General features: G+C 38.6%; 6 protein-coding genes across 6 annotated transcripts; 5 read left to right on the forward strand and 1 right to left on the reverse strand.

Annotated features, from left to right (window-relative positions):
- Positions 1 to 3,551: 3,551 nt before the first annotated feature.
- LOC144649617 (putative G-protein coupled receptor CG31760) lies at positions 3,552 to 15,196 on the forward strand. The gene is made up of 10 exons (XM_078509143.1): positions 3,552 to 4,490; positions 7,395 to 7,572; positions 8,069 to 8,407; positions 9,409 to 9,477; positions 9,582 to 9,691; positions 10,358 to 10,566; positions 12,219 to 12,357; positions 13,082 to 13,187; positions 13,820 to 13,960; positions 14,550 to 15,196. The coding sequence occupies exons 1-10, from the start codon at positions 3,655 to 3,657 to the stop codon at positions 14,742 to 14,744; spliced, it is 2,322 nt and encodes a 773-aa protein (XP_078365269.1). The 5' UTR covers positions 3,552 to 3,654; the 3' UTR covers positions 14,745 to 15,196.
- Positions 15,197 to 17,394: 2,198 nt separating this feature from the next.
- LOC144648167 (melanocortin receptor 4-like) lies at positions 17,395 to 18,294 on the forward strand. The gene has a single exon (XM_078507796.1). It carries the CDS (start codon positions 17,395 to 17,397, stop codon positions 18,292 to 18,294), a length of 900 nt encoding a protein of 299 aa, XP_078363922.1.
- Positions 18,295 to 20,324: 2,030 nt separating this feature from the next.
- On the forward strand, positions 20,325 to 21,224 carry LOC144648168 (melanocyte-stimulating hormone receptor-like). Its single transcript, XM_078507797.1, has one exon. It carries the CDS (start codon positions 20,325 to 20,327, stop codon positions 21,222 to 21,224), a length of 900 nt encoding a protein of 299 aa, XP_078363923.1.
- Positions 21,225 to 24,735: 3,511 nt separating this feature from the next.
- On the forward strand, positions 24,736 to 33,717 carry LOC144649615 (putative G-protein coupled receptor CG31760). The gene is made up of 10 exons (XM_078509142.1): positions 24,736 to 25,694; positions 28,043 to 28,205; positions 28,661 to 28,999; positions 29,452 to 29,520; positions 29,620 to 29,729; positions 29,978 to 30,192; positions 30,560 to 30,698; positions 31,243 to 31,348; positions 31,985 to 32,131; positions 32,838 to 33,717. Exons 1-10 carry the CDS (start codon positions 24,925 to 24,927, stop codon positions 33,201 to 33,203), a joined length of 2,424 nt encoding a protein of 807 aa, XP_078365268.1. The 5' UTR covers positions 24,736 to 24,924; the 3' UTR covers positions 33,204 to 33,717.
- A 1,550-nt stretch (positions 33,718 to 35,267) lies between these two features.
- LOC144651602 (pyroglutamylated RF-amide peptide receptor-like) lies at positions 35,268 to 39,379 on the reverse strand. Its single transcript, XM_078511544.1, has 4 exons — positions 39,267 to 39,379; positions 38,008 to 38,281; positions 37,356 to 37,601; positions 35,268 to 35,618 (listed from the first exon to the last, which is right to left on the reverse strand). The coding sequence occupies exons 1-4, from the start codon at positions 39,377 to 39,379 to the stop codon at positions 35,268 to 35,270; spliced, it is 984 nt and encodes a 327-aa protein (XP_078367670.1).
- Positions 39,380 to 50,949: 11,570 nt separating this feature from the next.
- On the forward strand, positions 50,950 to 58,770 carry LOC144651603 (pyroglutamylated RF-amide peptide receptor-like). The gene is made up of 5 exons (XM_078511546.1): positions 50,950 to 51,028; positions 53,824 to 53,958; positions 55,467 to 55,737; positions 56,839 to 57,087; positions 58,420 to 58,770. Exons 2-5 carry the CDS (start codon positions 53,846 to 53,848, stop codon positions 58,768 to 58,770), a joined length of 984 nt encoding a protein of 327 aa, XP_078367672.1. The 5' UTR covers positions 50,950 to 51,028; positions 53,824 to 53,845.
- The last annotated feature ends 4,250 nt before the right edge of the window (positions 58,771 to 63,020 follow it).

Genomic DNA, 63,020 nt, shown 5'->3' on the forward strand with positions numbered 1-63,020 from the left:
AACCATAACCTTAAACCGATTTCTGGAGTATGGCCGCCATGTTGGAGTAACTTCGTCGCACGCACCCGCGAGCCATGCCGCTAGCCATGATGGCCATGAAAAACCAAAAGCATGGGTCTCTTAATTTTCTATGGCTATGGGGCTCTGCTCTGCGGCCCTTCGGGCCGCTGGGAGCTCCGCTTTAAAGCATCAGTCGCGAGTTCAATTGATTCCACCTTGCTCGGCTGCGCCAATATAATATGTAACAGACAACTGGGCAGCATCCTACCTGGTAGGCCTCTAAAAAAGTTTAAATTGGCTTTGAAATATTTAGTTCCAGAGTGTCAGCATCAAAAGTGTTGAAAATGTCCCCAATTAGCAGAGCTGTGCGCGCGAAATACATCGGCATCAGCAAATTTGTTGGTTTTGTCAGGAATCCATAAGTACCGTATTTTCTCGATGAAACACATTCGGTGTTTATTTTAAACTTGACCTGGTGAATCCGGCGTTAATTGGAGACCTGGCATTTATTTGAGCCTGGGCGTTTGGGCCGGTGCAATAGTAGTGGATCTGGGTTGCTACCAAGTCTCGCCGACTCCGTAATCCGCCCTGATAAATATTAGACAGACAAGGGATTTTTTTATAATATTGTCTACCGTGCAGGGCTGTACCTAGGATTTTTTGTCTGCGGGGCAAACTCTGCTAAACTTCGCTGCGGGGGCAAACTCCAATCTAGCTACAAGAAATAGCCCAGCAAAATCAAACACCATGTTGGAAATTTAATTTTCCTGGCGGGGGCAAATGCTTCAACTGCTCCCCCCCCCCAAGGTAAGGCCCTGCCGTGGAGCTAAAAAGAGAATCCTTACTCCAACAAACTTAGCCGGCGCTTTATTGAAATTAGTTATTTAAAGACACTACTGGACAGATATGAAGAGGTGTGAAGCTAAGTGCGTGACCACTACAAAAAACATTTACATTTTTTACAATTTTTTACTCTATACTATAGCCTCTACTTCTTGAGCTTTTTCAAAGGTTACCCTTATTAATTGGAATTTATTATTATTAGTAGGAAGGAGGGATGGCGAAGTAGTGAGAGCGCTCGCCTCTCAGCAATGTGGCGGCCCAGTTTGATTGTGGACGGGTGCCATATGTGGGTCGAGTTTGTTGTTGGTTCTTGCCTTGCTCCGAGGGTTTTTCTCCGGTTTTTCCGGTTCAGTCCTTCCTCCTGAAAAACCAACATTTCCAAATTCCAATTCGATCTGGAAAGAGGGACCGCATGAAAACCAGCTAGAGCTGATGTGGCTTCCTCTCTATAGTAATTTATTTAATTTTTTAAGGGCTTTTTTGTTGGAGGGAATTTGTTACATCAAATCATAACCATGTTTTTTTTTCAAAGCCACTGATGTTTGTCAACCACAAATTTAGCACAATGAAAGCACAAGTCGGAACTTACTTGAACCCTTTTCTGTTGCTAATTTTCAAACCTGTTTTACTGGTGTGAATGTAATACAAGTTTGTTATAAAAACGACAGCTGTGGGGCTTCTTAATGTTGGAAAACGCCTGTGTAGGTTTTTTGGAATTTGAAAGGCGCGACCGTCTCGCGTCTGTCGCATTTCCCAAATACGCTCGCCTGCTATGCAGGCTTAACGCCTTCAACTCCGGAGTACTTAAAGAGTCAAGAAGTTGTCAGCTTTCAGGTAAATCTAAATGGTTTTCTTTGCTTTCTTCAAACTACTCGTATTAAGTCATCATCGGCACAGACACAAAGCTAGTACGCTTGGGAAAGCAACACTGTAAGCAGAATAAGTGAAATGTTGAATGAAAATGAACGTAGAAACACTGATCTTAATTTTTAAAAAAATTTTCAATTGTTGAACTGGAAAGGAAACGGAAGTTGAACTTCCTATATTTATATTTATTTTTTAATATTTTCTTTATTTGAATCTTTGCTATTTTTAGTGTCGTTTTCTTGTGTGAACTACAGAATACGGCATCAAAAGACCCCTGTGATGAACAGTAATAAAAACAAACGAAGAACCACTATCATGTAAGTGATAACAAGTTGTCCTTAAAAGCCAGAAGTGAGGCAATCCAGTTGACATTTTATCGGAAATTTTCCATTATCGAGGAAGACACGGAGGTTGCTGTATGAAAATGAACGTAAAAACACTGATCTTTAATTTTCTACAAAAATATTCGATTGTTGAACTGGAAAGGAAACGGAAGTTAAACTTCCTGTTATTTTATCATTTTATTAATTTTTAATACTTTCTTTATTTAAATCTCTGCTATTTTTAGTGTCGTTTTCTTGTGTGAACTACAGAATACGGCATCAAAAGACCCCTGTGATGAACGGTAATAAAAACAAACGAAGAAGCATTATCATGTAAGTGATAACAAGCTGTCTCTTAATAGCCAGAAGTGAGGCAATCCAGTTGACATTTTATCGGAAATTTTCCATTATCGAGGAAAACACGGAGGTTGCTGTAGACAAGTTACAGTGCTGTTGGAAAACGAGTCAAACAGTTGTCGTCTTTGTCATCTTTCAGGGAAATCTAAATAGCTCTGTTTGCTTTTTTGTAAAATACTACATCGGCACAGACACAAAACTACGCTTGGTGAAGCGAAACTGTAGGCAGGATAAGGACGATAAGTGTAATGTTGAATGAAAATGAACGTAAAAACACTGATCTTTAATTTTCTACAAAAATATTCGATTGTTGAACTGGAAAGGAAACGGAAGTTGAACTTCCTGTATTTATATTAATTTTTAATATTTTCTTTATTTGAATCTCTGCTATTTTTAGTGTCGTTTTCTTGTGTGAACTACAGAATACGGCATCAAAAGACCCCTGTGATGAACAGAAATAAAAACAAACGAAGAAGCATTATCATGTTTGTGATAACAAGCTGTCTCTTAATAGCCAGAAGTGAGGCAATCCAGTTGACATTTTATCAGAAATTTTCCATTATCGAGGAAAACACGGAGGTCAGTGCGGACAAGCTACAGTGCTGTAAAAGGTTTTCAATAGAGAATGATTTTTAATTGACTCTTTGTTTATCCAGCTCGTTCAGAGAAAACAATATGCTGTACATGTACATTGTCTAAATTTTGCCCATTGTCCAAGAAGACGAATTAAATTATCTCGGTTGGGCTGTTTTTGGCGAGGAAGGTTTCATAAACTGCCTTTGCGGTTATAATACGTAATGTATATTTGCATTATGTATAAATAGCATAAGCTTTAAAACAGTGTTTCATTTCTTACGAATACATCCGGTTGTTGTCTTGTGAAAGAGTTTTAATTACGTTCGTCAAACAGAAATTTGGCGGCGATGTTTCTATTGTGATCACAAAAGAAGATTATAATATTCGTATTTTCAAAGTGCAGGAAATAAAATATGCATGCTGAAAGGCTACACCGTATTATCATGCGAAACATTTCCATTTGTGTTATCTTTTTCGAGGAGATTGATAGGCACACATTTTAACTTTGCCATCAGAAAGCGTGACTGGATCGCGTTACGAAACAGATTTATATTTGGATGCGAAAGTGGACAGATCTACTGTGACTCAATTAGGGCCCCGTGACAGTCATAGAAAGGTTTCCGTTTCAAATCGTCGATGAAACATGATTTTTTAATTTTGGGCTACAACTGCTTCTTGGTAGAGCGCTATGGAGATTGGCAAACTGCAGCTTTGGTTTTTGGCACAATACATTTTTATAGGTGGTCTAGATCAACTTTTTTGTGGGTTTATTTTCGCCGGAGCAATCACGGACAAGGTCAAAGATGGCTTGGCGAGCAGGAGTTCTGGTCACTCGGACTTCAGCAAACCCGAAAAAACAACGGACAGAAGTCGCCTTTTAACGGCTTTACAATATGTGGAAACGATTCAAAGACGAATGGCGAACAATAACGCCAACTGTTCCACAAATCAATCAGTTGTCCTTGACATTACTTTCAAGAACGCACGCTGGAAAAGCGAAGCACTACTTGCCGTGGAGGTTGCAAATTTGTTGACTTCATTATGGCGAGTTAAAACGGCGGATGGCTTCTCCATGGTGGAGAATGACACGTTCCTTTACAATATTGTACGATCGAACGTTCGATTTTCGCCGTCGATCTTTGGTTCGGTGGTTTGTTTTGAGAAAGACCAGTATCGGAACTACGAAAGGTTTTGTCCGTACGCGTTCAGGGACAAAGCTTTATACAATGGTGTCATCCACGTAAAAGATATTTCTGTTGGTCACGATTATCTGACCAGTCCAGAAACCATTTGGTGGAGGGAACCGCGCGAACTTAATTTAAACCGAACGGCGAAATTAGACACAGAAATCTACACGGTTCGCCTGAACCAATCTACGGCCGATGCGGCTCGCAATATCTCAGTTCCAGTTGTTCAGTACAAAGAAGATGGATTTTGGACTCGGCCGTACTTCGATTGTTTTGGCGGAGAGATTTGGATGATAACATTTCTGGCTCCGTTTTTTAACGAGTCGAATCAATTTCTGTGAGTATTTTTCTTTTTCTTTATTTTGCAGTATTTGCTCGTCTGATTGACGAGTTTAGAAATTAATATGCTAAGTACTGTACAGATTCGTGTTCATTGTTGCGTACACTTTTCGTAGCGCCGCTTTGCCTGTAACGCAAAAATCATTTCTCGGCACGTTCTTTTGGTATAGAGTAGAAACATTCCAGAGTACCGTTACTTATTTAGAGATAAAAAACGACTTAAAAATATCCGCCCATCCAAAAAAGAATTGTTGATATTGAACCTGGTAACATGCGATTGTTTTTCCTGTTCAATTTAAATTCAAATTTGTGTGCTGATTAATAACAATATAAAATGTTCTAAATTTTCCCGACCTTTTAAAATTCGCTCAATATCATGGCATCTCCGTATATTTGCTTTCGTTTTTCAAATCTGCTTTAAAATATGACGTTCATAGGTTCGAAACCAAAAATTTAGCACTGAATCAGTGTGGTTTTTGCCCTGTACGTGTATGACATTTGGAAACCGATAAGCGGGTTATACGTAGACTTATTAAACCGCGGAAGTGATGAAATTTCACATCATTACCTTTTCAATGCCATCCGCCACTGATTATTTTTTAAATTCTCTCAACCCGTCCATGAGAAATCCATGTTAGTAGGTAATGAGAACATCATCACAGGGGAAACGTCTTGCCTTAAGCCTGAATCTTCAGATGTGAATCCGCATGCATTTATCAGGGATTGAATCCAACAAACTGTCAGCACTCTCTGGGGTTAATTAGTTCTGTGTGTTATAAGTTCTGCTCCGAGTAATTTTATTTTTACCCTGATTAAAAAATTTTCGCTCTTTATACTATCTATTGCATTTCGACAAAACCATTAATTTAGCCCAACGTTATTCAGTCCAAAAAAAAAAAATATATTATTATATATTAAAAAACGCGATATAAAAACGTAATCTTTAAAATCTTCCTGTTTTTTTTTTCCTGAAGAAAACGTGTTGACTTAATCAAGCATAGAACCTCAATTTTGCACTTTCCATAGAATAATCTATAATTTGACTTTAATAAGTTCTTTTTATTGCATAGGAGAAATTGTAAAAGTTAATTTCTTAGAATATTGCCCTTATTGAGTACCACTGATAGTCACGTTCTGTCTTTTCCTCTCTTTATTTTCTTTCTCTTTGCGTTGCTTTTTCGAAATTGAAATTTGAAATTTCTTTTAGCGAAAGAGGTCCACGCTGCCAAGGAGATCGAAACTGAACTTCGTGAACGTTCTCTTTTGAATAATAATTTACTACTTCTGTGTGAACGAGTTTCTAATTTGTCGATGTTATATTCCAGCGCTGTTTTTATGTGATCGCGCGCACTCAATTTGCAGTAAAAAAGCCGAATGCAAGCATCGTTAAGTTCGTTAACGCTGGAAACCATTAACAGAAGTGCGTTTTAATTCATACTATCTCACGCTAAATCTCAGTCAAATCAGTATTCAAGTGCTCAAAAGCCAGGTTGATAAAACAAACTGAGATAGGGACATCGTTGAACAAATAGTGATATGACAAAAGTGACAGAATGTTCCCGTGCAATGATGACTGTTTTGACAAGAGCAAAAGTAAAATAACTCGGCCTTTGCTAAAAGTTTTGTTCGTACAGCTGAGGATACAAAGCTGTGTTGTACAGCTTTTTCAAAACGTCGATGTAGTTTCTATGTTTTGCAGAAATAGCTTTTGGGGCACGTTTTGTGGTGTTGAAAATAATTTGCAAAATGACATATTTCAGTTTCCCGTGTCAACTTGTAGGCCCTTAAAACCAACCCGGAAATGAAGCAATATCCGTGCATAAATGATTTAAAAAAGATATTGGATCAAAGTTTGACCCCCAGACAAGAAAATAAGGAAATTATCATCCTCTTTCTTTGAGCATTTCTAATTAATTGCTAAGACTGTTAGTCGCCGATTTGCAGAGAAATCAGTTGAATGCGACAGAAAGTTAATATCTTTCTCTTACACAAGAAGATCACTGATAAACAATTTCATTAACAAAAAGACTTCATACTCGAGTTTTCTCACTAAAAGGGAATAGTCAAGAGTTGTAGTTGAGATGACATTTAAATGCTCGTAGAAAACGAAATCAAGTAGTACACTTGTTTTGGTAGAAAGTTTCCCTTAGTAAGCTACATGATAGTTATTTTGTTACCCCGTGAGGACAAAATAGATGTGGAAACCATGTTTCAATTTCCTTCGTTTAAGTCTACTAGGCGTCGCAAGTAGCTTATTGAAAAGGGATGCCGCCGTTTAAAAATACATGCTTAGAATAGCTTGAGCTTTATCTAGTTATTAAGTCCAATTGTTAATTACGTGAACTGACGAAATATTGCTCGGATTTGCAAAAGGCTAGAGACAACATGATTCATTAAATTTCACAGAGTTCCTGTTACTTCCTTGTCATACAACGAGAGTGACACAATAACTGGAGAGTTAAGGGTCTCACCATATTTTGTTTTTGGTTGGGCGAGTGCTGGTTAATTTTGCTTGCGCGCGCCTGGCATCTTGGTAGCCTGCGGTCAGACATTCTCGTACCTCGAGTTTCGTCCCTTCTGCGCAGGCTGAAGAAACGCCGACCGCGGGTCAAAGGGAACGAACACCCGGGTACGAGGATGGCGGTCAGACGATTTTTTTTTCTGGAAGCGCCTGGCAAGTTGAATCACCGTACCATCACTGTCCCCGTACCACTATATGCAGTGTTGATTTTAGCTAAAAGCGAAAAGCGAAAAGGAGCCCATAACTGTGACCTGTTTCGAATTATTATTACGAATTAGTTGTAGTCTCGGCACATTTTGCTGAAACGCAATGGAATACCGTGGCTTGTCTTGACCTATTCTCTTATTGTTATTTATTTTTATTAATTCTTTTTTATTTTAGCGGTGTAGTAAGTATCGATGTTGAGTTGAGTAGCATCGATATAAACCAGTGTGATGCCCAGGACTCCACGCTGACAGACAATCGAGGGGGGAATGGAAACAGTGATCGAACAGGAAGTACAGATTCTGTTAAGCTTCTCGACTTTCTAGGCACGCACAAATGCAAGAAATCCACGCAGGTAAGGGCATGTCCAGGGAGAGGATTGTGTTGCAAAAGGACCTATCCTTAATCTTCTTTAATTTGTATCTTGTTTGTTAGTATCTTATGAAACAAAAAAAGGCAATAAAAACCAAAATTGTTTTTTCTAACATTAATTCGTTGGATTGGGAGGTTCGTCAAAGAGGCTCGTAACCTTATCCGCGAGGTTCCTTACTTACAAGTAACGTTTATTAACATGAGTCAAACTAAGATATTTCAACAAAAATAGGAAGTTTCGACCGTATATAAACTAAGTTATTTTTAAAACCCGCACTCTAAGGTTAAAAAAAATAGATCGATATAGTATGCCGAATAGCTAATACCAGATTACCGACATTATGGGATCCTTTTTTTTCACGTCTACAAAAAAACACTTATTGAATGAATGGCCACAAAAGAAATGGTCTGCGGGGATACCAATCTCACTATTTCACGACGTAGCATTTAATAACTGAAAGATTTCTTATGTTATTCAGTGTGAACCAATCGCCAATCAAGGCTTCAAACGAGGCAGCTATCGCTGTACTTGCAAACGAGGCTTTTACTTCCCAGACCCCGGCTCCGACTCCAAAGCGTTCAACGGCAGCGTCATTGAAGAGGAATATGACAAGAAGCAAAGAGGAGATTCGTCTTCTTATGATGACGAGTTTGACTGTGTGCCTTGTAGTGAGGGATGCGAGGAATGTACAGATGGCAATCCGTGTGTGTACAATGTGAAATTTATCCCTCGGGTAATTCTTATCACTATCGATGCTTTCGCGGCTTTACTGGCTGTAGTAATCGGAGCTGTGGTATTTGTCTTCAGGGAAAGTAAGGTAGAGTAATCGTTCCAACTTGACTCAACTTGAGACGTTCCTGTAAAAAAACTATTGAGTTAATTGAAGATCGTTGGTGGAAAACTGTATAAATTTTACGCAGGGTTAAAACGGGCCTGTTCATTTGGCAGACTGAAGAACTTAGAAATTCCGAATGCTGTTGTGCAGACGTCAAGGGTAGGTTAAGGCTGGCTTGGTCAGTTAACGTTTACTTTAGCCTAGGCTGGTTCAACGTATTGTTTTAGCATTGCAACTTTCAAGTCAATGAAACTCAGTGACAAACTTCTTGCTGTAGCAGTAGGAACCTTCCGGGAGAGGTTTACTTTTCTGTTTAATTATGCGAAAATTCTTTACAGCCAAAGGTCAAGAAAATAGTTTTTATAGGGAATAAACAATTTTAAGCCCGGGCAAAGCAAGGATGAGAGTTGATAAGATTTGACTCTCATGAGAGTCTTCGTCAACTCTTGTCAACTATCGTCAACTCGGGCCAAACGAAAACGAGAGTCCGTCAAACTCTCATTGACTCTCATAGAAAGTTTGAGCACGTTCAAAGTCGACGAGAGCGCACGAGAGTCGATGAGAGTGCATGCGAGTTTCAGGCCAAACGAGAGCGAGAGTGTGAACTCTCATCAACTCTCATCCTCTTTTGGCCCGGGCTTTAAACTAGTTGCGTATCATCTTCCATGAAAGTGTAAACAAGTGTCAACCTCAGTGTAAACTCGAAATTGAATGCTTTTGTAGGTACATGTAGCAGCCACAATTTGATCTACACGACAATATAATCTTGCCATACCCAATGTCAGTACAATTCCCATTCAGTAATCTTTACGAGCATCAAGAAGGCCTGTTAGATAAGCCTTCGAGCGCAGTTGCCTATCGTAGCTGAAGATTGATATTCTTTTGTAGCAACTCAGGTCAATAGCCTTACTGTTTGTTTGTTTTTTTTTGTTTTTTTTTTTTTTTTTTTTTTTTTTTTTTTTTTTTTTTTTTTTTTTTTGAAGATCTTTGAAGTGGCCAGTCCAGTTTTTCTAGAGATTCTTCTTCTCGGCTCTGTCCTAATGCACTCATCGGTAAGACGCTACATTTTTTGCATTTATATTTGTTGCTTTTTTTCATGCCCTATTTTGTTAAGTGTTAATTGAAATTATGATCATCGTGACCTTTATTTTCCCAGTTGGCCGCAGCTTATGTGGACCCATCTGGTTTGACGTGTACGATAGGAGTCTGGCTTTACCAGAGCGGCTTTGTTCTTGTGTATGGAATTCTTGCTCTAAAGGTTTGGAGGTAATGTGTGCGCATTCAATGCGCCTTTAACTGATTTGTTTGTTTGTTTGCTGTCTGTTTGTTGTATAGAAAGACGGAGAAGCATAACCCCCCGCCAAGTGATATTTTTCCGATCTATGCACGCTGCCCAACCTAATTTAGTACATTTGTAAGAGATTCTATCATCAGGTAAGGTATGAGTGAGAGCTAGTGCTGGAAGCAGGGCAATACTGCTTATAAAATCCCTCTGGACTACTAGCCTTAGAAAGGAAATATTAAAGATCAGCGGAAGAACAAGAAGCTTTTTGACCCTAGAGGACTTTTGGAAAACCACCTCAGTTGCCATCAGATCACCTTGTAGAAAAGGTTACGTAATTCGAGGGCTATATAGTGAGACAACTTCTTGAAATTGCTATATACCATATTCGTATTCTCAGTATTTGACAGGATTTAGCTTGCAGTGGAGGCCAATGCGGGGGAATATCATTAAAAAGAGCGTCATGTCATTTGCATTTGAAAAGATTCCCCGCATTAGTCTCCATTGAAAGCTAGTTCCAGTCCAATACCAGACTGATACGAATATGGTCTATTGGCCGTAGAACAGCTATTCTGGTAGATACTTAAAATAATATAGACAACTTTATTAGAGAGGGTAGCACGTAAAAGAAAAATTCTGGTTTCTTTCAGGGTATCGTCATCATTCCGTGTCCGTTCTCCAAGGCGAGTGGACGTGACAGAAGGCATGATGGCCAGTCGCCTGGCTATACTATGCACTGCTGTTGTCATTTACCTCATCGTCTGGACCTTATTCATGCCTCCTCACGTGACCGACAGCGCAAGTGATCTGCGATTCAAACAGTGCTCCACTGACGTCATGACGTACGTCAGTGTGTGCGGTAAGGTCAAAATCACATATCACGAGATATTATAGTAAGGTAGTATTGGAATTTCTCGAAACGGAAATTCTTATAGGGGCTGACACGCAAAGGGACATGTATTTCATGTAGTAGGCACAAAATCTCATGCAAGAAGATAACAACCACACACATATAGATCGGGACACGCTAGGCGACAAATCGCTGCAACATGTCGCAGGGACAGGTTGCTGCAACATGCTGCCTCTCGTGTAACACGGTCCATCACTGCAACAGAATTGTGTCGCTGCGATCAATTGCTCGAATTCAAACCAGTTTGAATTCGTGCGAATGATCGCAGCGACTAAATTAGCGTTGTCGCAGCGTGTGCACACTTCTGCGACAAGTCGCTGCGACAAAATATAAATTACCAACGGGAGAGAACGTAATGTATATTTGCCATATTGAATTGGAAAACTAGTTTTAATTCGCTGCGTGGGCACCGAACAAGCGCCTTGTCGCAGCAACTTGTTTTGAAGCAGTACACACGGAGCGACTTGTCGCAGAGACCTGTCGCTGCGACTTGTCGCCTGATGTGTCCCGACCTTAAAACATGTCGATAATATGTTGCAGCGACAAGTCGCCGATACTTTTCAGGGGGCGTGTCGCTGCAACATGTATCCGATACATTTTCTTGTAAGTATACATGATGTGATTTTGTCCCTGATACATGGCACCTAAAAAAACAGTTAGTTACGAGATGACTCGAATGACTCAATGTTAATTTACATTGCATGTAAATTAACATTGCATCCAGACGCCTGAGGGCCTATTTATATGGAGGGGAGTTGTCCCTGGTAGGAGGGTTACCCTCTCCCCCGAGCCATCTTTTGCCGAGCGTTTAGATGAGAAAGTTGTCCCTGTTGACCGAGCCAAAACTTGGCCCTCTCGGTTCCAAAAGACTGGCGAGAGTTGTTTTGAAACATCTATTATGGCTGCTTTTTCCAAAATCAGGAACGCTGAATCGTCAACCAACACCATTTTTTGGACTAATTTACCGCCGACTTCGATTTCAATTTATCTGCAATTTTGTTTTTGCTGATTATAGCGTTTGCGCATGCTCCGTATGTGTCAACTTGTCCCTGGTAGGCGAGGCAAAAAAAACCAAACTGTTTATATGGAAAAATGTTGGCTCGCTCCCCAGGGTCACCCTACCTTCAAAGCGAGTGACCCTCCACCCAGGGTCACCCTGTCCCCCGAGCCACTTTGCAATTTCTCATATAAACGGCTCGCAGCTATTTATAAAGAAACGATGAAAAGCTCTCTCGCCCGGGGTGGCTCGGTATGGAGGGTAACCCCTTCTACTAGGGACAACTCTCCTCCATGTAAACAGGCTCTGAGAGTAATAAGCTTCCGGAGAGACTTAAGGTGCTTATGCCTAATATATACATCGCATCTAAGCTGCGTCGAATGTAGTCCAAGCTACAGAAATCGTGTTCTACTTTGGTTCTTGTGTTGGGATTTCAGCAGATTATCTGGGACTTATATTTCACTTGAGCGACTGAAATGCGACATTATATTTAAATTAGGCGGCCTTATAATTATGGAGACAAAAATAGATATAACGGTTAACTGGTAAACAAGAGAATCCAAGTGCTTATTTTAGTTTCCATTTTCCATTTTCTTTCTTACAGGTGATTTTATTTTGCTGGTGGGCGCCATGTTTTTATGCTTCCGGGTTCGTAATGCACCCTCGGCCTACAACGAAACCAGATTCACCACTTGGGCTGTTTACAACGCCATGTTTATCACGTGTTTTGTCGCTGTGTTAAGGTGAAGAATTTATATGCTATATTGACAATGCCCATCATCCAATAAATCAACACAGAAGTTGTAATCCTGCCAAGTTTGGACAACTAATCTGTTAAAAATGTACCTTTCGATAGAACCTGGGAGTACATTTACGTGACCAATAGCCTGAACCCCTTTTAGGGGGAAAAGGAAGGGCGGGGAAAATAGAGTAGAGGGATGGGATAGAAGTCGGAGATAGGGAAGAGATATGCGAGTGGGGGAAGGAGAGAGAGAGTAAAGAGATAGAGATTGAAGGGAGGGGGGGGGGGAATAAAACGGAAGAATTATACTGTCAGCTGCCTCCTAACTAAGCTTAAGAGCCTGCAAGAAAACTGTTAATGTTTAGCATAACCCAGTGACCAAATATGAACATCGAGCAACATCTGATTAGCTACACCGATGCACCAACTGTCGATTGATAGTTGCCTCTCTCAGTTGCCTCTCTCGGGGCACGGGGTTGTGGAAATTTACGTTTTAAACAAAACGGCGTTAATAAATATTTTTTTCTTTTTTTTTTTTAAAAATAAAAGCGTTATGCTAAAACAATAAGACTGCTGCGCTCAGTTTTCTATCGACTTTTAAAAATAGTTGGCTCAGGGCCTCGCTCCTTGGCAATTATCATCGGGCCGGCTCGAGACGCGCAGGTAGGAGGGAGCTCGCCATCTTGTTTTGTCACAAAATTCTTAGTTTTATCACTCTATCTTAGGATTCTTACAGTCAACAACACCAATCCTGACATCCTGTTCGCGACGGAATTTATTCTTATTCAAATGACGGCTACCGCGACGATATTGCTGCTGTTTATACCAAAGGCAAGTTTTATTTTGATACACTAATGATGCTTCCTGCACGGGCGACCGGAACGACAGAACCGGGTCAGCGAGATGTAAAAACACGGTGGTGGAGGGAACCGGGAAAGGGGCATCACATCAAACACCAGAGCAGCCGGTTCCGCTGATGAAAGCGCCCTTAAGGCGAGCCTGTTAAACAATTAATCAATTACATATTAGGAAGGCGTGCAACCCGCGGTCAGTTTTTTCTAAAGGAAGCAATGCTCTGAAATATTGTACTGGAATTACCTTCTAGATCAAACGACCCTAGTCAGCCATGCTTTTGTTTTTATTGACGTAGGCGATTTTCGGTATTATTTTTTTTACGGAGCGTGTCTAAACGAAAGAGATCGCCGTGAAACTGCTAAAGGTAATTTAACAGACCTCCAGTAACACAACTTCTGTGAAGCCATAACTCATAAGATTTTTCGCTTCACCATACAATTTTCATAATTTTGATGACATCGAAAACGGCGCATTTCTCGGATTTCAAGGCGTGACTGTCTAGAGTCCTTTAATGTTTGATAGCGTAGATTGTTTGTTTTAATATTTTTTATTTGGTAATGTCTTGTTTTAAATTTGGATTTTTATTTTTGTTTTTAACTACTGAACAGTTCGTGTTCATACGAAAGATGCGTGGTCAGGATGCCAGCCGGCGTTTAACTGACAATCAACCAAGAGGCTCAATCCAGTCCCCAAACGGTAGTTGCCTGAACGACGCGGCAACATTAGAGAGAGAAAACGAAGATTTAAAGGTATTTTGGATTTTATTACATAGAATCATTAGTAACGTGATAAATGTTCACATACTATCGAGCTTTGAATCAAATCCTTCCTTGCTCCTTCAGGAAATACGTACAGTGGGGCTTCCATTTAACTATACCTCAGGCTCTATAACGAAGTCTTCGATATTCTTCAGCCCGGCCAAAGTTACAGTAAAATGTATGGAACAGGACCTCGATATAACGAACCTCGATATAACGATCAAATTTCCCTAGTCCTTTGGCACTTCGTTAAATCGAGGTTTCACTGTATTGCAAGACTGAAATCTTTTGCATGAATCAATCAATATCAGATGATAATTGTTAGAAAACAGATATCGATTCGTATCAGCCAATCAAATATCAATCGATATTCACAAGTTAAATGTTGTCGATAAAATTAGATGAAAATCGCTAAAAATTGGTCAATATAAAAATCACATACTTTCCGTATCGACTGGTATCGATTTTCAATGTAAATCTATTTATTAACATCGTTTATTATCGATTATCGATTTCACCGATTGTTCAGCTTGGGAATAGAAGTGTCCCCGGAATAACCACTTTGTATTTATTTGCGCAGGACGAAGTTAAGAGACTGGCTCTGAAGCTGGCCTATCTGCAGTCTCGTCTTATGAAGGACAAAAACAAACATATAAAGAGTGCCACCAACAGTCTTTGTCGTGTTCGCTCTGCAACCAATGATGACTTTGACGACAGCACACTGAAAAAGATGTCGTCATCACCAGTTTCCAGGTTCCTGAGCTCGCGCGTCTGAGAGTGGAGACTTGGGACTTATTTTTACCGCGGTCGCTGCACAATGACTTCATGTCTGCTGAATAAACTACTTCCATTTGAAACAAGTGCCTAATCATCTTGCAAGAATTTTAATTTTAATCGCTGCACAATGACTTCATGTCTGCTGAATAAACTACTTTTATTTGAAACACGTGCCTAAACATCTTGCAAGAATTTTAATTTTTTGGATCTCTTTAGTAAACATTTTAAAGCAAATTAAAAGTTTAAATTACTGGAAAGACACTGGAGTTCGATTGATGATAATTTGTTTCAACAACTGTCTTAACTAAGTAATTTTTGTTCTACTAAACAATGTAAATAAACAAATAAATAGTTGATCCAGTATCTTTGAATGGTTGTAAATATCAAGGAAAATAAATTGTACATTGACAATTTTAATGAAAGAAAAATAAAGTTACTTTTCTTGATTAATATCAGTTGCTACTTAATTAGTTCAGCATTCAATATTAGACGAGGCAGAGGAAACAAACATATTCTCTTTCAGAGTCTTGCTTTGAAAGTAATAACAAAATCATTTACATTTTGCCTGGTCAAACACGCCAGATGGTCAGATTCGACTATATCGCTTAAACAAGGTTTGGCCATGTGTTGATCTTAATTACGGGAGATAAACAAATTCGTGGCCCAATTTTGGCCCAAAGAAATTTTTCGACGAATAACTATTAAAATATTCAGTGGAAGAGGTTAAACAAAATATCGTGATTTATCAGTGGCGATAGTTTTATAATGGTTGAAAATGGGACGTGAAACGAGATTATCCTAATGCTTCTTTTGTCCTTAGGTTCCGGAGAGCATTTTCTTAGTCCCCCCCTCTCCACTATGGGAGAGCAAGAACATCAACGTAGCCAACAAGTGTAGTTGCATTTCTTTCAGCCACGAACATTTTTCTGTCCATTACAGCATCATTAGGCAATATTCTGAACCTTTGTATTGCGACTTCTCTTTATCCTCCAACGAAACGTTTTTTTTTCGATGCTTGGCGGTGACTTATTTTTGTGTTGGTTTTATTTCGCTTCAATTTTATCCAATAATTGTTCATTATTATTATGTTAATGAAAAGGAATAGGAAGCCAATGCGGTTACAACAGACTTAACTTGACGATAAAGTAATTTTAATCTTCTTAAAATACAGCCTAGCCTGAATACAGGCTCTCCGCAGAGAAGAAAAAACAAGAATGAAGAAAGGGAAGGCTCCTTGGCTCCACCTGCCACCCTAAGGGACGGACCATTATTTTTTTGGGGGGGGGGGGGGGGGGGGGGGGGAAAAAAAAAAAAAAAAATTTTTGGGGGGGGGGGAGAAAAAAAAAAAATTATTTAAAAAAAAAATATATAAAAAAAAAAAAAAATAATATTTATAAAAAAATTTTTATAAAGAAAAAAAAAAAAAAAAAAAATTTTTTTAAAAAAAATAATATTCCCCCCCCCCAAAAAAAAAAAGGTCCGTCCCTAAGAAGAGCTTGCTCGTAGGCTAAATACAGCGTCACGTACACGAAATGCACACATGGTTATTTGCAACTCTGCTTGCATTTTGGCTTCTATAAACTCTCTTTTATTTCATCGAGAAATAAAATGGCCATATCTCCGGAATCATGACATCATTTCAAAGGGATTATTATCAGTAAGATAATTTGAACCATGTTATGTCCATTAAATAATCTCTTCTCTGTTTCAGTGGCATGCCTGGAAAGCAGCTATCTCGAAGCTACAAGTGCATGAGCACTTTAAGCAACATTTCATTTCACTCGTGTTTTTTTTTGACATTTTCCTTATCTTTTACATTTTACAAAACGGTGGAGGCATTGCACTGAATATAGTAGGATTTGAAAAAATGGTTCCCAGCAGGCGCAGTTGACAAGTTAGGTCGTTTCGAGTTGTTTTTTCTGTTGCATGTGCCAATATTAAGATAAAAACAGGAAAAAAATTTAGGGCACTAATAATCGTATCTCTAAACCCGTTTTTTTTTTAAAGATCAGAGAAGTGAAACAAGCAGTGAAGCACACAATCAAACAGGTGTATCTATCAAGTTAATTAATGAAAATCCACATCTTGCTGCAAAACAAAAGTGACAACTTAATTGTGTTAGGAGATGATACGATTATTTTTTGGTTCAGTTTAAAAAACAAAACAAAAAACATCTTCTTTCATCTGATCACTCTAAATCAAATGCTAATGATTACGGAATCGTAGATAAGGTAGTTCTGTTTATAACTTACAGAAGTGATAATCCTACTTCGTGTTATATAAAAACTCAAGTAAGCGAACTGTCAAGGAGCTCAATTTGTTTTTTAACCTGTATTGGTTCTGTAGCTGAAACAATTAAATTAGCATATTTCATATCTATGTTTAACCTGTAAGACGATCCCTACAGGAGGTTATTAAAGAAGACGACTTCAAACTCAATAACAAAGTCAAACTAGTAATCATTTGTCTAATGCCCCACAACCTGTCACTGTCATCGAGCAAATTGCTGTAGTAAAGAAGCTGTAAAATCACATCTGAAATTTGATGGACGTCATATCTGGAAATTTAAGCGAATCGAATTCCCTTTCTAGTACAAGCTGGTCGAATTATGCAAATATGACTATGATTGCTAAGTGTAAACTACAGTGATGGCGAACTTAACTGTATACGAAAACTACACAGGAAAGTTTGTCCAAACAACCTCGCCACCATGGCCGACAGGAGTAGTTGCATTTCTTGCAGCATTGAACATTGTCCTGTCCATCACCGCATCTCTGGGAAATATCTTGATCCTAATTGTTCTCCCTAAAGTGACTTCTCTTCATCTTCCAACAAAACTCTTATTTCGATGCTTGGCAGTCACTGATCTTTGCGTTGGTCTTATTTCGCAACCACTTCATGCTACGTTCTTGATTTCTTACATAACAACGATGGACTTAAGTATTATAAATCACATTGGGAATATAAATCCTGTTATAAGTCTGGTGCTCTGTGGAGTTTCGGTTGTCACATCGACTGCAATAAGTGTGGACAGACTTCTTGCGTTAACGCTGGGATTGAGATACAGACATATTGTAACGCTGAGGCGAGTTCGTGCATTTGTAATATGTTCTTTGTTCCTTAGTGTTTCATGTGGATTGATACATTTTTGGAATTTTCGTATAACCTGGATTGTAGCTTTTATTTTTGCAATACTTTGCCTGGTTACTTCAATTTTCTCTTACACAAAGATCCGCCTAAAATTGCGTCAGCATCAAGTTCATGTGCAAGAGCAAGTTCACCAAGAACTACCGAACGGTGGAGGAATTCCATTTGATATAGCGCGATACAAGAGGACAGTATCTAGCATATCGTGGGTGCAAGTAGCATTAGTTGTTTGCTATGTTCCGTTTTGTATGGTGTCTATATTTAGGATAAATGATAAAACGTATGATATGTCTTGGCTAGCTACGACAACTCTTGTCTATTTAAATTCATCTTTAAACCCCATTCTTTATTGCTGGAAGATTAAAGAAGTGAGACAAGCAGTGAAGGACACAATCAGCTAGACAAATTTGATGCCAGTTTACAATTTTTTTTTTTTTTTTTTTTTTTTTTTTTTTTTTTTTTTTTTTTTTTTACTTCAATTAATACCAAAGTGTGACCAAGTTAGCGAAGAAATGGTCGTTTTGACTTTTACACTTTCATTTAGAATATTTACATCAACACAAGCATTCACTTAAAAAACAGTAAATAACAGAGTGCTTATTAGCGCTTTATTCTTCTTGAACATCAATAAAAATTTAAATCTCACCTTCAACTTTCCCACAGGATTTCGAAAGCCTTCTATAACAGGGCCGCAGCCAAAGTTTAATCACAGACGAGGGATTGCGAGCCCTGAAGGTGGGAGCCTAGAGGGTGGGTGGAGCACGCCGACCCCAACACCCCCCCTCCACCAGAGAAAAATTGTGTTGTCGAAATAATATACTTACAGTATTCTCGTGAGATATGTCTTCAGAAAAAATCAAACTGGGAAGCCGTTTTCATCTTAGGGGGGGGGGGGGAGGGGGAGGGGGCGGTCATGGGGCATGTTACCTTAGGAACTTAGTTTGAAAAATTGCTAAATGATCCTTTAGTTGCATTCATTTGCGTGAGGATTGAGACCTTTGAAAGTTGCTTGTTACACACTTATACTTGCTACTGAAGGTCTTGAGCGTGTGATAAGTTGATGGCGATGCCATTTTCGGTCTCCTTTTATAAATCCCTTCCATCTCGATGTATGCACGAATAAAGCTAATAGCCGCATTGTGAGCCAGTTAACTATTTTCAAAAGAGTTAATGATATGTCAATACCCTGACAGTGTAACAGAACTACCATGATTTGCCAGAAGATGTGAATTCTATGTTCTCGTGGCAAAAATTTTATGTTCTCGCGAGTTCGCTGCGCTCAGTGGTGAGAAATCTTTTTTGCCACGAGAATATATCACTTGAGCAACGGAACCCATGGAGACATGAGGAATGCCACACAAAACATGAGTCGCCCCAGACGCCCCCAGGAGAGGCGCGTCCTCCCCGGGAAGGGACGAGAACACCACGACGAGACAACCGAAACTGAAAACAAACGGCAATATCAACCCATATAATAAAAAGAACATTACACGTTGGCTCAAAGATGTGAATTTTATATTTTCGTAGCACTGAAAACGATTCCTCACGACTGAGCGTAGCGAACTCGTGAGAAATCTTTTTTGCCAAAAGAACAGGAAATTCATATCTTCTCGCCATTGTGTTATATCCTCTATTTCTGAACCCAATTCAGATAACTGACTCGTCCCCAGTCGTCTTCATACAGCACGCGGCAAAGATACAGCGGAGGGAGAGATGGGTACCAAAGGGAGCGCAAGGGGATCATCCTTTGCTCCCCCACCTCGCGCGCGTGCTTCTCCCTTTGCCGCATGCTATATGAAGACGACTGGGGACGAGTCATTTCAGGTAATACAAGCATTGAAGTTCACAATGAAACAGGTGTGTTGTGGGTCAAGTTCGCTAATGTATGTAGATTGGCATGTAGCTACTGCCAAGTTTACTTAAAGAGATTATTTGCCTTTTATACAACATTAAAACACTTTAATTCTTTTTCTGAAAACTGCAAGCTTAATGCTGATGACTGCAAAACACCAGTATCAACAAAACAGTTTTAAATTTATTTTTTAAAAGTGATCTTTCACAGTATTTTTTAAAAAAGTGCGCAACCGATCGATCGTGCATTTTTTGTGTTGGTTCTGTATCTATGGCGAGCTATAAAATTTACATATATATCTAATTTCTTTTTTTGATGGTTAGGATAATCCCTAAGCCAAAATGTGGAAGAAAGCCAACTTCATGATAATAGATTAGAGTAAAAAAAAAAAAATATTTGAAAGTCTAATGCCCTCAGAACTGTCACCGTGATATAGCTACATAATGAATTAAAACAACTAGGCATTTGACGGACGTAGTCAATTCAGTAATCATTGGTGAGCTAAACTTTATTTATTTACAACTAAACCGTCTTTATGTAACAAGCTGTTCGAAGTGCTGACTGACACTCAGAACAATAATGGCGAGTTTTCCTGTAGACGAAAACTATACAAGCAACCTTGACACTAACCCAAGAACGCTTCCATGGCCAACAGGCGTAGTTGCATTCCTTGCAGCTTTGAACATTGTTCTGTCTTTCACCGCATCTCTGGGAAATATCTTGATACTAATTGTTCTTCCCAAAGTGACTTCTCTTCATCCTCCAACGAAACTTTTATTTCGATGCCTGGCAGTCACTGATCTTTGCGTTGGTCTCATTTCGCATCCCCTTCATGCGACATTTTTTGTGTCACACATAGCTGATATGAACTCGAACATTATTAGCTACGTCAAGGAAGGGAATCCTGCCTTAAGTATTATGCTGTGTGGTGTATCGATCCTCGCATCGACCGCAATTAGTGTGGACAGACTTCTTGCTTTATCACTGGGACTGAGATACAGACAAACTGTAACACTGAGGCGAGTTCAGGCCTTTGTAATATGTTCTTGGTTGGTTGGTGTTTCATGTGGTTTGATGCAATTTCGGTATTTTGGTATCGCTTGGATCATCGCCTTTATTTCTGCAATTTTTTGTCTAGCAACGTCGATATTCTCTTACGTCAGGATCTTCTTAAAACTGCGACAACATCAGGAGCAAGTTCACCAAGAGCAACCGAACGGAGGAGGAATTCCAATGAATATTGCGCGATACAAGAAGACAGTATCTAGCATATTATGGGTGCAGTTGGCTCTGGTTGTTTGCTATGTTCCGTTTTGTATCGTGTCTATATTAAGGGTAAATGACATGAAGTATAGCATGGCTTGGCTAGCTACGGCAACCCTTGTCTACTTTAACTCCTCCCTGAACCCGATTCTTTATTGTTGGAAGATCGGAGAGGTGAGACAAGCAGTGAAAAACACAATTGGACAACTTTGTTGAGTGTCAAGTGAATTTATGTAGACCGTTAGAAAACTACCAAACGTACTTGTTAAAACACAGGCCAGATTCTTTTAAAAGACCTGAAACTCTGGACCAATTGTTGTTAAATAGTAATTATAAGAGACACACAATAGCGTTTAGTCATTTGGGAAGGGCATGTCACTTGCTTTAAAATCATCGAGCAAGCTAGGTTTTCAAAATTTATTTGTTTCACTTATCTTGTCTTTCTTGGTACTTGCAGAGAACTGGGGTGTAAGGGAACATTTTTCGTAAAGTCCTGCGTCTCTGTTCAAGACAAATAAACTTTAAGTGAAGAAACCAACACGTTTAACCGAAATATAAAACGGCATCTTTTTATCAGAAATTCTTTTGAATATATACTAAATCTAGGCATACGAACGTACTGATCGAGTGCGTTACCAAAAAACGGATGTCTTATAGACAGCAGCATTATTCATTTAACGTACTTCAGTCTGATTCCAATCAGCAGGTTGTTCTATATTCTCGCTGTAGTGAGATTTTTTCATCTAATTTAGCTGTTCAGTACTAGTGTAGTGACGACTGTTCAGAGCTTAACTCTAAATCACCAACAAAAATATCCACGGACCGCGCCATTTGGTAATTTTTTCAGCAGAAATACTAAAGAATTGTTTCAGTGCTTTTATCCGCAAACTCACTTTGCGGTTTATTTTCAGACTTATCATCATAGAAAAGTTAAAATATAAACGATGAAATTGATGCTTGGATTAGTTAGTTGACATAAATTATTTATACCTTAATCCTCTAGCCTGGTCCTCCAGCCTTAGTTGATTAGTTGGCGTTAATTTTTATTCTTAAAGCTTGTTGTCCCTGAGGTTATTCTAGCGATAAGCTACGGAGATCTTGCGACAACCTTTCTAACTGTAATTGAGAAGGCAAAATTTTCAATTTTTTCAGGTAAAATATTCCTTTAAGACCGTTATTAACACGAAACATTTTTTGGTGAAAATAATGTAAGTTGGTAAAGAATACTCTGTTATAAACTCTGCGTGACGCTCATCACAAAAGAGTGTTAAGGTTAAAAGGATTTTAAAGTACAGTCGAAGCTGTAGCGGACACCCTCGGGACGAAGTGTGGGAGCTGGCCGGAGTGCGAAGCGGAGAGGGAAGGGAAAGATGACGCAGGGGACCGAAGGGGGACGGAGGGAGACACACTGAATGGCACGGTGACGAACGGCGAGAGAAAGAACAAGAACAGAGCCGAGGGAAGGATGGGTGTCCGCACGGGAGCAAACAAGAAGAAAGCGGCGAGTGTCGGGCCGCACGGGAATGTCGCCACGAGAGAAAGAGGTGTGGGAGAAACGGGCAACAGGCGGCCGAGAGAGCGCCGCACGAGAGTGTCGTTAGGAGAGCTTCGACTGTACTATACAATCTTTTAACAAAAACGTGATATTGAAGTTCCTGAATAAACGTTATTTCTATGTACTTAGTAGACAACATAATTTTCCAATTTGTGCGATTAGTTTATGCAATGTACGGGAAAAAGGGAAAGGCCGGGAATAAATAAACAGTCACTTATTAATATTCATTCCATTTTGTTGTTTTAATTTCTGGCGTGCCTATTCTTTTTAATTTTGTATTGTTTTAAGTTTTAAGGTTTTAAACTTCTAGAAGTACAATGTGTTTAAAGAGCTATAAAAGCATTGAAAGATGCTTCTATTCTTATTCCGTAAATGAACTATTCAAGTCTATCAAAGAGAAGAATATAATGAAATGAGAATTTCATGTCATTTAAAAACAGTTGCGCCTAAATTTGAATAATTAATTTCAATAATTTATGTCTATAAATGTAGCTTCTGATGTAGTCATTTTCGTGCCACGGGCGATCTCTTCTGAAGTAATAGCTATAGCCCTGATACATGTTCGAAAGCGAGGCTTGGTGGCGAAACTAGCTTGTCCGACGTAAACATACATAACGGCAATGGCTGTTGGCTCAGACGAAAACGCCCGGGGCCTGGGAAAGGAGATGGGAGGTATTATTAAAAGGAAATAGCATTGTTTACTTTTTGACTTAAAGACTGGGAGTTTCCATTAACACGGTAGAGTGACATTATTAGTTAACAGTAAAACAAATCATTTGTCGGATCCAGCAGAAACTGAAGTTCTTTACAATTTTTTTCTATCAAATCTCAAAGACAGTGTTCCAAATATCATCTCGGCTAAAAAATTTAACCTGAAGTGTGTCAGTGTTGTTCCAGTGTATAATAAATAGAGTAGAAAATGAACTTTATTTTCCTTAATCTTGCAGTCGACTGATATAACAGGAAGGAAAGAAAAAACAATTTCACTGATGATGTCAATAACAGAAATGGAAATTTTCATGCCTAAACGAACGTCTTTAATAGATATGGAAGAAAGTTGGTGATGGCCGCAACATTTACTTTTGAAGAATTGCAATTTGCTCTAAGGCAGTTTCAGATAACAAGGGGCGTAAACTGTTTTGAATATTGTCAAATCTAACTATCTCCCCAGGACTATTCAAACAGAGGCAAAATTTTCTTGTTGAGCGAGGGAAAATTTGTTTGGACATAACAAAAATTGCTAATCTCGCAAACACCTGCTATTCGGCAAAATTCGTGGACGATAGTGATTGCGGAGACTAGAAATGAAAGCCTGTCGGTGGATCAAAAGGGAAAGTAGTTGCTAACGATAGGTTTTGCTAGAAGTGTTGTGCGATTAAAAGTGATAGAGTTTCTTTAGAAGTTTTTAAAGGTGCTTTCTGTTAATTGACAAGGCAGGTGTATTCTGTATATTGGCGTTCAAATGGCACTCTAGGGTTTTAAAGGACCAATAGAACGGATTTGAGATCGACGCCTTAAAGTCCATCTGAAGAGCTAATGAATCTTTTTCGTGTGAAAAGGAAGATACGAATGCAGGCTAAGCTCTTCAACTGTACAAATGTTTTTCATTTATACTTCATGTTTCCTGTTATAATGTAAGTTTTGGAAACTGTGTTAGCTAACGCAATACAAAGAATTTTTTTTCCTTCTTCATTTTCAACACTAATATATGTATTATTCAGTACTACAACAAAGACAAAATACTATAAAATAATAAAATAGAAAGAAAACTCATCTAGCCTTTCGGTATAATCTAGAACTTTCTTCATCACTTAGAAAGTTTTGTTTTACGGTTGTGCAAAAGTTTACAATTCAGTTGAAGTAGATTTATATTTTGAATAAAGCAAACGAGAAACAATCCAATTAAATATTCCTCCTACAGGAAACCGGCCTGCACAACTGTTCCGGTAAAAAGAAAAAAAATGGAAGCGTGGCAAATTTTATATTTTACGCTGACGATAATGTAGGCGATAGATAAAGCGGCGAAAATACGAACTACTTTTGCTAAAAGCACCATTTTTTTTTACTTAACTACCATACTTAAAACTGCATTATAAAGCAGTAACAACAGAAATGGTTATGACAGTTAATCACAGTATGAATTTTGTAGTAATCAAGCTTAATCATCTCATGTGTTCATAATGCATTCAGTCAATCAATCCAATCCACAATATACCTGTTTTCCTTGACGCACGCACGGTTGTAAGACTCGTCCTTTTCGCAGAACCATGTGTTTTTAGCGCAAAGTTTTGTCATAGACCAGGTTTGACTTTTCTCCGGCCTCTTTTAGATCTGCGGGAAATTTGGTTTTTAGTTTTTGCGATGATATCGGTACGGTTAGCTGTGTTTGTGGCAATAATTGTTCACCATTTTTCCAATCGCTGCGGCGCGAACGCCGAAGACGAGCCAACGACTGCAGAAGAGAACACTAAAAGCAGGATTGAGGATGTAATCGGGGCTCTTCGCCGAGTTGCAGACGTCGAGCAACAGCTTCGCGAAAATAAAGGTTGTGACAAAGTTGATCTTTTGAACATAACATTTGACGAACGGCGCTGGAAGAAGGAAGCGCTCTTGACCGTCCAAGTGGCTAACCTTATGACATCGTTATGGCGGTCTCCTGGAGAAAACGGTTATCCCGTTGCCGCTAACGACGCGCTGTTGTACGATTTTGTACGCTCGATCGTTTTATTCTCGCCGCCCGTTTTCGGATCGGTGATTTGCTTCGATAACTATTTGTATAAAAATTACACGAGATTTTGCCCGTACGCTTTCAGAGATCCCGAGCTGAACGGAAGTGTTCACGTGATTGATATAGTGAGCGCGAGTGAGGGGTATGACTACACGACAGATCAAAACGCCATTTGGTGGCACAAGCCCAAACGCAAGGCTCTCAACTTTACGCCCGCGAGTGTTACGAGTTTTTACCAAGAGCGATTCAATACAACCACGACAAATGAGCGGAAAAAGCGCGCTTTCCCGCATGTGACGTTTGAGGACGGGACATGGACGCGTCCCTACTTCGACTGCTTTGGAGGCAAGGTCTGGATGGTAACTTATCTCGCTCCATTCTACAATGAAACAGATGACTTTCTGTAAGTACCTTAACACATATATTCTTTTTGTGTGTCCATGTGTGTATGAGTGCACTGCCCTCTAACACATGCTGGAGGCAATTACGGTTATTTTTGCAGATCTTTCAGGCATTTATCTTAATTTTTTTTTATAAGTGAAAAAGTGTTGGGTTTCTATCTCTCTGTTGTTGATGTTTTCTCTTAATTATGAGTGACTGCCTAATGATTTCCGGAAAATGAGCAAACCTAAGCGTGTTTTCATGTTTGCAAATTCACGTTTCTTAAAACGGTTTACTGCGTCGGGTACTGCCAAAGGACACTTTAATTTTTGCAAATGCTCTCTCGTGGATCAATTTTGTTTTGCGTACGTTTGTAACTTTTTTTTATTGTTTCTATTTCGTTGCAAGTTTAATTTTGGAAATATTCCACTTACTGCGCGCTGTCAACTCTTCACAGCTAAAATTTGCATTGTAGAACATTTCAATTTCGTTCAAGTATTATTTGATTAGCTACACAGGACGAGGGCGTATGAAAAAAGGCGTATGAGTGGGTTTAAAAAAGAAGCACGCTGAAGCCACTAATAATTTAAGGGAAAACAACCTGCTGGTGGGAGGGGAGTTTCCAGTTTTAGAACTAATATCACGTTGCTCAAAAAGAAAATGAGAAAATTTTTCCACCTGCGTAAAGTCCAATTTAAAGTGGCTGCATGTTTAAAGGGAAATGCATGTCATTTCTTTGTATATATGGTTAATTGTGTCACCTTATGGTAATTATGAAGGAAGACTGATATTTATGCACATCACTTTACGATCATCCAGCTAGGCGAGAAACTTCCTTTATATAAATATTTACAACGGATTTATTTCATAATGTTTTAAGTCTTGTAAGAGATATCTTCCAAGGTTAAGACGTGCCAAATAAAGAGAAAAGCTGAAAAGTAAATATCAATAGACAATAAATCCATGTATTTGACTTGCAAAGACAGATACGGTAAGTGGTTTTTATGTTTCCGAAGTACTTTAAATTTCCTCGATGCTTACAGCGTCATGTAGCTTTTGTTTCGATAATGAAAAAGTGTCCTCCACCAATACTGATGATTGACGTTTCCTTTTATTTGATAATAGAGACCTGTTAAAAAATAAGCTAACTTATCACATGAAGATGAATTATCTTTTTTACCAAGGCGAGTCCATTGAGGGGTTGTTCTGCATCTTGTGAAAAGGAGATTATAATTTAAGGCCAGAAACCGAAAGATAAGTATTGGTGGTCAACAAAACACATATCTATGACTTGGCAAGGCAGATAAGAGGTTCTATTTTTCGAACCACTCAAAGTTAATTCATACCATGTGCAATATCTTAGGGACTTTTTTCTTTATTTGCAGTTAATAATAAAATGGATTGTCTTCCACCGTTGTTTCCGATTGGCTTTTACTTTTATCTCCATAAATTATCAGGCAATATTAAAAAATAGCCGAGTTAATGCAGGGAGATAATTCTACGCTCACAGTGTTCTGCGAATGACTTTGTTATACCCCGCAGTCGAAACGAAGTTTTTTATTGGAAGAGAACGTGCAAATATCATGGAGATTTTGGATAACTCGAAATTTTCGTGATTTTTGATTAGGTTGGGTCTTTTCCCCTCTTTGTTTCAGAGAAAAGGAATGAACAATAAAATAAAAGAAAGGGAGAAACAAAACAAGCATAATACAAATACCAAATGAAGATTTTTAATAATCTTAGCCCTGTTGTTGGTTGTCAATCATATCACAAAATTATAAGATTGGAAATCTTGTGTGTAAACAACTTGTCTCAAAGCACTTCAAATTGGATCAAGAAAGGTCAAATTCAGAATCGCGTAGATGCTTTTTCCATTTTTGGTTATCACATTTTTGTATGAGGAAAGCAACTTGGTTTAACAAATCAACTGCTGACGTAATCACCCAACAACAGCGGGCGGAAAAACCGCCTGCTCTCAGGGGCTTTCTCTTGACTTGCTTTGAATTCATGCTTCTTTAACTAGGCAATAACAATCAACGGCCAGCTGCCTTTATGACTTAAAGAAAAACCTGAATATTTTAGATAACTTCGTTGATTCAAGGGCTAGTTACCGTAATTTTACTGCCGGGTTCCTCAGCCTAAGTGTCTGCTGCTATGCTGGTTAAAGGTTGCTATGCTGGTTGAAGGTCTTGCCCATGCAGAAAGGTACTGTGAACGCACAATAATCAGCCCAATACGTAAGGACACCTTGTCTCCCACACCACACCATTTTATTGGAGCCACCAGAGATAAACCACAGGGTACCGAAATCATACATATAAAGAGACACTTTAATACATAACCGGTTCTAAAAAAAAATGTTTTTCTTAGTGGCGTGGTTAGCATAGACGTGGTACTCAGCGACATTGACATCAATCAGTGTGATGACCAGGTCTCCTCTGAATCTGATGACGGAGACAAGAATGGAATAGACTATACGTTTGGTAATTTGATGGAGTTTATGGGTACTCACCTCTGCAAGCCATCGACAAAGGTATCAGCTTAATATCAGCTAAATGCAGGCATGATTTCAAAAACTCTGATTAAACACTTTGTTGGAATTAAATGGTAATAGAGCAAATTTAAGCCGCTCTACAGTGTCGCGTGATCAAGGAACTCAAAACACTTGGCATTTGGCCCGAATCATGGTCCCAAAGCATTTCTTGTTGTCCCAAACTTTTAGGTTTTTGTTTAGAAAATAAAATTAAGTCACGGAAATGCTTCCCTTTCATTCTATAAAAGAATTGTCTGAGAGAAAAAAGCAGTTGTTAAAACTTAAGCGATCTTAAACTAATAAATGGTTTCTTCATAAAGATTGAATATAGTGAATGCGGCAAGTTAAATCTTTTAATAATAAAACAATCAGAAAATTAATAAATCCATCAACATTGAATAAACAAAAAGGGGGAGAAATTGTCGTGTTGCTATTTTTGCCTTTTTCTTTTACAGTGTGAAAAGATGTCCAACCAAGGATTTAAGCGAGGAAGCTATATTTGCACGTGCAAGCGTGGCTTTTATTTTCCAGACAGTCACGCGTCTCTAAAAGCGTTCAACGGAACCCGTATCGAGCTCGAGCATGACCGCAAGCTCCGAGGAGAGCCGAACTCTTACGAAGATAGCTTCGAGTGCATTCGTTGCAATGTTGGGTGTGACGAGTGCGTCGACGACAGTCCATGCGTTTACAGCTTGAAGGTCGTGATCCGGCTGACGTTGTGTGCTCTGAATGGCGTCATTATGGGCGTGGCTATAGCGTTTGCAGTGTACGTTGGAATGCACTGGAAGGACAGGGTATGCGATAGTTATCTTATTACGAGGTACTTTGTATAAGGCTATGTAAGCACGGTCATAAAAATCGCGTTACGTTTCCTGTCTTTTTTCACAGAACTAGACACTACCATTTTTTCTATAATGTTAGTATTTGGAGCAAGTTGATAGAAAGCAAAAGCCCTTGTGTAAAGAGACCCTCATGTGTAACTCGGGCTCCCCCATACTCAGTCTCGTGTTTCTAACACGTTCATAAACAACCGCACAGGCGTAAAGAAAAGGTCCTGCTTTCAGGCCACGTAAAAATAGGTTTAACCAGAATATGTTTCCGTGTACTTTTTAAAAATTCTTTTATTTTCCAACCAGTTAACAAGGCTAACTGTTACATTACTACAGTAGCCGCAAAATCTCAGAAAATATCTCTTTGCATTAACCAAGGCTAAACTTGACTAGACTGAAGTTTTCCTTTTTTCCAGATATTTAAAGCCTCGAGTCCAAAATTTATGGAAATTATTTTACTGGGCGCCATGCTCATGAATTCAACGGTAAGTTCTTAAAGAAGCGTCATCGACTTTGTCAATAAATAGCGTTGTAACTTCGCTGCTTTCGCTATTCACACGAACGTTCTTTATTTCCATTTGCAGCTTATCGTTTCATACTTTGAACCCACCACTCTCCGCTGTATTGTCTTACCGTGGCTCCGCCATATTGGATTCGTTCTTGTTTACGGGCCCTTGGCTCTAAAAACATGGAGGCAAGATTTGTTTTCAAACACGTTTTCTTTTATTATCAGTTGAGTCTTACGAATAACTCAAAGAGTAAATTTTTATGCAAAATGAACATGCATCAATAGGGTCTTCTTGGTATTCGAGCTGACAGGTAGGTAGGCAGACAGGCAGTCAAGCAGACAAGCAAACAAGCAGACAAGCAGTCAGTCAAACAGATAGACAGACAGTGACAAAAATGTACTGCTTTATACACGTTTATTTTTGTCATCAACAGAGTGGCGTTAATTTTCCGCGTGCGCTCAGCCCAGAAACTTGCCTTATCTGACGGAGTGTTGCTCAAGCGGCTATGTCTCCTAGTGCTACTCTTCTCCTGTTATCTGTCTGTTTGGACAGTAATGCGGCCACCCATCGTTGAAACAGCAATGACATCTGATGACCTAAAGTATGATCGATGTGTAGAGAATTGGTTTGATCTCACAGTCATATTTGGTAAGAGCCAAAATTGTTAGCCTTTTAATTGAACATTCACGTGTAGTTCATGGAATTTCCGTTAAATAAGTGTTGTGTTCAATTAAGGGTTATGTTGCGTCGTTTATAGACTCAGAGTTATGTCGCGGCAATAATTTATTTGCAAGGTCAATTAAATTTTGCACACCTGCGAGTTCCTAAACTGTTGTGTGGCGGTGCGACCACATCTGCAACTCTGTTTTCTAACAAATTTACCTCTAAAGCTTGTTTTCTCTCAAAGTAGAGCAAAAAGAGACTCTGCTAGCAGGGATGTTTTCGCTGTAATAAACCAATGTTACATTATTTTTTAATCAGCTTTTTTAACTTTCACGTCATTCTGTCATTATAGGTGACATAGTGGTGTTGATTTGGGGAATGTGGCTTTGTTATAAGATCAGAAATGCTCCGGCAGCTTACAACGAGAGCAAGTATATCAGTTGGGCCATTTATAACGCCATGTTCGTCACCAGTTTCCTCATGGTTGTCAGGTCAGTGTAGACTAGTCGATAAATTAAGTCTGGTTCTCAGGTCTTCTCCGACGTTCTAAATAAATCCAAAATGGCGGTTTCTCAACCACGTCTGTGTATCAGATAGCCGCAATTTGGTTTTGTGAATCTGGAATAAACTAACTTAAAGCAAAAACGTTTTGTAAGTGTCCATTGACTGTTTGCCTGGGATTAGAGAAAGACTCAGTAGAATGGGCTTGGCATAAAGAGAGAAGAAAACATTTCTTGGTTTTAACGACGCAGAACGAGCCATCAGTTTATTCACCATGTAAAACAGCGTTGATAAATCCCCTTTAAATTTATAGGGTTAAATGATAGGGGGTATACATATATAGAAAAAGAATATTTGAAAATATCTGAAGAAGAACAGCTTCAGAAACAAAAAAAGTCATGTTTAGACTATTAGGATGGTTAAAGATTGAAACGTTGTAAAAGTAGATCTGTTTTATCAATGAAAGGTCAGATTAATGTAAAAATTATGCTCCAGTACAGTTGTTTGTTGATATTTTCTTTTTGTTAATATCAGAGTCACAACGAAAGGAAGCACCAACCCAGACTTGATGTATGCATTGGACTTTGTCCTGATTCACATGGACTGTTCCACAGTGTTAATTCTCATGTTTATTCACAAGGTAGCTTATTGCTCTTAGAGGGACGGAGGAATATAAGGAGTCATGAATGGTCCCTCAAAATGTCGCAGTGCTCGCAATGCTCGCAAATGCTCGCAAAATTTTATTGGGTGCTCGTTTGCTCGTGCTCGCACAATTTTACAAGTGCTCGCATGCTCGGTTTTTAGTGAAGGTAAGTTTTTGAAAAGTGCTCGTTGCTCGCAAGGCTAATTTTTGTCAATGCTCGTGCTCGCAAAGAAAAACGCTGTGCTCGCATGCTCGCAAATGCTCGCAAAGACCATTTGATACCCCTAATATAGTTCTATGCGGGGAGAGGGCGGGGGTTAAACCTTCGTCACAAATAGGAAATTCTTGGGTCTTTTCAAGCTTATTTACTGGGTTTTGAGAGAGATAAAGGTTTCTGCTTCATCACTTAGAAAAGTGTATAAATAATATGTATGACCTTTTAATTTGTATTGGTATTTACAGACTCTCCTTTCGTCATCTCATTTCATCCAACTATTTCACAGCCTCTAAAGGGGTGCACGTTTTAAGCATGGAGTGGGCTTTTTTTCGTATAAAAGCGAAGGCTTTTAGGCCCTCTGTAATTTCTCTATTCGTTAAATAGTAGTTGCACTGAAGCCAATGTTTTGTTTACAGTTTTTACTAGTGCGTCAGATGCAGAGAACTGTGAATAGCGCCATTTCATCAAATAACAATATGCTGGTGCCTGATGACGAGATTGTTGCGGAAAGAGCTGCTTACCAACAGGAGCAGTCACTGAAGAAAGAGAACCAAGCTCTCAAGGTAAGCCATTCAAACTACAATGCAGGACATTAATGTTGAGACACAGCACAATTATGGGCCAAATGACTGCTAGCCCCCAAGCAATGTTGAGAATTAACCATCTCAAACACCAAAATCAGGGCACATATCTTTGTCAACATTGCTTGGGGGGTACAAAAAGGTTATTTGGAACGATTAAGAGATCGCCTTTACAAGTGTCTCAACTATTTGTGACTTCCATTGTAGGCCTTGCCTCGACCAACAGAGTTTTTATGTTTTCACTCTTTTACGCCGAGGTTACTTGACCTTGGCCCAGTTGGTTTTTTATTTTATTTTTTGTTCAAGATTAGAGGTTAATTGAGGTTTAATATATCTATATGGATTCTAGATCAAAATTAAAACTGCAGAACACAAAAGCTAAACTAAAATTAAATAAAATGAAGTAAAATTAAAGAAATAATAATTAAAATGGAATTAAAAGATATCCTCACTAAAAATTTGCAAAACTGGAACTAAAGTTCACGGGTTAGCTTATATTTTCTAGATTAACTTGATGAAAGTTTTAAAAACCGGGCAGCCTGCCAAGATTAGCAAAACTCTCTACAAGCATTAAACGGATATGAAAAGAACGAATACAGAAAGTAGATTTTTAATATTTTAAATAGACTTGAATGTCTTTCTTTCAAATTACTAGTAACACGGTCTTACATCTTATTTTTGTTTAAAGGAGGAAGTGCGGCGGTTAGGTGCAAAACTTGCTACCCTTCAGTCCCGCCTCCTGATAGATGACAACCATCACGTTCATAAGATATCTCCTAGAGCAGGCTCCATGCGCCGCAAGAGCGCTTTCACCCTCCCACACAAAGAACCCGGAAGCTTTCTTGATACAAAACGCCACTCACTTCAGTTGCCGCCGACTCTGAAGCACAACACAGCACAGCAGCGATCTGCAGAGTGGACCACAGATCTAATGCCAGAGTTGAATGAAATTCATGACGCGACATATCCACAGGAATTGGATCCAGCCGCTTCCTTACTTCATTCAGTTAGCGTACACAGTAGAAAATTGTCGCGACAGAATGAACAGTCCTAATGACTCACAGCTGGCCTTTTACCTCTCCTTCTGCGGAAGAGCATGAGGAATGCATCGTAAAAAACAGCACGGTGCTGTAGTCCACAAGAAAACGAACCTGACCAAATCTTAAACTGACAATTTCATTATATTGATGTCTATTTACATACATTTTTCTTCGGTTAGAACTGATTTATCTCGGTTCCATATAATCTGCTGTTTATCTTGACCAATTTGATCATCTCACTGTTATGGTTATCCCGATGCGTCTTCTTAAAGTATTGATTACCCCGTCCGAATTCCTTGAAAATTGGTACCCGACCAGTCACTTTTATATCTCTCCTACCCATCACTGCGTTTACCTTGAGGTTTTGTTTGTTACAAAAATGATATTGAAATATCAAGTGCAACCAATATGACTTGTAACAAGAGACGATTGTAATGTTATATTACAAAACGTACATTTACATATCATTACATACTCGAAAGCTTAAGCTATACATTTTCACTGCACAATATATTATAAACAATAGAGTGAATTCGTGTAACCCGTTTTTTATATGTTAATGAGTCGTATAATATTCTAATGTTTGTGTACAATAAAACAATACACGAGTGGTCAGAAAACCTCAAAGAAATCACTTTAATAGTTAGACAGAAAATAAGTATCTTTGTAAACAGGACGTATCTTTCTTTAAGCACTTCAAGAACATGTTCAACCTAAATCGAAAATTAGCGGTCTGGTTCAAATCACGCAGGATTTAGTCATTTCACATTGTTGTTTTTCAGAAAATGGGAAAGAAATTTGCCAAGAGTAATAGAACACGTGCACAGCTATTTTCCTGCTCATTAAACCTTTTGTTTGCTAAACAAAAGTTGTTTGTCATCGTGATTTGCTAAAGCTCCCCATTGGATTGCTCGCGCAGAATTGTGTTACAGTCAAGTTTAATTTGTTTTTCTTTATGGGATGTTGAATATAAAATGTTTGTCTAAAATCGCAAGACAATTCAAGGCATGATAAATTTTAAGCCCCGTTATCTGTTTTGGTTTTTACATATTGGTAAATGCTTGAATTTTAACCTGACTTCCACATGCAAATAATTACGATTTGTCCGCAATTTTCTGTTTTCCTGTACAGCTCATTTAAATATTACACGACGCATTTGCATATAAAAAACGGGTTACACGAATTCACTCTATTATATAAACTAAAGAGACATACACCTAATCAGAAGTACTTCTGACCTAATTGCAATAACGTGGTCATAGAAAAAAGGTAAATAAAAATTAATTAGCGAAGTTTCATAACTGGTAGCATTGACAGAAAACTCACGAGTTTTTATCTGCACACTTTGAGTACATTTTTTTATGCTGTAACAAGATAAATTGATTCAGTCGTATTTTGAGGCATTTTAAGGCCATTTAAACGGATAAATTTCACGCATGCGGTTAATTAATTCCTATTTGGCTTTTTCCTTTTTCCTTTCTATGACAACCTTATTGCAATTAGGTGTACAAACAATAAAAAGAAAAAAGACATAAATATAAGAAAAAAAAGGCGCAGTAAGGAAGGACTAGAAACAAACATTAGAACCATACGTGCTAGTCCACCAATATATATTTTCTTTCTTCTACGTATTTATTTTCTTTGTTGGTGTTATTATTTAATTGTTGCAAGATTTTTGTAAATAGTGCAATTAATTAAAATCTGAAATCTGAAATATTTTTCATACTTTTTCTATACTAGTCGAAGGAAATAGCACTTGTATGGTAGGCCCTAGCTTGATTAAACGGATAACGTGTTAAGGCATAATTTAAAGTATAAGATATGGAAGCAATCCTTGATTGACTACCAAGACGTTAAGAACAATAACACAGACTAGAAAACATTTAACAGATGATGCATTGCATTTCTTTTTTCTCTATCTTTTTTCCAAGGTTTACTCATGTTTACTGTAACTAATAATCATAGTTCTAATTTCCCAATAAATCAACAACTACATGTCCCATTTAATCTATCTACGAGCAATGGTGTTCTTCTAGAACGTATACACTGAGATACAACACACATTGTTCTAGGGCACATTACTCCCTAAAACATGGTTCTGCAGTGTGGATCTGGAGAGTTACGTTGGCAAGCTCCGTGGAATGAGCTTCCCGTGTAGCAGGACCAATGACTGCTGTCGATTCTGCACAGCTCAACATTCCCTTCATCTTCTCTCTGAATTTCTGGTTTATCAGAGCGTACACAAATGGGTTGACAGCAGAACTGAAAAGGATCATGGTGTGTGTAACGGTGTATACCTTGTTATCAATGTTGTAAGATGTATTGTCTTCTATGACATGGACAATCATGTCAGTTAGCCAACAGATACCAAATATGGCAGTGACAGTGACGACCATTAAGGTAACTCGCTTACGCACCCTTATGACACCCTGTGTATAGAGAGATGGTAACAATTGGATCAACAAATGTTTTTAAACCTTAATTGTCAAAAAAATATAATGCCGTCTGACTGTCTAGCCTGTGTACAGCCACCCGTCTCCGCTAAAAAAAATCCCCTCCGCGATTTTTTTGAGCGGAGCGGGGCGAGGTGGCTGTACACAGGCTACGGACTGTCATAATCGCAATACCATATTCACAACTTCACAATCAGAATACAGAAGGCGAATCTTTGTTTACAATATTTGCTTCATTAGCATAATGACTTCAGTTTGGAATCGCGCTACAAAACTTTCACCTTTGAATATTGAAAAGACATGATAAGTTTAACTAACGTACCAGGAAGAGGTAATAAATTTTATGTGACACGGATTTAACCTATTTAGACCATGGGGGAGGTGGGGGGGGGGGGGGGGGGGGGGAATTTTGAGGCCCTCTCCATCTTTGAAGATGTGTCACTTTACAACAGTCTAGAATTGAAAAAAATGTACTGACAACAATTTTTAAACATCAAATCTGAAGCTTCTATGGCAACCGCATTTGACAGCTTTTTTTTTTTTTTTTTTTTTTTTACAAAATTCGCCTTTATAGTTTTAGAGTCTATATTTTAAGGTTCTATCACAGAAAAATAAATGGCACGCGATGCATGCAGAAGCGATGGCGTTTCACAAGGGGTCTAACATAATTTTGAGGAAAAGTAGCTGACACCTTGTGTGTGAAAAAACTGTTATCCAACTGCAGCTTACATTTTCTAAACATAAGAAGCTTGTTAGTGATTGTATAGCTGTTATGAATTCACAGACCAAGGATGCAAATAATACATTTTCTTCGTAGATTTTCCCAATTGAACAAAAGTAATATTTTATTTTATATTTTTATACTTTTTTTAGATTTCCCTATGTTGTCTCAACAAATATTGCGTTATACTGTAGTGTGATATCACGGATAAACGACATACGATACGCGCGAGCAAGCTTTGAAGCTGCGAGAAAGGTCAAACGGTCTCTTGCTCACAGTGTCCCTTTGTATTATAAGAATTAGAAATTTCTGTCAACTAAATCTAATAGACCCCATCATATATAATTAGTCTCTTTCGTTTATACATTGTAGTGTTCCATTCTAACTGCACGGAAGTATTTTGCTTTTGTGTTTACGCGGCGATTTCTTGTTAAGTTAAACTTGATTTTCTGTTCGATCGGGCCAAACAGACAAAACGAACCGATCGTTCGATGGCATATAAGCGATGTCACGCCATCGCTTAAAAATCATATTATATAAAATTAAGGTTACTTAATACAAATTTTAGTTGAATATTGATTTTATTTTAAGATAAAACATATATAGCGATAAAAAACGACGTTTCGACCTCGCTGAGGTCATTTTCAAGTTCATAAATGCGATGTATAGTAATTTATTAGCGTAAGACTTATTCCAGAAAAACCTCATAATCTGTAGCACTGTTCCATTTTGTAGGATCACAGTGGATACGTGATTGCAATAACAGCAAAAGAAGGCACATTAAACATTCCTTTTCCTAAAAAAATCAGTAACCAAATAGAATGAATTTTTATAATAAGACAGTAAAGTACTATAGTCAAGACAGTAAGAAAAAAATGCTCTGGCGATTAAGATCATGACGACATTTGCTTTGCAAGAGTCCTAATCAGACTAGTGCATTAGTGTTCAATTTTGATGTGTGAAACCTAAAGAATATTTTCGTTAACACTTACCCTTTGTTGGTAGGAGAGTTGATTGTCGTCATCACGTTTGAACCACAGAGTGTACACGACTCTGGAGTAGAACCCAACCATCAATGCCAAGGAAAGGGCTACCAAGGTAGACCACATCCAGGAATTAGCCTTGTTCAACCACTCCTGAGGCCACATGCTCAAGCAGGCGTTTCTTTTTACGTTTCTGATCAGGAACCTTGGCACACTGAATATAAATGAGAAGATCCATGAACCAAGAATGATCACCTGAAATATAAAAATTCTTTTTTCGTTTTTGTGATACATTTTTGTGACAGATGACCATACGTTATAAGAAGCCGGAACGATGTTCTGTTCTTAAAATTAAAGTGTTCTGTGTTGTTATTGTTCAATTGTCGAAACAAGTTCAATTCATTTTTGTTTATCCGGACTATATTTAAAATTTAAACTGACTCGAGTGCAGAAAGGTGATGTAAGAGTAACTTGGACTGCTCAGGAACACAAATTGATGATTCAGTCCTGCCAGTATTTGTCGTCTTTGGACCGTTTGATCTTGGGGACAACGTTGCTAACGTCTGGGCCGTATAATCATACCCCACATTGTTTTATCAGGGATCAAATTAAATCAAGTCACGCTATACTTATCAATAACTAACATTTTTCACTGACAAACCTTTAGTTTACCCTTGGTAAGTTTCCCCTTGTTACCAAGAGGATAAACTACTGCGTAATATCGTTCAATGGCGATTGCAACCAGAGTGATAATCGAGGAAACTGCTCCAATCCACGCGACGGTTCCACCTATCAGTATTAGTTTGCATAAAACTTTTCCAGCCGTCCCCTCTGGGTGGGTGGTAGTGAGCCTCAAAATAACCTCTGATGCTATAAACGCTGCGTACAGGATATCCGCTACAGCAAGATTCACAAGGAGATAATTCATGGGAGTCCTGTGAAATACAATAAATATGAACATATAAAAAGGCAGAAGTACTTAAACGGTCAGTGACCATATTCACGTGCTTGCATTCTATCAATCCGTTACGCTTCTAAAGCAGTGTCTCAACTAGAGCTCGCTCCATAAAGGATACTTAGCTTTATTATCTGTGAAAGGATTTTTAAAAGGATCTTCTGCTTTCTTTTTTTTTTGGATCAAAAAAATTATTGAAAGTAATTATGAGCTTCTTGATAAATCACTGAAGTCATCGACAGCTACAGATAAAGAAGAAACACATGCTAGTGACAACGAAGAGGACTTTTCGATTGTTTTGATTGATGAAGAGGAAGAAGAGGACAATAGCACAGCTGGCACTTGCATTGCAATTATCATAAAACTACAGGACCTGGATAAAAAATATAACTGTGTACTGCAAAATGAAATTCATCTGAATTATGTTTTTTAAAAAGAACAAACAAACAAAGAACAAACAAAAAATTCCTTTCCAGTGATAAAAAGAACAAGCAAAACCGAATTCAAGTTTCAGCTCTATCTCATGTCTTGAATACATATGATGGCGTCGCCCAAGAAAGTACGTACTCAAAAGTTTTATACTGCATGTACTGTAAATATTTCGGACTCTTAGAATTTTAGACGCTTGAAAATTTCGGACGTACTAGTGTACGTTTTTCAGGAATTAAAGGTAAATCCTTATAAAGGTGTTTGTGAAATATCGACCAATGAGCCTGGAATTTAAAGTATCGCTCAAATTTGGTTATTCCCATGTGCAGTGACAGGAGCGTAAGCTTTGGTACAATAAAATATAGTAGAGCTTTCTAATTTGTTATTACCCTCGCCTGTGGTTCAGACTTGCTTAACATTTTGGAATTATCCCAAACGTTCTTTATTTTTTTTCACACTTTCATCGTTTGCTATTTTTCAAGATAAAACTTCACTAGCGTCAATTAATGATGTAATTAATTTTGGCCTGGGCATACCTCATATCTCGATTTTTCTTCACAATCGCGCAAACAAGACTGTGCCCGACGATATCGATAACGATGAGTAAAGAGTGCACTGTTGCTATGGCAATACCAGCTGATTCTAGCATGGCGGATTGGTGTCAATTGTAAAGCAACCTGTTTAAAAAGAGAAAAGGAAATGCCAATCGTTGATAACAGATATTAGTATATACCACACAAGTGAATAGTGCTTTTCGGTGGTCTTTTCGCTGCACTGATTGGTTAACTCGGAGGTGATTAGCAAAGTACTATTCATCTCCACTTCGGTGAATAATTGTTAAATATCTGATCACTAATTTGTGATATGTTACTTTACGTACAAAGGATATAGGTTAAGTCTGCGAAGTTTATCCTGACTAGGAGTATTATTTCCTCTCCCTGGATGAGATGATAGGTTGCCCCGTAGACTTAAATATTATTACAGGGCTTCTGTGCGTCTTGCCAAGAACACAATACAATGACCCGGCCAGGGCTCAAACCAAGGCCACTCGATCCGGAGTCCAGCCCGCAAACAAAATGCACTAGGCCACCGCGCCACCTACACTCACAAAGTGAACAGAACATAATCACTTGACTGTGAACGATCTAAAGGATAGTATATGTTTAATAATTTTTTTAAAAAAATGTTCTATTAACAAAACACATCCGTTGTTGTATCCGTTGTTTCAATACTGACAAGCATTCCCGACAGAAATAAAAACTAAAATAAAACTCCATCGAATCTTTCTAAACAATATGAGCTTGGATTAAAACGCAGCTCATTAATTTTTTGTTTATTTCTTTACTAGATATGAATAGTTACTAACGACGTGAATATATATAACTGAGTTAGAGGAACCCTCATTAAAGGATAGATAAACATTTGGTTATAAAATCAAGGACGGAGTAAGAAAACAGCAATTACCTTGAGAAATTTAAAGCAAAGCCCGAAAATTTCGTTACTGAAGTGGTTCCACGAGCGGAATTTCAACATTTAGGGAATCATGACAGTTTCTTGATGATTTAACATGACAAAATACGACAAAAGACGTATTCCAACTCAGACCATATGCTGCAAGTAATGAATCACTAGCTTTGACGTTTTAGTCGTAGCACTGTAAAACATTTGAATGGAATATGATTTCCTCTGTTATTTGCTGCTGCCCTAGTCAAGACTTAGTGGCTTTTGAGTAGCTCGAAAGAACCTAAACCGACTAAACTATTTTAAAGAGGTTATGTTAGACCACGAACAACAAGCAGAGAATGCGTATTGTTTTATATCTAACCTATTTCAGGCTCATAGACTGTTTTTATACAGTTATTTGACAAGTTAATATATTTTTTCCTTTTTTGGTGCGAGAGACGTCTTTATTTAGTGAGAGTATTTAAACAAACGCTGATATGATTGCTAGAATCTCGCACTTCTCACCTATTGCAAGCAGCTGTTTCGCCGACGGCATGTTTAGTTGGTCTAACATATATCAATGGCGACATTTGTAAAAACAGCTAAGGAAACCCCGCGAAACATCACTTCTACAATAGCCACAAACGGCTTTAATATTGCTTTCGCATAAGGCGTACCAAAACAGTATTGAAATGTGTAGGGAACAAAAAATACACTAGAAATAAATTCATCTCAGCAAGACTTCCGCTTTTCGGGCAACCATGAAATAAGTTGCCGGCGAACAATTGAGCGTCGAACTAACACCAATTTCTACCTAGCAACGGGGGACCATCGCCATCAACGACAATCAAAGGTAGCACCAGTTCCTGCTGCTCATAGACCACAGGCAAATAAATAAAATGGAACTTCACCACAGACAGGAATTTGGACACTGTTTTAAGTCTTTTACTTAATATTTGTACTACGTAAGGACCACTGACTAAACTGCTGATCATACAGGGCTTTAGGCAAGACAGACACTGTGGCTCCAGTATCCAATAGGCACGTACGTAGACTCGTCTTGAAACAGAGGCAAAGGGTAACTCGGAAATGGCCTATTACATTTTGCAACTCTTCTGATCTAACATAACTGACACATGAATCGGGGAACAAGAATCCATCGCTGTAAAAATGCCCACAACTTTATCATCATCCGTGTCCTCCTCAAGCACTTCTTTCACATACTCTATCGTGCTGGACAACATTTATTCTTTTTAAAAAGTCCCTCTTGACCATACCGGTAGCATAGTCCCTGTCTTTTTTTCCCTTTTGGCAGCTTGGGAGGCTTTGATGGGGTTGTTACAACAACTTTATTCACCTCCACTTTGCAAAAAATACAGTTTGAATTTTAACTCTAAACAAGTCTCAATGGTAGAGGAAGAGGATGAGTATCTGGTTTTCCAGGTATTCAAAGTCTCGGCGAGTCAGAGCTCTGACTCGAACCTCGTGACGCTAAAAATTACGTGTTTTCTGTTGTGTCGTCTGGTGGAGAGCAAACGTTGCCGTCCAATCCTAGGCAAATCCGCGTGCAAAGGGATGGGCGTAGTCGAAATCAAAGACTCTGACGCTATTAGACAGCCTGACACCAGTGGTGGTGAAGTTTTCTCTGTTCAAGACGCAGTTTCTAACTCTAAAATTCTTACCAAAGAGCAGGTCATTGAGATGTTTTTGATGATGGGCTTGGTATGCTGGAAGGCGAATACCACATCAGGCTCGACGAATCAGCTAAGCCCGTCCAGCACGCTCCCCGACGAGGTCAGGTTGCTCTTCGCGCTATAATCAAAGAAACCCTTAATGAGCTGCATAGTTCTCGAGTCATCGAACCGGTCACGAAACCTACACCCTGGATCTCCTCTATGTTGGCTGTCCCCAAAATGATGTGCGATATGCGAATGGGAAAATTCGCATATGCCTCGACCCAAAGGACCTGAATAAAGTCGTTCTTCGTGAGAACTATCCCATGCCCACTATCGAGGATATTGCTACTCGACTACACGGTGCTAAATAAAGTGTTTACAGTCCTGGACGCCAAAAATGGGTTTTGGCACGTAAAGTTGGACGAGGAATCTTCTTATCTCACCACCTACCTTTCATACTCCCTTTGGTCGCTATCGTTGGTGTAGAATGCCGTTTGGCATAAGTTCCGCCCCTGACGTCTTTCAACGGCGAATGCATGAACTGATCGAGGGTCTCACTGGCACGGAAGTTGTGGCAGATGATTTTGTGGTGGCTGGTTTTGGTGACACATATGAGGAAGCTGTCTGTGATCACAACAAAAGCCTCGTCGCTTTTCTATAGCGTTGTGCCCAGCGTGTAGTCAAGCTTGCGGTGGAGAAACTTCAACTGTGCTTAGAGAAGTCCCGTTGATTGGTCACTATGCAACTAAATCGGGATTGAAAGTTCACCCCGACAAGGTGCGCGCCGTTCTTGAAATGCCTCGCCCCACTGATGTAAAGAGTCTACTTCGCTTCAATGGAGCTGTTCAGTACTTGGCTAAATTTCTTCCTCGCCTGTCAGAAATGTCTCACCCACTTCGCCAGTTGACTGTGAAGAACGCTGAGTGGATTTGGTTAGATTCTCAGGAGAAAGCGTGGAACAACATCAAAACGGCCATCACCCAGGCACCGGTCCTACGTTCGCTACAGTCTAAACGATGAGGTCACCCTTCAATGTGACGCTTCTAATACGGGGCTTGGAGCTGCTCTACTTCAGTTACAGCAGCCTGTAAGCTTTTCGTCGAGAGCCCTAACCCAAACTGAGACCAGATATGCACAGATTGAGAAAGAGCTCCTTGCCATTGTAATCGACAAGTATATTTTTGGGCGCGACGTTGTCCACGTGGAAACAGACCACAAGCCCTTGGAGGAGATCTTTAAGAAGAGTCTCTGTGACGCACCTGCAAGGCTGCAAAGGATGCTTCTTCGACTTCAGCGTTACAATCTTGACGTCAAGTACAAGAAAGGACCTCTCATGTATATCGCTGATACCCTGAGCCGCGCTTACCTTGACGAAACGGTGTCCTGTGAGGAAGTGAAGTCCCTGGAGCTTGTGGACCACCTCGAGACCCTGCGTGTTTCTCCATCTCGACTGGCGCGGATTCAGAATGAGTCTTCCCAGCCAGGCGATTCTTAAAGGCTGGCCAGACGATATCCGCGATTGCGATCCTGCTCTCCGTCCTTTCTTCCAGTTTCGCGGGGAACTAATTGTCCAAGGACATTTGATTTTCCGTGGCTCTCGTCTATTTGTCCCCAGTGCCCTGAGGAAAGAAATTATGTCTTTGGCTCATTCAAGTCACATTAGTCTTGGTGGTTGCCTTCGTCGTCTTCGAGAATGCATGTTCTGGCATGGGATGAGTTCGCAAATGAAAGATTTTGTTAGTCAGTGTGATGTATGCCTCACCCATCGTGACTCACAAGTTCGGGAACCCATCCTTCAGCACGATGTTTCTCCACGTCCTTGGGCCAAAGTAGTACCTTTGCCATTTCTCAGGTCGGATCCTCCTAGTTGTGAGTGATTACTTCAGCAACTTCATTGAGGTCGATTCTGTCTCTGCGGAAAACTCCAAAGCTGTAATCAGAAGTCTAATGGCCATGTTCAGCCGATATGGGGTGCCAGATTCCGTAGTTACTGACAATGGGCCGTGCTTTGCGTCGTCAGAGTTCGCAGAATTTGCCAGTCAGTGGAACTTCCAACATGTCACTTTTCGTCAAATTTGGCTCGACAAGATAGCCACATCTCGTCTTTCAGTTTAAAGCGCTTTGGAAACCCCTCACCTTACAGTAAATTATTCAAACCTGCCGAATTCCCAAGAGTATTTTGCTCTCAAAGACATTCATTGCACAAAGAAATGCACAAATGCAAGCAAAGCTGGATTTTCATTAGAATTACAAAATACTCTTGGGGATGCGGCAGGTTTGAATAATTTACTTAAGTTGAGGGGTTTCCAAAGCGCTTTAAACTGAAAGACGAGAGGTGGCTATCTTGTCGAGCCAAATTTGACGAGTTTTATCGAGAATTCACGCTCGAAACTAGATAAGAGCGTTTGTTTATATGTTGGATTTTTGCATATTAAAAAAATAAAAGAAAAAAAATCGGTGGATTTTTTCTAACTCGAAAAAGATTGAAAATTTTCTAATTTACAATTTCGCACCGTAAACAACTTAGGCTTCATTTGTTTATAACTTTTGCAGAGAGTTTCCGATCGTTTCAGATTTTTCAGCAGTGTTTTAGGTGGTATTGAGCTTTCAAATGACAGAAGTGATCTTAGTATTAATTCAGCGTTGTTGCAATAGCTGGCGAAAATACCCAACAACAATATTTTGATGCGAAAATTCAACAGTCAACTGTAGAGCAGTTTCTACCCAGCCGATTTAGTTGAAACTTGCTCACACGAAACCTAGGATAACTTGAACTTATTGACAGTAATTAGAAAAAAATCTATCTTCGCGTTTTGAAAATAATCGCATTTTTTCGAAAAATCGGTTTTTCATAAAGTGCTTATTTCTCGCGAATGTTTATTTTGTTTGCTCTAAAATTATAAGCATAATAAAATTTGGACATATCTTATTTCGATTGCCAAATATCATAGAAATCGGCCTACGTTTACGTGCTTAAAATTCGGCTTAAAAAAGAGCACCTTCAGTCCCAGAAATACCCGCGGGCCACCTTAAGCTTTCCTTAAATGGGGAAGATGTGACGAATTATGCATAACCGTAATTAGAATATTAGAATATATAAGTGCACGTTCACGCATGAAGTATGTAAGTAGTAATTTATGCGATTACCAGTCAGTCTTTCCAATGTAAGCGCTAGCGATGTTCGGTTTCCATTAAAGTCAACATTTACCGTTATCTCTCGTTACACAAGCATGAACTGCTTGTGGACATTGTGAGAACTGATCTGTTGTTTCTGTTGACATTTAGTTCCGCCGTTGCGTTGTTGTTCATTTTAACGTCATTGTTTCTTTGATGAAGTCGTTTTATTAAATTCGAGGACATGTAAAATAACATTGCCAAGGAAATTTAAATTTTGTATTAATCAAAAACGCGAAATTAGGTGATTCAAAATACAAACATTTCGCAAAATCGTGAAAATTAAGTGTCGCGAAATATGCGCACCTCAAAATCGCGAAATTAAAAATAACGTGTCGCGAAAACTTCAGGTAATAAGGTAGTCAATCCCGAATCGAAAACTACTATCTCCGCTGATTTGTAAATAAATTTTTCCTCTAAACTTCGTGCGTGCAAGTGACTTTCGTGCTGCCATGTCTACCGCGTGCATTTTACTGGGAAAATTTTCGTCTCGGATAAAAAAAAGGTGTTGATACCAATAACAGCATTTCGCACTTTTCATGAATCATTTGCAAACCCGTTTGCAATGCTTTTAGGGCATGTTAGTCTCAGTAGACAAGAAGAACGTGTTCATAAATAACAAACATTTTTCCATATAGGTAGAAATTGCAAAAAAATAAACATCTTTAACAATCTTGTTCTTGTTCTTGGCTTACAACTCATGGAATATCCATTATAAGTAGTCGAACAGCTCGTCGCCATTTGTTTTTATAGTCAAGGCATCTCAATCGTTAATTTTTCCTCTGATGCATATTTGCATGCTTGTTTGCATGACTTGAAAGTTGACTTTATTCTGTCTTGGCTTCACTTACCTTTCTAAGGCCTTATTTTTCTTTTTTCCTTCTTCTAGAGGTAATTAATCCTTCTGTACATGTGTAGTGAATATCAAGCAAAGATATTTGTTGCTCACATCCTATGCTGGTCATCTACGGAGTAGTACGTAGTCGCTCAGTTTTAAAACAACCTGAACCAACTGCCAAAAACAGCTGTTTCGAGAAATGTTTATTATCGTTCAAAAGCATATTAGATGAATTTACATTTAAATGGTTATTATGAAATAAATTTAAAATTTAAAACAGTTGTTGTAGCAAACCCGAAAACTTCGTCATTGAGGTGGTTTCAAAGCCGAACTTAGGGAAACAGGACAACTTTCTGATGATTGAGTATTTACATACTCTAGCATATGACGAAAGACGCACTTCGACATGGACTATATGCTGCATGTACTGCAGCCAACTTTGACAAACGACATGGTCACTATTTAAACAGATAATTAAAAAAAGGAAAATGCAAGCAGCCGTTATTAGCTATGAGTATTCACAAGCATTACTCGTTCTAGTTGTATAGCTCTTTAGAAAGATTTCAGTGGAATATTATTTGCCTTATTTGTCTTGTTCTTTGCCGCTGACCTTCAGCTGGTGAAGCACAAGCTGATTTTTTGCCAATCTAGTATTGTCGAAGAAAGATGTCTCCGCTGATATGTAGATAAATGAAGTTAAGGTGGGCATGCATTTATCCCGCCTGAAGTCTAAAGCTTGTCATGTCGCAATTTGGCATAATTCGGATGTCGCTGTCGGAATTTTGTCATTTCGTCTAAAGTCTGAAGACGGATGTGAGTAGCCTCAAATACAGAACAGGAGTTTCTCGGGCATTTTAAAAGAGCCGTTAAAACTAATTAATGTTATTGACAGATTGAAGAACAACATGACTATAAGACAAAAAGCAGGAGTTTCTCGGGCATTTCATTATGGAAATTTAAAATTAATTGCTGACCGATGAAATCTTGACTGATCAAAATTTGTTCAAGTCTTATTTTAACATTTTTATTCTTTTAAAGGCTGCCATGTCGCAAATTGGAATAATTCGGATGTCGCTTTCGGAATTTTGTCATTTCGTCTAACGTCTTAAGACGGATGTGAGTAGCTTCCAATAAAAAGCAGGAGTTTCTCGGGAATTTTAAAAGAGCCGTTAAAACTAATTTATCTTTTTGACAGATTGAAAGACAACATGACTATAACACAAGCAACTGACAAAAACAGAAGTTTCTCGGGCATTTCATCAAGGAAATTAAACCTGTTTTAATTGTTGACCGATGAAATCTTGACTGATCAAAATTTTTTCAAGTCTAGTTTTAAATTTTTTATTCTTTCGGTAGGCAATAACCTCGATCACGCTGCTAATGCCACTGGTCTCCCCAACTGTTCGTGTGGCCCGCGCGAAGATATGTGTGGGCCGCTAGAACTGAGATTTTTGTAATACCCGGAATACATGTTTATACAGCTCTTGACTTTTTTATTTACGTTTTATTTAGTTTTTTTTTTGCTGTATACTTATCGGCTGGAAAGAGATGCAACGTTAATGTGACAATAATTATGTCAAAGACAAGAATTAGTCCACGAGTAAACGGAATCAATCTTCAAGATGGCGAAAAGATGGCGAATACAAGCTGGCGCATTTCCGACAACATTTGACATGATCACTAACAAAAAATTGTGTCATGCAAACTCAGGGATATATAATCATTGCAAAATAATCTCATTGTGTCTTGATAGAACGAAAACCGTAAGGGTTTGTTCCATTAACCCGCCCACCCCTTCCCCCTCCCCTCTTTCTCTCTCATGTACCACGGTGGGAATATGGCCCGAGGGTTATAATTACTAAGAACTGTGTGGTAAGGTACGCATGCGACCAGAATTATAAAAGTTTCTATCTCTTGTGGCTTATGATTGGGTATATTATGACGTAATCACCAATGGGTTTTCTTTTTGGTGATGATAATTTTAGCAAATATAAGCCCTTTTAGCGTAAGTGGCTGACAATTGTCAAAGTGGCAGTCTGATTGGTAGCACAGGCACCTACCAAATGACCGATAAAACTAAGACCCTCGAAGCACAGGTGAAATTTTCTCGCGCATTGTGGCGGAAAAAATAACTAACCGCCATACAATTAACCACTTTTATCGATATTCTGTGTTATAGGAAAGCCTCTGTGTTGCGCTAATTAAGGCAGTCAGACACGCTCTCGGTTGCTGTCGTATTTGTAGTTAAATAGCAGCCTCAGTATAAAACCTTCGCGCTGATCCCACAGTCTAATGTCATATCTATCGGTGTTTTAATTTTGTAGCTGCTTTTTGTAGGTAAAAGAGTCATACTTGAGTTTCGGCCGGAGAGCCTTCTTTAGTAGATCAATGCAATTTTATTGTTACTTGCAGCAATAGCAAATTGACGTCTCACTATTATACGATATCCAAAACAGATCGTGAGCCTTTTGTTTGCCCTTGACACACTGTGATGTCATCTGTGCATCTCTATCCAGCCGAAAAATATACAGCAAAATAGGCCTTATGAAATGTATAATTCCTGGTTTGCAGTGCATTGATAAAAAAGTAAATAAAATTGTAAAGAGGATTGTAAACACGTAGTCCGTGTATTTCATGAATCTTAGTCCATCTGGCACAACTCCCTGACGTTTACCAGGGGCCCATAGACCAATTCACGTACGCCACACGAGCAAGTGGGGAGACTGGTAGAAGTATCGTGTATTAGGCCAACTGCATAGGAGACTGTCAGACAATGCAGCACAAGATTGCTTGTGTCAGTTCGTGTAAAAGAGGACGATTGTAAACTTGAAAAAGAGCCTTTGAACTCGATTTTCTCTTTTAGTGGTAATGTATGTCTCATGCAGGGGGTTATCCCGGAAGTACCTTAAAGGTACTTCCGGGTACTTTCCCATAGAAAGTTTGACAAGAATTAGTTTTGTTTTAGAATCAGTAGCTCTAAGAAGTGAAAACTAATTCAAGGGCAACACGCCCACTAAACAAAATCCTGGAGCCTTTCAGAGGCTCCTTTCAAATTCTTCGACCATCAATGCCAAATGATATTGCAGTAGTAGTTTGCCATTGGTTGTTCAAGTCCACGGTTTACGTTTTATCCCGAAGGGAAGAGAAACCATGAATGTACTGGTACGTTTTATTCTTCTATTACACTGAAACACCGTGAACTTTGATCTACCCAAAATGACTTTCGGCATTGTCGCGTACGCTTTTGTGCTTCTGTGAAAACTACTTTTTCTCGAAACAGTTGTTTTCCAGCCGTTGCTTCATTTTGTCTTAACACTAAGCGACTACCTACCGCACTCGACAGCAGACCAGCACAGGATCTGAGCAACAACTATTCTCTGCATGATATTTACTACACAGAGTGATTGATCGAGCTCTAGAAGAAGAAAAGGAAAGTGAAACCAGAGAAGGTGAGTAAGGCCAAGACAGAATGAGGGCAACTTTCAAGTCATGCTACCAAACATGCATGCATCAGAGGGAAAATAAACGACTGAAAGATGCATAGACTATGAAAGCAAATACCGAAGAATTGTTCGACTACGTATTTCAATAATCGCGATAGCGTAATATCGGGGTAAAACTTTCGCCAAACCTGCGCGATATCGGGGTAGAACCAGCGTAAGCGCAAAAGTATAAAATTAGGTAATCTGGGTAATGGCTATTCAGTGTGTCAAAAGCCAAGAAAAAGAATGATAAAGTTTAAGATGTTTATAATATTTATACATTTTTTTATTTGCAATTTCTTTTATATGAAAAACGATTTGTAAAAATTAAAACTACACAGTTCGCGTCTAGCTAAGTTTAGTCTAAGTTTTAAAGGTCCACATCAGCCCTAGGCTGCCATCTTTATAGACCTTTGTTTTCAAATAAAGTATGTATGTATGTATGTATGTATGTATGTATGTATGTATGTATGTATGTATGTATGTATGTATGTATGTATGTATGTATGTATGTATGTATGTATGTATGTATGTATGTATGTATGTATGTATGTATGTATGTATGTATGTATGTATGTATGTATGTATGTATGTATGTATGTATGTATGTATGTATGTATGTATGTATGTATGTATGTATGTATGTATGTATAGGAGGGAGCGGGGATGGCGCAGTGGTGAGAGCACTCGCCTCCCACCAATGTGGCCCGGGTTCGATTCCCGGACCCGGCGTCATATGTGGGTTGAGTCTGTTGTTGGTTCTCGTCCTCGCTCCGAGGGTTTTTTTCCGGGTTCTCTGGTTTTCCTCCCTCCGCAAAAATCAACACTACTAAATTCCAATTCGATCTTTATCAGTCCTACGTCTTACACATGAGCCTCTGGCTCGGACACCGAGGGTAACCTCGTCCCGCGTATGGACTTTAAAATTGTATTTACATTTTTTTTACATTTACATGTATGTATGTATGTATGTATGTATGTATGTATGTATGTATGTATGTATGTATGTATGTATGTATGTATGTATGTATGTATGTATGTATGTATGTATGTATGTATGTATGTATGTATGTATGTATGTATGTATGTATGTATGTATGTATGTATGTATGTAAATGTATGTAAAGGTTAGGAGCCGGAGGGGGAGGACGGGAGGGGGAAGGGGGAGAGGGGGGGGCGCTGGCGGCGCGGACAGACTTATTTGATATGTATGTATGTATGTATGTATGTATGTATGTATGTATGTATGTATGTATGTATGTATGTATGTATGTATGTATGTATGTATGTATGTATGTATGTATGTATGTATGTATGTATGTAGCAAGTAACATTTAAAAACCATATTGAAAAGGTTCCGAATAACAATCTTCTAATGTATTCGAATGCACTTTCTCCCATGAAACTGAGCTATATTTAACTCGATTAAGATGTCAGAGATCGCACCCGATGGATCAACGTTATGATTAAAACATCCAAGTTAATTGATAGTTTCTCATAAACGGGAGTGACAGTTGCACTGGAGCTTGTTTAATGTATATGCTAATGACATATAAACTGAGCGACTGCGTACTAATAATCATAAAAGACCAGCATAGCATTTGAGGCAAGAGCTGTCTTTTCTTTATATGTTTACTTCACAGAGAAGAATCAAAGAAAAACGAAAGTAAAATCATATAGAAAAGGTGAGTGTACCAAAAACAATAAAAGGAACGCCGACTTTCAAGTTTGCTAACAAACATGCATTGCAAAATGGAAACATTTAACAATTAAAAGATGCATATGGAAGCAAATAGCGAAGAACGGTTTGCCTACGTATTTTAATAATCGCGATTGCGATATCGGGGTAAAACGTACGCCAATCCTGCGCGATATATGGGTAGAACCAGCGTACGGTAAAAGTGCAAAAACGGAAAAGCCGTACAGTCAGTGTGTCAAAAGCCAAGAACAAGAATGAGAAAGTTTGAGATATTTATTATATTATAATTTATTTTTTGTTTGCAATTTCTTTTATATGAAAAAAAGTTTTGTAAAAATTCAGCGAGTAACAGTTGCTAACCATATTGAGAAGGTGCGGAATAGCAATCTTGTAATGTATTCGAATGCGTTTCCTCCTGTGAAACTGAGCTTCATATATTTAACTCGAAAGAGATGTCAGAAATCCATATGATCTACGTTATAATTATTTAAAACCTCCAAGTTAATTGATAGTTTCTCATAAACGGGAGCTGCTGCAGCTTGTTTTATGTATATGCTAATGATATATAGACTGAGCGACTGTATATAAAAGACAGCAAGCAGAGCAGCGCCAACACACCGAGAAGGCGAAAAAAAGAAAGTAAAAAATATAGAAAAGGTGAGTGTACCCAAGACATTCAAAGGAACGCCAACTTTCATGCTATGCTAACAAACATGCATTGCACAAAGGAAACATTTAACAACTAAAAGATTCATATAAAAGCAAATAGCAAAGAGCTATTTGACTAAGTATTTTAACATGTTTAATAACGCGTTCGCGGTATCGGGGTAAAACTTACGCCAAACCTGCGCGTTATCGGGGTAAAACCAGTATTGCAAAGGTATAAAATCAGATAAGCTTTACCTAGTGTGTCAAAAGCCAAGAACAAGAATGAGAAGTTTAACATGCTTTTTATATTTTTTTTGTTTGCAATCTCTTTTATATGAAAAAAAAGTTTTGTAAAAATTAAAACTACACACTTCGCCTCTAGCGAGTAATCGAAATCAAAATGGAACAAAATACCTCGAGAAATTGCGATTCTCATCGCTAAACTAGTACATCAAGACAGTTTATCTTCTTAAAGAGCGAGTGGTGCAATCGTCTGGAGGAAAACAACGCAAATTGTCTTCAATCCAAGATGAAAACTAAAAGTCCCTTGTCGTGGATTGTTGACTCAAGTCCTCTCAGTGAAGTTAAAGATGCTAAGCTTGCTATTACTTGTGTAGATATGCTGAAATTAGCCAGATTACAGTCACTGAAGGTGTATATACAGCAACATGATCCTCAGAAAAAAGGTACAGGCACTTGACTTTGTGTTGAAAATGAATGCTTGATGAACGAACCGACGCCATTATGGTAATGGTGATCTGGAGAAATTCTTATATATGTAATAAGCTTTATTTTGATCAATATTGCTTACAAAACAAAGGCTAAATATGATTGTTTTGATTAGAAAATGACTCAACGGATAAGATTCTTTACGACTGAGGACAGTTTCGCTGTTGCAAGTGCTTTTGTTGGTGAGCAGACAAAATAATATTTTCGCCAAAATATGCAAAAACCTGGTTTTTGAGGCTCGTTCATTAAATTCCCTAAAATATAAAAGAGCCCGCCCCGCAGAGATCTTTACAGTTTTAGCAACTGAGATATCTGTGTAAACTGACTGCATAGTGTCTGGTCTGGAACCGGTGTACTTTTGGAGAGATTCGAAGAAACGTCTGATATAAAACGTACTTAGTTAATTGAGTGATTAGTCGTTATAAATGCAATGTAAGAAAACGCATGATACATCAATTTAAACTAGAATGATGACTTTATATTTGATCCAAGTTCTGAACAGTAGTTTTTTAATGGACTCGAGAAACAGCTGTTTACATTTTTCACATTTCAGAACATGTTTTGAGTGAAAAATTTGGTTTGGAGACACCAACAAACGATGGGTGTTGCCATGACAAACTAAGGTTGTACATCCCTCCTCAATATCTAACTGCATGCAAAATATGAAGGGGGTAAAAAAATTGCATTTCCCACTTTGCTTCATTCTAACAGAGACTAGTTCTTAAAGAGGAAGAAGGAACACATTAACCCTATTCAGACCGGGGGTGGGGGGCTTTTGAGGCCCGCGCTGACTTTGAACGCTTATAACTTTTTCCAGATTCAACCAAACTTGCCAACCTTTGTGAGTTTATCTCAAATTCATCTGAGAATAATTTGGTATGATAGGATGTTGTGTCAGGAACTTGACATCACCATGACAACGGCATTTTGGCATGTTTTCCCGAATTTGCCGTAATTTTGGTGTTTCTATTAATAACAATTAACTTTAATGCAATTAATTTTTACCTTTTTACGGTTTTTAAGCACAGTGTTTTTGATTTTGTGTTCTTTGCAGTAATTTTGGGTGTTTTTTTTTTTTTGGCATTTTGGAAAAAAATTGTCGGGGAAGGTCCAAAAAAGCCCGGTCTGAATAGGGTTAAATCATAATTGGTGTTGCACTAACCTAGTCGCTTAATGCTACCGAAACCGGGTTAAGTTCCTGCGGTATGAACCAATTGGTCCAACGCAAACGTTACCATTACCGTTGGTAGGTGCAGTAACATATCATAAAAAACGCAGAAGCTTCATCAAATATCGATCATCAGGCGCTAATGGCGATTGTCCATTATCCCTTATTACGTACGTACTATTGATTAAAGATTATCATTTGTCAAAGATTCAGGTATTCCTGTCTTTTTTGTCCAGGTCGCTTAACTTTCCATCAGTCATGCTGGAATCAACTGGTATTGCCATAGCAATGGTGCACTCTATTCTCATCGTTATCGATATCGTCGGAAACTGTCTTGTTTGTGCGATAATAAAGAAAAATCGAGATATGAGGTATGTCAAAAATACAATAACTAACAGTAGTAGGTTAATTTGCTTTTTTGACGCTATTGAAATTTATTTTAGAGACCTATGGAGAGCGTATGCATACACGAGACTAGGTTTGGGAGTCACAGGCGAGGGTTAAACGGCTTAGGGACTGGTCAATAAGTACAGGGGGGGTGGGCAGGAGCAGAAAGGGGGTGGGTCATCATTTTTTGAGCCCTCGAAAAGGGGTGGGTTATGTAATTTTGATCTCCATTTAGGGGGTGGGTCATCTTATTTATTCACTAACTTTAAACTGTTACAGTTCCAAGAAAATTTGTATTCATTAATTGATAAATTTCTCCATGTGAGTAGTTTTGAATGAATTTCTAGCGATTTCAGAAGGCCCAAATATAAAAATTTCCCGGGGGAGCATGCCCCCTGACCCCCCTAGATGGCTTGTGATCATAAGATCAGTTTTGCCTGTCTCTCTTCAACCTGCATAGATTCGCGTCGGGCTTTAGCCCTTTTAATACCAGTAAACTCTTTTCTCAAACACTTTGCAAAATATGAATGATGGACAGTGGTTGTAGTTTCTGTTTTCAATTTCTGTTTAAAAATATGAACTATTCAATAATTGTTTATGAATTAATATTACATACTGTTTCAGTTTTCGCACATGTTTGTGTCTAAATTTTCCCATGGACTTTACACACAAATAGGTGGAAAACTTACAAAAGACTAGTTTAGGAAGTGATAAATTCATCCTTCTCTGGTGTGTTAAAAAAAGGGAAAAGACGTACATGGAACAGCAGTGTTCGTCAGGAAAAAGTAGGGTGGTCTATTTAAGGAATTCCACTTTAAAAGCTGATGTCAAATAAAAAACCTCCAACCCCTAACAGATGATAAACAAATGACTGGTCCCTTGATTTTTTTAGGAAAGGGGGGTGGGTCATGTAATTTTCAACCTCTTATCAGGGGTGGGCCAGTCAGTTTTGAGCCAGAAGGAAGGGGTGGGTCACAAATTTTCAAGCCACCACTTTTCCAATTGCTCCGGCCCACCCCCCCTGGTACTTATTGACCAGTCCCTTACTAAATCATCACATTTTTCGAATCTTTGCAGTAAATTATATTAGACAGCGACAAGTTAGAAAGCTCTAATATGCGTTTACGGCTAGCAAAAAAGCCTTTGTCCATTCACTGCTAATGGCCATCATAAAATTTGAACGACACCTTAAAACACATTCAATTCTCAAGATGCATGTGAAAATACTAATGACGCTTTGAAATTCATTTCTAGTTTGGGCTCATTGGTTGATATTTGACAATACCTTTACCCAAATTTCTAAGGCTTTACCTTTCTTCTTCTTCTGCACATTCCAGGAGACACGGACAGTGAATATAAATAGTTCATTCGTGAATATAAATTAGTAGTGATATTTCTATACAGAAGCATTTTTAAATGCGCGCACATGATCCGGTCACTGTGTCTATGTGGGTCTGTCAATTTATGTGTATATATTTACTATATTACACAGGACTCCCATGAATTATCTTCTTGTGAATCTAGCCATAGCGGATATCGTATACGCAGCGTTTATTGGACCAGAGGTTATTTTGAAGTTTGCTTCCATCCACCCAGAGGGCATGACCGGTACAGTTCTATGCAAACTACTTACAGGCGGAACCGTTGCGTGGATTGGAGCAGCTTCCTCGGTTGTCACTTTAGTTGCAATCGCCATTGAACGATATTATGCAGTTGTTTATCCTCTTGGTAACAAGGGAAAACTTACCGAGCGGAAACTAAAGGTTTGCTAGCGACAACTTTTAGATATCTTGTAACTATAGTGTGTTGATTTAATTTTGATATGTGATAAACCAGTGTGATTCGCAACGCACTTAAGAACAATTCTGCTAGAACTGATACTTTTAGGTTAAGCTTTTTAAATGTCTTTAAATAGGATTGTTGAAATGTGGAATGTGTTACCACTGTCAGTTCGTGAAGCTTCAAGTTTTTCTTTGTTTTAAAATGGGAGTAAGGAACTACTGATGTTGAATAATTACGTTTTTTGTTGATACTTTTATTTCGAAACTGTTAGGTAGATTTTTTATATTTCTTTTCTTTTCTTTTAAGGTGGTCTGCCCTGTAATGGGTAAAAGTCTCTTTTTCTGACCTTCCTTATGGCACAATTTATGTATTATATTGTATTTTATCTAAATTTCGTATTTTACATTGGGCCATTAAATTTAAATAAATAAATACATAAATAAATACATAAATAAAAACTAAATTCATATTTATACCAGTTGCGGTAATTATGGCTTGAAGGTTAGTTGGACCCAGTTAAGTTGGAAGTTAAGTTGGACCCAGGTTTAAGCGGTCCATGTTTTAGCTAGCCTGGTTGGAGTCAATGTTTTGTGTTCCTGAGCAGTCCAAGTTACTCTTACATTTTTTTATCTGTTCTCAAGTCTGTGGTAATATTTGCAGATAAGTAGTCCTCGATTAGTTTTTACGAAACACCTTGGCACTTACTTACTCACTTGAAACTTTTATGTTTCAAAATGAAATATTTCATTTATGGATACTGGCGTTTAAGGCAGTCTGACAAAATGTTGGGGTAACAAACAATGGCTTAACCACCCATCAGTCGGTGATAGCAAGCTTTTGACTTCAGTTATCTTAATCGGCTCCCATGTCAATAAAAAAGATTTATTCTATTTTGACAATTGAACACTGCCATATGTTACCTTCAGTTCACATAAGAACAAGAATCCGTTTCTATACAACAATTAACACTTTAATTCCATTTACTGAAACATGAAAAACCCAACGTCAAACCTAAATATCGGATGATCTACTCTCACAAACATCTATAACAACAAAACCATCATTTTTTTTTACTATTTCAGGTGATCGTTCTTGGTTCTTGGATGTTCTCATTAGTTTTCTGTATGCCAGCATTCCTGACCAGGAACGTGAAGAGAAATATCTGCGTACAAACGTGGCCCGGCCAGGAGTGGTTGATTCGGGCTTCCCATTGGATGTGGACTGGCTTGATAATTCTTGCCTTGGCATTGATGGTTGGGTTTTACTCCAGAGTCGTGTACACTCTGTGGGTCAAACGCAATGACGACAGTCAAACCACTTACCAACAAAGGGTAAGGGTTATATATATATTTTTTCTTTTGTTTCATCAACCAAAATTGGACAGCTGATGCACTGGTCTGTTCTGAACCATTGCGTAGCTTATAACGATGTGCTCTTTATTACCACCGTATTTTCTAGCCTTACACAAATAAACTTGGTTCTTTTTTAATTTTCTGGAGAAAATGGTGACATCGAAGATGGCGAATCCAAGATGGCTGATTTCACGACGTCACAAAATATTGTGTCATGCAATCTCAGGGATCAAACCACAAAAGTGAGAAATATTTAAAACATGGCTGTCAAAAACCAGTTGCTATGGAAAAGTCAAAGCTTGTGGTCACGTAGCTGTACAATGTTATGAAAAGTCGCCAATTGTGTTGAAGCTCGTCTGGGAATTCGAATTGGTACATACAACCAGTTCTCTGCTGGTCCCAATCCAAGAAAAAAAACGAGGGTTTGGACGGGAAGGCAGCCCACAAAGACTGCATACGAAAAGCCGTAGTGAAGCCAAACGGATGTTACGGTGTAGAATCTTCTTTCAACCAGGGCTATTTTCAACATCAACTGTTGGAACATTTGGACCAAGTTCGAGACTGGGGAGACAGGACAAGTTTCCGCAGAGATGAGACGATACAACATCGCAGTTCTCGGCCTGGGAAAACAAGATAGACACAGTCTAGACAAATCTGCCTGTTTAGAGAAAAAACTCTTTTGTATTCCGGTCATGAGGAGGACGACTCGTCTCATACGGAAGGAATAGGACTGATGCTGTCTGCTAAAGCTACAGCATCTCTCACTGAATGGTCACCAGTTTCATCAAGGAACATCCAAGCACGATTTCGTCACAGCGGCACTTGATGTCATTAAAACCAGACCTGCGAAGACGCAGAGCCAATCAGATAACTGCACGTCTGCAGACTGCCGGAAAGTAAATAGTGATGCTCCCACGAACCCACCCCGATACGCATGACGGTCTCGCAGCGCCGTTGACCTTCACTGGCTTAAATAGCCTAAATTCCAATAAGCCACATGATATGTTTTAGTTTTTAAACCCGTGTCACATAAAAACTATTAAAAATACATCGGGCTTTATTTTTCAGATTGTTTTAGCGTGCCATTACCCTATCAATATTTAAGGTGAAACTTTTGTAGCTCAATCCGAAACTGAAAAGCTTATCTAATCGGATAACTATTGTACACAACGATTCACCTATTGTGATTTTAAATTTTAATATCATTTAATTCAGGAACGAGGCAGGAAATTCTTTTTGACAGTTATTTTTCAAATAGCTTTGTTGGTCCAAATGTTAACATTTCAATCGTACACCTCTCTCTATACACAGGGTGTCATCAGGGTGCGGAAGCGAGTTACCTTGATGGCCGTCACTGTCACTGCATTGTTTGGCATCTGTTGGCTAACTGACATGATTCTCCACCTCGTAGACGGGTTTTTATCTTACAGGATTAATAAAGATGTATACACCGTCACTCACACCATGATCTTGTTCAGTTCTGCTGCCAACCCATTTCTATACGCTCTGATAAACCAAAACTTCAGAGAAAAGATAAAGGGAATCATATGCTGTGCTCGCTCCTCAGCAGTCATTCATCCTGCTAAAAGAGAACATTATTCCACCGAGTCTGCCAACGTAACTGACCCGACTCACACTGCAGGACCATCTTTCAGGGAGTGATGTGCTTCAGAACAATTGTTGTATAAGATACTACATTATTGTTAGTTTAAATGAGAATGATAGATGTTAATTTATTTAGAAACTATAACTATGATTATAAATAACCCTCGGACGTGGGAAGGGATGACTTACATCTCCATCTCGAGGTTTTCTTTGCAGTCTTAAAAAGGGGATTTACTATGTGATGCTAAGACTCTCAGTTGCTGTTGTTCAGTGTATCCATGATTTTTCATTATGCCATGGCAACCACAACATGCAGGTTTCGCAAAATTTCGACTTTTTGACATAATTCTTCAATTTTCTCATTCAAAATCGCAAAATTAGTACTTTTGCATTTCATTTAAATATCTTTTGTATGAATTTTTATTATTTTCTTAATTGTGTGGAGAAAATGGTGACATTTTAGATGGCGAATCCAAGGTGGCGGGTTTCACGACGTCATATGACATCATAACTAACAAAATATTGTGACATGTAAGCTCAGGGAAAACTACTCATTGCAAAATAATTTTATTGCGTCTTGATAGATCGAAATTCTCAGGGGGATGTTCATTAACCTTCACTCCCCCTCTTTTTCTCTCTCTTGTACCACGGTGGGGATGTGGTTTACTTTGTACGTCTGGGGGTTATAATTATTGACAAATATGTGGTGAGGTACATATGCTGCCGGAATCTATTTTTTGTAGCATATGCTTGTCTTATATTATAGTATCAACGTGATGTGATGTGATGAGGATAATTTTAGCAGACGTACAAGCCGTTTTAGTACAAATCAGTGGCTGACTTTTTGGCAAAGTCGAAGTCTGATTGGTTACACGACCACCTATTATTGATCGATAAAAGACCCTTGAAGCACGGGTGCGGTTTTCTTGAGCATTGTGACATGGTTGAAAATTAAACTCCACAAAGAATGAATCAGTTTTATCGATATTCTGTTATAGAACAGCCTCTGTGTTGTGCTAAAAGAAATCAGACTTGCTCTCTTTTGCTATCGACTTTGATAGTTGACTGTCAGCCTATACAAACCTCAATCCCAAAGTCTAATTGTTAATTACAAACATCATGCAACTTACTAAAATTAAAGTGAATAATAAAGAAGAACTAGCATGGGGATAGCAAAAACGCTTAGTCTTGATGTTATGTAAAAACTGACTTAAAACTGACTTTAAATCACAAAATCAAGCATTGAAAGTGGGGTAAGAAACCTATACATGCAGGACCTTGGGAATTGTGGTCAGTGTTATTCGATTTTCAAGATACATTTTGTAGCTGCACATTATGTGTATAACAGTCATATTTGAATTCAAGAAGAGCCTTGCTTAGTTGGAAATTTTGCATCTTCGTATAAATGTGAGTGTATTAATACTTGCAACAATAACAAATTGATGTATTAGTAATAACATGATGACCAGGACACTATGCGATTTGATTGGTTCCGCTTGCGAGTGGGCCATTTCTTGTCCTTGACAGATTGTCACATAAACTGTGCAACTCTATCCAGCCGAAAAATATACAGCACAAAAGACCTTTGGAAATGTATAATGTCTGCTATGTAGTGTAAATAAAAAAGTCAAAAGAATTGTTAACACGTAGTCCTAGTATTTCACGGATCTGTATAGCTCCGGGATCCATAATTTTTATCTTGGGCCCATATAGTTCTTCACTTAAGCCGCACGAGCAAGTGAGGAGACCGGTGATAGTATCCCTTTGGAGATTGTCATAGCCGTTGGCGCTCTGTTTCCATTCTTTTGCATTGCTGGAGCCTGCGACCACGACCCCCAATGCCATGCAGGTGTCGCTTACCCTGGTATTTCCTTCCCTGTTTATCGATGTGTAAAGGTACAAGCCACCGTGCCGCTGTAGTGGCATCATGCTTTATTTTTTCTGGTAGCAAACCTATGACCAGATCTAGAAAAGAAACACTACATAAATCAGTCACTTCTACCGTAATCAGAAATCCCAGTTATAAGTTATTTCTTAGGGTGGTACGTTTATAACCCGACGTGGCGTCCGGCCGGGAGGGTTATAAGGTGTTATATTAATATTAAATCCATCATGATTATTTTATTAAGAAGTTGTCCGTTCATTAGTAAGAACCGACCAGTAAATTTTGTCAGAAAAAGAAATTCTTTCGCTTCTTTACAATAGTCAACCATCAAGTACTAAATAAATAATTCGTATTTGTTTGGCTTGGTTTGTTTTAACACTTGTGTGTTTGGACATTTGTTCTGAAGCGACCGTAGGCTAAGCTAATTCGTCGTTCGTAACACTGATTTTGGCCTAAATCTCGAGGCACCGTATGAACAAGTACTGATTTAACAGCAAGCAGAGATTTATATCAGTAACGAAGTTAAATTAACTTATAGATTATAGTGCCTCATGCCCACTAAACGAAATCCTGAACGGCTTTCAGCATTGATCGTTGCAAAATGTGAAAATTTCAAATTTTGGTACGATCAATGCTGAAAGGCTTTTTGGGCGTATGCAGTTGAGGTAGTTTACCATTGCTTGTTCGTAGTCACGAAGGAAACAGAAACCATAAATGCACCTGTACATATTCACTGTTAATCATATCGTGTCCTTCGATCAACTAATGGGAAATTAACTCAAAATTACTTCCGGTATTGTGACATACTTTTTTTTGCTTCCGTGAGACAACATTCTAGATTTCTCGAAACAGCCGTTTCGGCAGTTGCTTCAGGTTGTTTAATAAATATGCTTATTAGCACACGATATTACAATGAAGCGAGTTCGTACTACTCTATATATAAGACCAGCATGGGATCTGAGCAACCACTATCTTAGCATGATACATGTATTAACTACAGAGATTGATTGAATAGCTCTGTCTAGAAGAAGAAAAAAACAAGGAAAGTGAGGCCATAGAAAGTTGAGTGAAGCCAAGGCAGTTTGAATAACGCCATATTTCAAGACATGCATTCAAATATGCATGCATTAAAAGGAAAAATAACGATTAAAAGATGTATAGACTGTGAAAGCAAATAGCATTTGACTACGTACGTACGTATTTTAAAAATCGCGATCTCGATATCAGAATCAAATTTACGCGATGTCAGGGTAGAACCAGCAAATAGCAGAAGAATAAAATAGGATAAACCCTACTTAGTGTGTCAAAAGCCTCGAACAAGAATAAGAAAGTTTAAGATGTTTCTTATATTTATTTATTGTTTGCAATTTCAGTTTTTATGAAAAAATGTAAAAATTAAAATCACACTCTTCGCGTCTAGCGCGTAACATTTCCTGACCATCATTGCAAACAAAGGGCTTGCAAATGACAATTTACATTCATGTAGCGCTGGTTTGGTCAGCGCTCAAAAGGTTGTAGGCAAAACTTTCAAGCCTCTAATGCTTGACCTTATTACACGCCAAATACACGGCAGCTCGAAATGTGGAATTCTTGCTGAGATTAGCCTGAGTATCAGGCTTTTCTAAAGGGGAAGGGAGAAAGGGTAGAAGCGCGATAGGAAAGAAAGGCCTGACACAGACGCTTTTATTCCAGTTTTCCGCCCCCTCACGGCGTGATAAGCGTCAACCAATCAAATTCATTTCCGGTTGTCACTTGCGAAGCCGGACCAAGATATAAGTGATAAGACACAATACATCGAATTACAAATTACGTCGAAAAACTGAATTTAACACAGAACGGCAAGGGTACAAATGTCACAAACGAAGGAGACGTGTTAGGCCCGTCACCTTTATGTTTATTTTGCTAAAACTCCGAGGACGTCTTTCCGTTTCACAAGCAGCTTTCGAGACATAATTTCTGTCCTCTATTACGTCTAATTCCAGGAAAAACTGTAGAGCGCCGTTTTGAAGTCGTCGCAAGAGCCGTTTTGAAGTCGTCGCCTTCCATAAATACACTGAAATAACGTCGAGCGAAGTTTTCGTTCACTGTTCGTTCGCGTGGACATCAGTTCATAGAAGACGCCGTTGTGAAATTTTTATTTCCAGTGGTGTGACGTCAGGGCCCATTGTGAATTACCCAATCAGCGCCACATCCAGAATCTGGATGTCCGACATGACCCAATCAAAGCGTTTGTGTCAGGCCTTCCTCTCCTCTTTCCTTCCCTACCCTCCCCCCCTCCCATTAGGAAGGCCTGATACTCAGGTTATGCTGAGATGAAATTATTACTTGTCCCCAACCCCCAACTCATTTCATTGTTGTTTAAATACGCCTGAAAAAACGATATAAAAGCCGTTTGTGGTTATTGGGACTACAGATAATATTC

The sequence above is a fragment of the Oculina patagonica genome, chromosome 4 (assembly GCF_052425735.1).
Source record: "Oculina patagonica isolate OP01 chromosome 4, crgOcupat, whole genome shotgun sequence".
Lineage (NCBI taxonomy): Eukaryota > Metazoa > Cnidaria > Anthozoa > Scleractinia > Oculinidae > Oculina > Oculina patagonica.

Bases quoted from the DNA above. Each gene is read 5' to 3' on its own strand.
- LOC144649617 (XM_078509143.1), top strand. From the start codon at position 3,655: ATGGAGATTGGCAAACTGCAGCTTTGGTTTTTGGCACAATACATTTTT. The intron at 12,358-13,081 runs GTGAAGAATTTA...ACTCTATCTTAG, and splicing joins TGTTTTGTCGCTGTGTTAAG to GATTCTTACAGTCAACAACA. The intron at 13,961-14,549 runs GTATTTTGGATT...TTATTTGCGCAG, and splicing joins GAGAAAACGAAGATTTAAAG to GACGAAGTTAAGAGACTGGC.
- LOC144648167 (XM_078507796.1), top strand. From the start codon at position 17,395: ATGGCGAACTTAACTGTATACGAAAACTACACAGGAAAGTTTGTCCAA.
- LOC144648168 (XM_078507797.1), top strand. From the start codon at position 20,325: ATGGCGAGTTTTCCTGTAGACGAAAACTATACAAGCAACCTTGACACT.
- LOC144649615 (XM_078509142.1), top strand. From the start codon at position 24,925: ATGATATCGGTACGGTTAGCTGTGTTTGTGGCAATAATTGTTCACCAT. The intron at 25,695-28,042 runs GTAAGTACCTTA...TGTTTTTCTTAG, and splicing joins AATGAAACAGATGACTTTCT to TGGCGTGGTTAGCATAGACG. The intron at 31,349-31,984 runs GTAGCTTATTGC...TTTTGTTTACAG, and splicing joins TTCTCATGTTTATTCACAAG to TTTTTACTAGTGCGTCAGAT.
- LOC144651602 (XM_078511544.1), bottom strand. From the start codon at position 39,379: ATGCTAGAATCAGCTGGTATTGCCATAGCAACAGTGCACTCTTTACTC. The intron at 38,282-39,266 runs GTATGCCCAGGC...TGTATTTCACAG, and splicing joins AAGAAAAATCGAGATATGAG to GACTCCCATGAATTATCTCC. The intron at 37,602-38,007 runs GTTTGTCAGTGA...TTTATATTTCAG, and splicing joins TTACCAAGGGTAAACTAAAG to GTGATCATTCTTGGTTCATG.
- LOC144651603 (XM_078511546.1), top strand. From the start codon at position 53,846: ATGCTGGAATCAACTGGTATTGCCATAGCAATGGTGCACTCTATTCTC. The intron at 53,959-55,466 runs GTATGTCAAAAA...TATATTACACAG, and splicing joins AAGAAAAATCGAGATATGAG to GACTCCCATGAATTATCTTC. The intron at 55,738-56,838 runs GTTTGCTAGCGA...TTACTATTTCAG, and splicing joins TTACCGAGCGGAAACTAAAG to GTGATCGTTCTTGGTTCTTG.